The sequence below is a fragment of the Coregonus lavaretus genome (assembly GCF_964263955.1).
Source record: "Coregonus lavaretus genome assembly, contig: HAP1_SCAFFOLD_3116, whole genome shotgun sequence".
NCBI classification, from domain to species: domain Eukaryota; kingdom Metazoa; phylum Chordata; class Actinopteri; order Salmoniformes; family Salmonidae; genus Coregonus; species Coregonus lavaretus.
In genome coordinates, this window is record NW_028163745.1 from 1 (window position 1) to 68,501 (window position 68,501).

At 43.4% G+C, this 68,501-nt stretch overlaps 1 protein-coding gene across 1 annotated transcript; it reads left to right on the forward strand.

Annotated features, from left to right (window-relative positions):
* The first annotated feature begins 32,179 nt into the window (after positions 1-32,179).
* Positions 32,180-54,979, forward strand: LOC311117809 (FAST kinase domain-containing protein 4-like). The gene is made up of 11 exons (XM_084192718.1): positions 32,180-32,246; positions 32,849-33,349; positions 33,606-33,926; positions 43,147-43,321; positions 47,923-48,080; positions 48,215-48,325; positions 48,558-48,702; positions 48,872-49,123; positions 49,197-49,308; positions 49,662-49,776; positions 54,392-54,979. Exons 2-11 carry the CDS (start codon positions 32,933-32,935, stop codon positions 54,491-54,493), a joined length of 1,908 nt encoding a protein of 635 aa, XP_084048844.1. The 5' UTR covers positions 32,180-32,246; positions 32,849-32,932; the 3' UTR covers positions 54,494-54,979.
* The last annotated feature ends 13,522 nt before the right edge of the window (positions 54,980-68,501 follow it).

The following is a 68,501-nucleotide window of genomic DNA, read 5'->3' on the forward strand; positions in this document are numbered from 1 at the left end:
TACAGGAAAAATACACTGCTCAAAAAAATTAAGGGAACACTAAAATAACACATCCTAGATCTGAATGAATGAAATAATCTTATTAAATACTTTTTTCTTTACATAGTTGAATGTGCTGACAACAAAATCACACAAAAATTATCAATGGAAATCAAATTTATCAACCCATGGAGGTCTGGATTTGGAGTCACCCTCAAAATTAAAGTGGAAAACCACACTACAGGCTGATCCAACTTTGATGTAATGTCCTTAAAACAAGTCAAAATGAGGCTCAGTAGTGTGTGTGGCCTCCACCTGCCTGTATGACCTCCCTAAAACGCCTGGGCATGCTCCTGATGAGGTGGCGGATGGTCTCCTGAGGGATCTCCTCCCAGACCTGGACTAAAGCATCTGCCAACTCCTGGACAGTCTGTGGTGCAACGTGGCGTTGGTGCATGGAGCGAGACATGATGTCCCAGATGTGCTCAATTCGATTCAGGTCTGGGGAACGGGCGGGCCAGTCCATAGCATCAATGCCTTCCTCTTGCAGGAACTGCTGACACACTCCAGCCACATGAGGTCTAGCATTGTCTTGCATTAGGAGGAACCCAGGGCCAACCGCACCAGCATATGGTCTCACAAGGGGTCTGAGGATCTCATCTCGGTACCTAATGGCAGTTAGGCTACCTCTGGCGAGCACATGGAGGGCTGTGCGGCCCCCCAAAGAAATGCCACCCCACACCATGACTGACCCACCGCCAAACCGGTCATGCTGGAGGATGTTGCAGGCAGCAGAACGTTCTCCACGGCGTCTCCAGACTCGGTCACGTCTGTCACATGTGCTCACATGTGTGAACCTGCTTTCATCTGTGAAGAGCACAGGGCGCCAGTGGCGAATTTGCCAATCTTGGTGTTCTCTGGCAAATGCCAAACGTCCTGCACGGTGTTGGGCTGTAAGCACAACCCCCACCTGTGGACGTCGGGCCCTCATAGAATCTGTTTCTGACCGTTTGAGCAGACACATGCACATTTGTGGCTTGCTGGAGGTCATTTTGCAGGGCTCTGGCAGTGCTCCTCCTGCTCCTCCTTGCACAAAGGCGGAGGTAGCAGCCCTGCTGCTGGGTTGTTGCCCTCCTACGGCCTCCTCCACGTCTCCTGATGTACTGGCCTGTCTCCTGGTAGCGCCTCCATGCTCTGGACACTACGCTGACAGACACAGCAAACCTTCTTGCCACAGCTTGCATTGATGTGCCATCCTGGATGAGCTGCACTACCTGAGCCACTTGTGTGGGTTGTAGACTCCGTCTCATGCTACCACTAGAGTGAAAGCACCGCCAGCATTCAAGTGACCAAAACATCAGCCAGAAAGCATAGGAACTGAGAAGTGTGTGGTCACCACCTGCAAAACCAGTCCTTTATTGGGGGTGTCTTGCCAATTGCCTATAATTTCCACTTGTTGTCTATTCCATTTGCACAACAGCATGTGAAATGTATTGTCAATCAGTGTTGCTTCCTAAGTGGACAGTTTGATTTCACAGAAGTGAGATTGACTTGGAGTTACATTGTGTTGTTTAAGTGTTCCCTTTATTTTTTTTAGCAGTGTATATAGAAACACAGAACAGTTACACAAGAGCTTAAAATAGACTACTTTAATGAGAGCTTTTTCACTTGTTTTCATTACAATTTGAGATTGAGTTTACCAAAAGAGCATGATACTAATTCAGGTGGGAAAAGTATTGGGGAAGCCCTTATCTCCATCTATAGATACAATATGATAGAAATGCAGATGTACCGGTACTCATATGTGAACTGCACTACATTTGAAGTTAAACCGAGTGAATCCCATCGTTCTTTTGTCATCAAATCCCGGGCCTCCTTTTTTCTCCTCTACCCCACATGTTTGACTTGGATCGCCATTCGCCAAGGGCACTGGCAGAGGAGTCAGGTTTGGTTGACTCACCTCTACCCACTGACCCATACTGTACTGATGGGGGGTTAAAGCCCATTATTTGACACTGCTGGTGACCTTGACAGCTGGGCCTATAGGCCTCATGACCTGGGTGTCATCAGGAGGACAATATGGTTCTGTCCCAAATGGCACCCAATTCCCTTTAAAGTGCACTACTTTTGATGTGCCCTGGTCAGAAGTAGTGCACTACAAAGGGAATAGGGTGCTATTTGGGAAGCAGCCTCTGGCTGTCCCTAAAAAATAAATTACCTACAGGGTTCCTCTGAAGTTTGACCAAGCCCCCTACATGGGATTTAGGTCCAGAGATTACTTCTGATATTTTAAATGTACCTGTGAGTCCAAATAGGCAGATAGCACAAACCCCTCAGATTTCCCTTTTAACCTACCCATTTAACCAATTCCTACACGTTTTTAAGTTGGTATGCCATTCAGACAATAACACTTCATTTTACTCATTCACATTCATGAAGCACGACAAATGGGCTAATAGTGCTCAATGTCATTTTTTTGCAGCTAAAATGTCACACAGCATGAAGACCTAAAGCAGCATTGCCCTCCAATTCATGAGGACAAGGGCAATGGTGCCAGTGCCACTGTTAATCCTCCTCGATGCACACAGGCGGCCCACAGGGATGCGTGCAGGGCCCACTGCAATTCCACTGTGCCAAGTACTGAAGGGCTTTCAAAAGGTCAGCCTGCCTCTATGATAAATTAGCAGGCAATTCCATGGCACCATCTTCAGCTAACACTGCAGCGAGCCGTTGAGGTTTCGGTTTTTGTGAGAGAAAATGAGGATCCAAACACCACCGCTCCGCTCTCCAGTGTTCTCCCTTCAGAGACACCCCATGATGCTTTCCAAATTAAATATCCTGATGTGTAATAGCTTATTCCAATTCTGAATTATACAGACATATAGAAAAAGGATGGTAGGATGAATTGGGATATGCTAGCCCTCAGGAAAAACAGAACACTGTCTCAATTTAAGAAGCAGATATTAATGATTACATAGCGTAATGAAAAGTCTTGCACAATTTGACAACAAATCTGAATTTTCGAAGAAAAGACTCTGGCACCGTGACCAGCATGCAGAAATGACAGGACAAGTTTTTTTTAAAACTTGGCCATCCTGTTACTAGGACCACAGAACTGGAATGAGATTTTAGATGAGATTTGTTGCACAACCTGTCACGGTCATAACCATTCAGGCACAATTACTTTAATTAGCCTACATTTTGGTGCTCCAGATAATATTGTGGTACACACAGATTTAGATATAGCTAAATACTTTTTCTATGCAAAGTAAAGTGTTTTTGTGAACAACAGACAAAGTAGGCTATATCTAATCGAACTAATCTGACTAAATCAGGGGTTTTCAAACTGGGGTCCGCAAAATATATTTTTTATTATGGGCAGAGGGGTATTTTGGGTGAATTATTTGATTAATATCTGCAACACAATGACCCGCTCCACTACAGCCCCGTTGATGTTAATGGGGGCCTGTTCGGCCCTCCTGTCCCTGTAGTCCACGATCAGCTCCTTTGTCTTGCTCACATTGAGGGAGAGGTTGTTGTCCTGGCACCACACTGCCAGGTCTCTGACCTCCTCCCTATAAGCTGTCTCATCGTTGTCAGTGATCATGCCTATCACTGTTGTGTCGTCAGCAAACTTCATGATGGTGTTGGAGTCGTGCTTGGCCACGCAGTCGTGGGTGAACAGGGAGTACAGGAAGGGACTAAGCACGCACCCCTGAGGGGCCCCCGTGTTGAGGATCAGCGTGGTAGATGTGTTGTTACCTACCCTTACCACCTGGGGGTGGCTCGTCAGGAAGTCTAGGATCCAGTTGCAGAGGGAGGTGTTTAGTCCCAGGGTCCTTAGCTTAGTGATGAGCTTTGTGGGCACTATGGTGTTGAACGCTGAGCTGTAGTCAATGAACAGCATTCTCACGTAGGTGTTCCTTTTGTCCAGGTGGGAAAGGGCAGTGTGGAGTGCGATTGAGATTGCGTCATCTGTGGATTTGTTGGGGCGGTATGCGAATTTGAGTGGGTCTAGGGTTTCCGGGATGATGGTGTTGATGTGAGCCATGACCAGCCTTTCAAAGCACTTCATGGCTACCGACTTGAGTGCTACGGAGTGGTAGTCATTTAGGCAGGTTACCTTCGCTTTCTTGGGCACAGGGACTATGGTGGTCTGCATGAAAGGCATTTAGCTTGTCTGGTAGGCTCGCGTCACTGGGCAGCTCGCAGATGGGTTTCACTTTGTAGTCCGTAATAGTTTCAAAGCCCTGCCACATCCGATGTGTCAGAGCCCGTCAGAAATGTAGAAAGAGGGGAGATGTAAAATGCAACAACTAGCATGGGTTGCTAATATGACTAGGATTGTGCCTTTGGCTACTGGACTATGAAAGAAAGTCGATATGGTCTGATTTTGGCTAAGCTACCTTGAAGCAAGGTAAGACGTGCACGTCATAATATGTATTAAAACTTTCAGGTTTGAAACAATTAAGTATATAGGTTTTCAAAATGCATACTGTCTTCAGCTCATTGCAAAGTGGTGTGAGACACGGTGATGAAGCCTGCCTTCCGTTGCCTATGCATTTGCTGTTTGAGATGCTGTAGCAGCAGCTCTCACGCTGTCCGACAGATTTTCCACTCAAAGGCTCTGTATCTGTATGCTGTATGCGTGTGATAAATAAGATACATAACGAATATACTGTACACACACGCCAATTTAATTCAGCAAATTCACCTATAGACCAATAAACATGACTGAGCAGTATTTCTGTCTGTAATAAATGCCTTTTGTGGGGAAAAACTCATTCTGATTGGCTGGGCTTGGTTCCCCGGTGGGTGGGCCTGGCTGCCAAGTCAGTGGACCTATGCCCTCCCCGGCCCACCCATGGCTGCAGGGCCTAATGAATTTACTTCAATTGACTGATTTCCTTATATGAACTGTGGAATCGCAGTAAAATATTTCAAATTGTTGAATGTTGCATTTATATTTTTGTTCAGTATATTTCCATCGATTGGTATTTCCATCAATGAAAAAGCTAAAAAAAAAAACGTATTTCGCAATGGGATTTTTCTTCTTCTCCCGGACAATTGGCCGGCACCAATTTTAAATTATCGCTTTTCTATTATATATATTAATTTTTATTTATTTTTTAAAATCGGCCAAAAGCCAGCTATTACCGGCTAACGTAAACCCTGCACCATGGATACCATTTGTATGTCTCTGAGTCAGAGTGAGCGGAGTTGAGTGTTGGAAATCCCGGTCATTGCTCATGGAGCAGTGCGTGCGCACAAACCACTCCATGCTCACAGGAAAAAATTACTCCCGCTCCAAATTCACTCCATTCATTAAATTCACAATTTAACCAACACCCATCTATTTTTGTGACTACCTGGACCTACCAATTGGTTTTTAAGTATTGAAACCCCACCTCTTTAAGGAATACCTGGGATAGGATAAAGTAATCCTTCTACCCCCCCCCCAAAAAAAATAAAAACATTTTTTTTTTTTTAATACATAAAAACATTGTAAAGTGGTGATCCCACTGGCTATAAGGTGAATGCACCTATTTGTAAGTCGCTCTGGATAAGAGCGTCTGCTAAATGACGTAAATGTAAATGTAATACCATATGGATTTGAATTAAAAGTATTTAAATAAACATGAATGTAAGAAGCGAACATAATTTCAAATAGGCTACAGTGCCTTGTTACGTTACAGCCTTATTCTAAAATGGATTTAAAATATAATAATCCTCAGCAATCTACACACAATACCCCATAATGACAAAAATGTTTGCACATTTATAAAAATTAAAACCTATGCAATACCTATGGTAAATTAAATTGATTGTACATGATTTGGAAAGGCACACACCTGTCTATATAAGGTCCCACAGTTGACAGTGCAAGTTAGAGCAAAAAACAAGCCATGAGGTCGAAGGAATTATCCATAGAGCTCTGAGACAGGATTGTGTCGAGGCACAGATCTGGGGAAGGGTACCAAAACATTTCTGCAGCATTGAAGGTCCCCAAGAACACAGTGGCCTCCATCATTCTTACATGGAAGAAGTTTGGAACCACCAAGACTCTTCCTAGAGATGGCTGCCCGGCCAAACTGAGCATTCGGGGGAGAAGGGCCTTGGTCAGGGAGGGGACCAAGAACCTGATGGTCACTTTGACAGAGCTCTAGAGTTCCTCTGTGGAGATGGGAGAACCTTCCAGAAGGACAACCATCTCTGTAGCACTCCACCAATCAGGCCTTTATGGTAGAGTGGCTAGACGGAAGCCACTCCTCAGTAAAAGGCACATAACAGCACGCTTGGAGTTTGCCAAAAGGCACCCAAAGACTCTCAGACCATGAGAAACAAGATTCTCTGGTCTGATGAAACCAAGATTGAACTCCTTGGCCTGAATGCCAAGCGTCACGTCTGGAGGAAACCTGGCACCATCCCTACGGTGAAGCATGGTGGTGGCAGAATCATGCTGTGGGGATGTTTTTCAGCGGAAGGAACTGGGAGACTGGTCAGGATTGAGGGAAAGATAAACGGAGTAAAGTACAGAGAGGTCCTTGATAAAAACCTGCTCCAGATCGCTCAGGACCTCAGACTGGGGCGAATGTTCACCTTCCAACGGGACAACGACCCTAAGCACACAGCCAAGATAACGCAGGAGTGGCTTCGGGACAAGTCTCTGAATGTCCTTGAGTGGCCCAGCCAGAGCCCGGACTTGAACCCTTTCGAACATCTCTGGACAGACCTGAAAATAGCTGTGCAGCAACGCTCCCCATGACAGCTTGAGAGGATCTGCAGAGAAGAATAGGAGAAACTACCCAAATACAAATCAAATCTTATTTGTCACATACACGTGTTTAGCAGATGTTATTGCGGGTGTAGCGAAATGCTTGTGCTTCTAGCTCTGACAGTGGAGTAATATCTAACAAGTAATATCTAACAATTTCACAACATATACCCTATACACACAAATCTAGTAAGGAATGGAATTTAAATAATATAAATAAAAATAATATGCCATTTAGCAGATGCTTTTATCCAAAGCGACTTACAGTCACGCGTGCATACATTTTTGTGTATGGGTGGTCCCGGGGATCGAACCCACTGCCTTGGCGTTACAAGCGCCGTGCTCTACCAGCTGAGCTACAGAGGACCACAATTTAAGAACATATACATAAAGTTGAAGTCGGAAGTTTATATACACTTAGGTTGGAGTCATTAAAACTCGTTTTTCAACCACTCCACAAATTTCTTGTTAACAAACTATAGTTTTGGCAAGTCGGTTAGGACATCTACTTTGTGCATGACACAAGTAATTTTTCCAACAATTGTTTACAAACAGATTATTTCATTTAGAATTCACTGTATCACAATTCCAGTGGGTCAGAAGTTTACATACACTAAGTTGACTGTGCCTTCAAACAGCTTGGAAAATTCCAGAAAATGATGTCATGGCTTTAGAAGCTTCTGATAGGCTAATTGACATCATTTGAGTCAATTGGAGGTGTACCTGTGGATGTATTTCAAAGCCTACCTCCAAACTCAGTGCCTCTTTACTTGACATCATGGGAAAATCTAAAGAAAAATCAGCCAAGACCTCAGAAACATTCTTGTAGACCTCCACAAGTCTGGTTCATCCTTGGGAGCAATTTCCAAATGCCTGAAGGTACCGCGTTCATCTGTACAAACAATAGTACGCAAGTATAAACACCATGGGACCACGCAGCCGTCATACCGCTCAGGAAGGAGACGCGTTCTATCTCATAGAGATGAACGTACTTTGGTGCGAAAAGTGCAAATCAATCCCAGAACAGCAGAAAAGGACATTGAGAAGATGCTGGAGGAAACAGGTACAAAAGTAGCTATATCCACAGTAAAACAAGTCCTATATCGACATACCCTGAAAGGCCGCTCAGCAAGGAAGAAGCCACTGCTCCAAAACTGCCATAAAAAAGCCAGACTACGGTTTGCAACTGTACATTGGGACAAAGATCGTACTTTTTGGAGAAATGTCCTCTGGTCTGATGAAACAAAAATAGAACTGTTTGGCCATAATGACCATCGTTATGTTTGGAGGAAAAAGGGGGATGCTTGCAAGCCGAAGAACACCATCCCAACCGTGAAGCACGGGGGTGGCAGCATCATGCTGTGGGGGTGCTTTGCTGCAGGAGGGAAAGGTGCACTTCACAAAATAGATGGCATCATGAGGAAGGAAAATTATGTGAATATATTGAAGCAACATCTCAAGACATCAGTCAGGAAGTTAAAGCTTGGTCGCAAATGGGTCTTCCAAAAGCATACTTCCAAAGTTGTGGCAAAATGGCTTAAAGACAACAAAGTCAAGGTATTGGAGTGGCCATCACAAAGCCCTGACCTCAATCCTATAGAACATTTGTGGGCAGAACTGAAAAAGCTTGTGCGAGCAAGGAGGCCTACAAACCTGACTTTGTTACACCAGCTCTGTCAGGAGGAATGGGCCAAAATTCACCCAACTTATTGTGGGAAGCTTGTGGAAGGCTACCCGAAACGTTTGACCTAAGTTAAACAATTTAAAGGCAATGCTACCAAATACTAATTGAGTGTATGTAAACTTCTGACCCACTGGGAATGTGATGAAAGAAATAAAAGCTGAAATTAATCATTCTCTCTACTATTACTCTGACATTTCACATTCTTAAAATAAAGTGGTGATCCTAACTGACCTAAGACAGGGAATTTTTACTTGGATTAAATGTCAGGAATTGTGAAAAACTGAGTTTAAATGTATTTGGCTAAGGTGTATGTAAACTTCCGACTTCAACTGTATATGGACAAGCAAAGACAGAGCGGCATGGACTAAGATACAGTAGAATATTATAGAATAGAGTACAGTATATACATATGAGATGAGTAGTGCAAGATATGTAAACATTATTAAAGTGACTAGTGTTCCATTTCTTAAAGTGGCCAGTGATTTCAATAGGCAGCAGCAGCCTCTAATGTGCTAGTGACGGCTATTTAACAGTCTGATGGCCTTGAGATAGAAGCCGTTTTTCATTCTCTCGGTCCCAGCTTTGATGCACCTGTACTGACCTCGCCTTCTGGATGATAGCGGGGTGAACAGGCAGTGGCTCGGGTGGTTAATGTCCTTGGTGTGGCAAGCTTGTAGCATCATACCCAAGAAGACTCGATGCTGTAATCACTGCCAAAGGTGCTTCAAAAAAGTACTGAGTAAAGGGTCTGAATACTTATGTAAATGTCATAGTTTGTTATTTGTAAAAAATTAGAAAAAACGTCTAAAAACGTGTTTTTGCTTTGTCATTATGGGTATTGTGTGTAGACTGATGAGGAAAAATACAATAGGCTGGTAGGGACATAAAGCGTGCAGCATTTAAACATTACGTTGTATTAAATCATTATAGTCTATAAATTGCGCATATAGGCTGTGACTTAGAATTAAATACAAATTAAACTAAAAATGACTTAAAATTCAAATTCATTTTTAGAAACACGAGTTTGGCCAATCTGTGGCTTCAGGCTCATGCGACGGTGCCTGGAGAGCCGGCCAGCATCCTCTCCACACTTGCAGAGCCACTGGGGATGCTAAACATCCTTTTGGCCACTCTTGCCAGGCTGGGCAGAGATGCAGAGTTGTTTATTTTGACACAGGTCAAACGTTTTCTGTAAGTCTTCACAAGGTTTTCACACACTGTTGCTGGTATTTTGGCCCATTCCTCCATGCAGATCTCCTCTAGAGCAGTGATGTTTTGGGGCTGTCGCTGGGCAACACGGACTTTCAACTCCCTCCAAAGATTTTCTATGGGGTTGAGATCTGGAGACTGGCTAGGCCACTCCAGGACCTTGAAATGCTTCTTTGCCCGGGCGGTGTGTTTGGGATCATTGTCATGCTGAATGACCCAGCCACGTTTCATCTTCAATGCCCTTGCTGATGGAATGAGGTTTTCACTCAAAATCTCACGATACATTGCCCCATTCATTCTTTCCTTTTCACGGATCAGTCGTCCTGGTCCCTTTGCAGAAAAACAGCCCCAAAGCATGATGTTTCCACCCCCATGCTTCACAGTAGGTATGGTGTTCTTTGGAAGCAACTCAGCATTCTTTGTCCTCCAAACACGACGAGTTGAGTTTTTACCAAAAAGTTATATTTTGGTTTCATCTGACCATATGACATTCTCCCAATCCTCTTCTGGATCATCCAAATGCACTCTAGCAAACTTCAGACGGGCCTGGACATGTACTTGCTTAAGCAGGGGGACACGTCTGGCACTGCAGGATTTGAGTCCCTGGCGGCGTAGTGTGTTACTGATGGTAGGCTTTGTTACTTTGGTCCCAGCTCTCTGCAGGTCATTCACTAGGTCCCCCCGTGTGGTTCTGGGATTTTTGCGATCATTTTGACCCCACGGGGTGAGATCTTGCGTGGAGCCCCAGATCGAGGGAGATTATCAGTGGTCTTGTATGTCTTCCATTTCCTAATAATTGCTCCCACAGTTGATTTCTTCAAACCAAGCTGCTTACCTATTGCAGATTCAGTCTTCCCAGCCTGGTGCAGGTCTACAATTTTGTTTCTGGTGTCCTTTGACAGCTCTTTGGTCTTGGCCATAGTGGAGTTTGGAGTGTGACTGTTTGAGGTTGTGGACAGGTGTCTTTTATACTGATAACAAGTTCAAACAGGTGCCATTAATACAGGTAACGAGTGGAGGACAGAGGAGCCTCTTAAAGAAGAAGTTACAGGTCTGTGAAAGCCAGAAATCTTGCTTGTTTGTAGGTGACCAAATGCTTATTTTCCACCATAATTTGCAAATAAATTCATTAAAAATCCTACAATGTGATTTTCTGGATATTTTTTTCTCAATTTGTCTGTCATAGTTGACGTGTACCTATGATAAAAATTACAGGCCTCTCTCATCTTTTTAAGTGGGAGAACTTGCACAATTGGTGGCTGACTAAATACTTTCCCCCCCCACTGTAGCCTAACTTCTGTTGCTACAGGGAATAAAACACACTCTGGATGAAGAGTGAACATAGCCCTTTTTGCTTGACATTTTCTGTGTGAGGAAGTAAAATGTTGCCTTAAGAGTAAAATGATCCAATTGGAGAAAGGTCACCATAGTTCCCATCATAATCATATGCGTGCATGAACTCGGGCTACAACTGGGAATGCTTCACATTTAAATTCTATTTCTGTCTGGCGTAATGTTACCGCTCCAGCTCTGACTCCACTTCATCAGTATTCAGTCAGTCTCCCTAGAGCTCCCACCCACCACGCTTCCCAGTCAACCAACTCGCCCACATCCACTTTCCCCTAATAGTCCCAAAATCTTTGTTTTACCAAATGCTGCTTATAAATAATGAAACAGGCATTAAGAAAAGTAAATATTCCCTTAGAAGGCAGCAGGCAGGCGGTACAGTAAGTAAACATGCTGTGGGATGAAAAACTGTTAAACCAGCCAGACTGGACAACACATTTCTAGCCTTATGTTTCACTTAACTTCTCTCTATGCTTTTACAGTGAAATGGCTTTCTGCTTTTGTCTCTCTGAGAAGCAAAAGGCCTGGAGTAGTTCTGTCTTTAGAGATGTCCCTGAGTGACCTAGTAAGCCCAAGGCACTTTCTCAATTGTCCTCCTGATTCCCCACATCCTCTCTCCTCGCCTCCTTCTCAAAATGCACAAGAGGCTAAGATCCTAGGTTCCTTTGTCTAATCTTCTCCTCCAACGCATTTTGAGGAGGCGAAGAGAGAGGACGTGAAGAATCAAGGAAAGACAACTGAAAAATAGCCCTTTTTCCCCAGAAGCTGAAAAGGCCTTTAAAATAGTAAAGACAATTCAGCATCTGGGTAATTCCACGTTAATGGAATTGCGCAGAGACTGATTTTTCACTTCAAATGTGTGCCAAACAAAAACCATTGATTTCAAAAGTTGAACAAACCATACAACTCTATGCACAAGGACTATGTAAAATCTCCCTCTGTTTTTTGTGTCCACGATTTCCAAAAACTTAAATATCTGCTCCAAATTAACATTCAACGATGTCCGTAGAAAGATTTTGGTGTCAGCTATGACATTGACTTTAAAAAATATATATATATTTTGGTTGTTAAACTACAGTAAGTGAAGTGGATTTACACCCGGTAACGGAATTGCGGTAACGGAATTTCATCATGGGTCCCTGATCTGTACTACACAGAAATGCAGAATTATGGATATGAATGTCATTCTCTTCATGGTGATGTATCCTAAATTAGGTACACAAAGGTATAACAATATCCTCCTTTGCATATTTGGGTATTATTCTACACACTGACTATTATTTTAATGAGCTCTGCCCCCAAAGAAGACCAGATTTGGTTGCTCCGAACCGGACAAAATCTAAACCAATCATAGATGTCCATGTTTCACAAGTTTGGACATCAAAGTACAGCACAGTAGAGCTCAGTAGAGTACAGCACAGTAGAGTAGAGTTCAGTACATTAGAGTGCATTCGACTACAGTACAGTAGTCGAGTCCAGTAAAGTACAGTAAAGTTCAGTACATTAGTGTCCTCAACTCTAGTGTGCTCTACTGTGTACTGTAGTACTATACTCTACTTTTTTTTACTGAACTCTACTGTACAGTACTGCCCTGTACTATACTTTTCTGTACTGTACTCTACTTTGCTGTCCAAACTTGTGAACCCAACTGTGGTTTGTGAATATTATGATTTCCCATTATAGCCAATTCAACTGTATTACCGATTTTTCGGAAATTCCGTTACAGATCAAGTTTTAATCACAATAATTCATAAACAAAATAGATATCCGTAAAAACACTGACTAACTAACTAATAGGTCTACCTTTATTTGTTACTTCTGTGAACTTTTATTATCTTCCCTCCTAATGAGGGAGAGAAATTAGAAAATATCTTAAAGATGTGGGTTTTTGGTAACAGAATGTCAAGGCACAAGGCAATTTTTCTTAAAAACCTACAGAAGGCAGAAAGATGTATCCAAAGCTTAATATAAAGTGGTGATATTTGTTGGCACAGGGTCTTTACTTCAATATTACTGTATTTAAAAAAATCTATTTCTAATACACTTAGACTATTTCTGGTAGATGTTTCCTAAAAGGATACCCCCTTTCCATCTGTTTGACTAGAGATCAAAGCCTTTGCTTATTCCTAAATGTTAAGATGGAAAATGTTTTTTAAAAATGTATATACCCCTTAATAAAAATAAAAAAAGACTCAGCTTTCATTTGACATGCTCCTATGAACTTCACATGTTGCTGCTCATGGGTCTTTTTACATGGAAATGTCCATCTCCTTTTCACAAAGTCACCAATCTCTTTCATCTATACATGATGATCAAACCTCTGACATTTGCAGTGATGGGAGCAGGAGACAGTAGTGTTTCCAAACTGCTCCTATATGGGTTTGGTTACAAAAGGATGAGCAGAAGCAGCAGTAACCAAGGAGAATGTTGTTACGCCTCTCTCTCTGATGACATCACAGCAGTAGCGTCTGAGCTGAGGCCGAGCGTGCCAGGTCTCTCTATCAGGGCTTGGCTGACAGGCCTTGCACGGCTCCCTACGGTTTTGTATTGCCGTTTGTCTTGGAGATGATAAGCACCCTGATGATGGGGAGGGGGGGAAGTAGCATAGAGCGGAGCAGCCTGGAGATTCTAATGCATTTTAATAAGGCTCCCGCTCCTCGAAAGGCAAACAGCGCTGTTAGTATCTTACTCTGGTATCCCTCATCGCTGACTTGTCCCTTCGGGATCACCTTGGAGATTCCCTCCCTGCTCTGCATCCTCATCCTTTAGGAGGACAATTTGCTCGCCTCTCCGCTCTCACAAAGAACCACTTAATAGGCCTCTCTTCTCTACTGCTTTATTGCCTGTGTGCTCCAGGCTCTTATGAGGCGTCCCCCTTTGTCATTTTTATTCCTGGCCCAATTGTGGCATGTCAGGTTGGATCGAGCCTCCTAGCGCTCATGTTAGCTAGAGCTACAGCCCAATGCACAACATTAGCGGCTGTACCATACTCTCCCACTCTTTCTCTCTGCTGGGGACACACGGTCAACCTGCCATTGTCACAACAACCCAGATGTAGTTAAAGCCACCGTAGTCTAAGGTTTCCAATAATTTAAAATGCACCCCTTGAATTTTAAAAGAAAAACACGTATAAATAGCCTAGATTAATTTCCTTAAAAAATCTTCCAGTTTCCTTAAAGTTAACAGTACTTGGTTTGTTTCCAGTCATTGTTGCCCCAGGGGCCCATGAGGAATGGGGGCTGATGCAGCCATTCTGCAGGGGGTAAGGAGAAATGTCACTGAGACACAAGGGAGAAGGACAGAACATCCTCTGGAAACACTGCAGCATAGCACATTAGAATTCAGCCACATGACAGACTCCTAAAAGGCCAGAAAATGAAATACAATATTATGATATAGCCAAGAAGAATAGAATAGGTCTCTCGTATATAGGCCTAAGAGGAATTGTGTGCACATTACACAGATCTTCCTGAAAAGCAGAAACTGAGTAATGTCAATAACACACCAATGAATTTGCTGATAGCAAATAGGCTACATTCCTAATATTCAGATACACACACTTCTCTCATCAATTCCCTCAGACGTCTACTTCATCTACAGGCTGCCAGCTGAGTTCCCATTCATTATAGATGACCTTTCTAACAGAAGTACCAAGGCAATTAAAATTAGGCATTCATATTTAGGACAGGTTGGCTGTTTGACACTGCCATGCTCCACCACTACATCATGATATGTAGGCTATAGCAGCACCCACTCATCTGAGACCAAGAGCAATTGGTGAGAGGTGCATATTTCAGAAGAAGTCATATGATAGCCTACTTTAAAAAATGAATACTTCATATTGTTGGCTAGGCCTATTTGTGAAACTATCAAAAGGGGGATTCAAGTGGGTCTGGGCACGTGTGATGTTTGTATGTGTTGTATTTTTTTACTAATTTTTATTAATTTTGTATTAATTACTTGGTTTGTGATTATCCTAGAGTAGCCAAATCTCTTTAGGTTTACTCAACACCACACAGATGACGAGAACATCAGTCTCTCCAGGATGAATGATTTTAAGGAAAAAAACGTTCAATCCCAGACCAGACAATACTACCTGACCAAACTGTGTTAGAAGTTACCATGAACGTCATCCAGAGTTGAGTTGAACACACGTAACCCTAATAATGACAATTTAAAGCCAGGCAGGGGCGGTGTGTTCAATAGGGCGATATGGGCGACGCACTGCCAAACGGGAAAAGGAAGGGATTTTTTTTCTAATCAATTATATCACGGCAACAGTAGTTATCAGTGTTGTAATCTAGACGTCTGATCTGCCACAGTGCCACTAAATGTCCAATCAGGCTAAAGTCGTGCTTCAAAAAGTCGTGCTGAAACTGACAAGGCTGACAAGATAGGACCCTTTTGTCCATTGTTATTGGATAGGAACAGAACTTATAACCAGCTCCTGACCTAAATAGATCTTAGCACAACATTTTACTCAACATATCATATTCCATATTCACTATAACAAATATATTTACTACGACATTAGCAAGAACCGCCACATCCTCAGCCGGCTAATCCAGTGTGTGAAGTTTTGCGGAGTGTTTGAGTTAGCTTTGCGAGGCAAAGATGAAACTGAGGGCTCCACCAACCCTGGTAAGCCAACACTTTTGAGATCAGTCAATAAATGCTTCTGGTATTGACTTATATGCTGCCCCTGTCTTCATGTTGTTGCTGGACATATCTTTTTTTAAATGTGTGTAGGTCACCTAAATCATCAGAAAAATTGCCCCCCCTGAGAATTTTTTCAGGAGCCGCCACTGAAGCCAGGACAAATTAGTGTTTACTTCAATGTCTTGTTTAGGCCTAGACAAAACTGTGTGCATGAAGAATCGCGATTGATAACAATGTCGGGGTTCAGATTACCATAGTTATGATTGAACATGTATAGCCTAGCCATTGTAGGAATAAGCTTGATTGATATTCATAAAGACACCATGGGCTACTTAGAAACAACGGTTCCTGTTCATATTTGAAGCCATGGCATAATTTGTTGTCCATGCAAACCGTTATATTCTTGCGTTAAAATAAACTGTGTCATGCAATGAGCAGGATGCATTGATACAGTAGCGTCAAGATATCATTTGCCAAGAGCCACAGTGCTTTTGAATTCGAAACTTTTTCCTGAAACTAAAAGTTTTCAAACACAAACACCACATTGAAAACATGACATGCCCGATAATAAACGTATACATTATTCTTACCGGGGAGTTTCGATAAAACTGAAAGGTATTTTCTTCAAGGCAGCAAAAATGTTTCAGCTAAGGGAGCATTACTAGCTCCAGAGCAGATTATCTGCAGAAACGTTCCAGAGGATTGACGCGATCGAATGGAACTCCTTCACAACGATATGCCTCGATGTAGGTGCAACTGTGCGAAATACCGACGCATTCATTCATCAAGTTTCAGTTAGACAGTATTTTTTTTGTATTATGTTAGCTGTCAAAAACGCGATTTCGATGAAGCGATTCAGACTCTCCTTGCTATCCTGTCTCCACCCACTGCAAAGTCAAATCTCATATCCAAACCTCGCGAGATGTTATCGGCTCTTTATCCACACTCCCTGATGACGTGCCCATAATGACACACCATAAGAGGACATCAAATGATGTCCAGGAATTTGCACAACGATTTGATTGTATATTTGATGGTGACCAAAGTATGGAAAATGAATCATTCTTCTCTCTTGTATTATGTTTATCTTGCATAGACCACTAGTTACAATTCACTCACGTGTGAACTACTTTGTTTTTCAGGACAAGCTATATACACACACATCACAAATTGCATAGAAAATGTTTATATAAGAAAGCATTTGCACATACTGCATTGCCCTGCTCTCCTCATGGCTCCATATTACCTTTGGCATTTCATTAATCACAGCTTGCATCCTACTGACAGGGGGTTAGGAGCTTGCACCCTACTGACAGGGGTTAGGGGACATTACTTTTGCATTAATCATGCTCAATCTCTAAATAAACGGAGTGGCTGCGTTTATACCTTCTGTTACACACACACACACACACACACACACATATATAAATAAATACATACATATAAACACAACATGCAACAATTTCAAAGAAATCAGTCAATTGAAATAAATTCATTAGGCCCTAAATAAATCTATGGATTTCACATGACTGGGAATACAGATATGCATCTGTTGGTCACTGATACCTTAAAAAAAGAGCACACTTTTCCATTGTGCCAGTGGCCATCGAAGGTGAGCATTTGCCCACTGAAGTTGGTTACAACACCGAACTGCAGTCAGGTCAAGACCCTGGTGAGGACGATGAGCATGCAGATGAGCTTCCCTGAGACAGTTTCTGACAGTTTGTGTAGAAATTCTTCGGATCTGCAAACCCACAGTTTCATCAGCTGTCCGGGTGGCTGGTCTCAGACGATCCCACAGGATAAGAAGCCGGATGTGGAGGTCCTGGGCTGGCGTGATTCCACGTGGTCTGAGGTTGTGAGGCCGGTTGGACATACTGACGAGGGGGGAGTGAAACAACTGCTCAAGTACGACTACTTTCCTACTGCCATATACCATAATACATTGATCTCTGCCAGAAAAAAATAGATGAAAATAAAATGCAGAAACAAAAAAAATCTGTAGTTGTGACATGATCAAATACAACGCCATCCACAGACTTCACACATTCATCTCATATGTCAACATTGACGCATTGGTCTCTCAAGCGAGGCCCTTCCCCTGGGGACAAACCTCCACACACTCGTCCCCACCCCGGCTCCCGACCCAGACATTGAAGATGTTAATAAATATCTGTTTGTTATCTGCCCAGAGGTGGAACAGTAGGCTACTCTGGTGAATTTCAATGATGTGCTGTCTGTCCATCAAATCGTGCGGTGTTGAATGATCACTGAGACGCAAAATAAGTTGTATGTTATTTATGGTTAATACACACATTGTTTTGCTCCAATGCAATGTGTAGAAAAGGCTGCATGCTAGCGCTGCCGGAGCACAGGTCAGCTGGGCCAAAACATATGACCCCTCAAAGAAGGCCCCAGCGAGATCTGAACTCAGGACTCCTGGTTTACAAGACCAGTGCTCTAACCATTGAGCTATGGAGCCATGACTGAAGCTATAAAAACCAGTAACTCGCCACAAACATTTTACAATAAACCTAGATGTTCTTCTGGGTGTTTGTGAGAGTGCTTGCATCGATAATGTTAAATGTTAACATGTTAACCTGATAGATATGTCATGTCTGTGCTGGCTGTTCTGTTGACACTAGGCATAAGCTACAACAACAATGTCATTCTTCACAAGGCATGTATACATGGGGAGCAGAATTTAACACAAATCGGGATTGTACTGACCTGGATTAAAACATATGACCCTTTATTCAAGGCCCCAGCGAGAATTGAACTCGCGACCCCTAGTTTACAAGACCAGTGCTCTAACCACTGAGCTATAGAGCCTTACCTACTAACACCTTGAGACAACAAGGTAATTTACATATCCAAACGGACATTGCCAATTCATAGACAGAAGGCCACACCTCATGCTACTCACTCTACCACACTCAGCTGTTAGTGCAGTCTGGCCCAACCAGCTAAACAGGCTGTTAGCATATGAAGCAGTCACCTACTCTAGGCTTGAGTATCTGCTGGTTTTCAGTCTTTCCGTTACACAATGATCTACATGAGATTTAGACCAGAGAAACATAATACAGATTTTTACATGCCAATTGGATCTGTGCAATAAAATACACACACACACCTCATCGCTGTGGCACTGCCAGGACTTGCCACTAGACAGCAGCAACAGACCATAAAATGCATTGCCATTGACAGAGAACAGATACGCCTACAAATGATCACTGCATTTTATTGTCTGTTGCTGCACTCTAGTGGCGAGTCCTAGCAGTGCCACAGAGAGAGAGCTTGAGTTTATCAGTCACACCTGCAGTGTTGAAGACATAAAAGCAGGGTATAGTGAAAATCTTAAGATCCTACAGTGCAGGTCAAAGGGAAGTGAATTAAACAATAGCAACATAGTAATAATAATTACATATTTACAACTGTAACATGATAAATGTCCATTGGGTGGGGCCAGGTTAAATGTCAGTTGAGGTGGGGGGGGGGGGGGGGGGGGGGAAAGTCCATAGGGGGAGCAGCAAGGGGGTGGGGGTGACTAGTGGTGGCTATTCAGCAGCCTGATGGTCTGGGGGTAGAAGCTTTGGCCAGTCTTTCAGGTTTTGCCATGATGCTCCTATACTGCCCACGTATGAGTGATGGAAGCAGGGAGAGTCCTCCATGGCTCAGGTGGCTGGGGTCCCTGAGATGGTGTGTGTGTGTGTCTGGGCCTACCAAAAGACATGCGCCGGTACTTTGGCGACTAATACGTTTTGGGCTGGATGTGTCAGACTGAAGCGGGAGGTTAAAAAATACTTAGTACTCGCCAAAGTATCGGAGCATGTCTTTAAAGGATAACTCCGCCACTTTTAACATGTCAAATCAAATTGTATTTGTCACATGCGCCGAATACAACAGGTGTAGACCTTACCGTGAAATGCTTACTTACGAGCCCTTAACCAACAATGCAGTTGAAGAAATAGAGTTCAGAAAATATTTTCTAAATAAAATATAAAGTAACAAAATAAAATAACAATAATGAGGCTATATACACGGGGTACCGGTACCGAGTCAATGTGCGGGGGTACAGATTAGTCGAGATAATTTGTACATGTAGGTAGTCCAGGTGGCCATTTGATTAATTGTTCAGCAGTCTTATGGCTTGGGGGTAGAAACTGTTAAGGAGCCTTTTGGACCTAGACTTGGCGCTCCGGTACTGCTTGCCGTGCGGTAGCAGAGAGAACAGTCGATGACTTGGGTGGCTGGAGTCTGACAGTTCTTTGGGCCTTCCTCTGATACCGCCTAGTATATAGGTCCTGGATGGCTGGAAGCTTGGCCCCGGTGATGTACTGGGCCGTACGCACTACCCTCTGTAGCGCCTTACGGTCGGATGCCGAGCAGTTGCCATACCAGGCAGTGATGCAACCGGTCAGGATGCTCTCGATTGTGCAGCTGTAGAACTTTTTGAGGATCTGGGGACACATGCCAAATCATTTCAGTCTCCTGAGGGGGAAAAGGTGTTGTCGTGCCCTCTTCACGACTGTCTTGGTGTGTTTGGACCATGATTGTTTGTTGGTGATAGGCCTGATCACCGACAACGATGAGACAGCCTATCACTGGTGTGTCGTAAACAAACTGAATGATGGTGTTGGAGTCGTGCTTGGCCACGCAGTCGTGGGTGAACAGGGAGTACAGGAGGGGACTAAGCACGCACCCCTGAGGGGCCCCCGTGTTGAGGATCAGCGTGGCAGATGTGTTGTTGCCCACCCTTACCACCGGGGACGGCCCGTCAGGAAGTCCAGGATCCAGTTGCAGAGGGAGGTGATCAGTCCTGGGGTCCTTAGTTTAGTGATGAGCATTGTGGGCACTATGGTGTTGAACGCTGAGCTGTAGTCAATGAACAGCATTCTCACATAGGTGTTCATTTTGTCCAGGTGGGAAAGGGCAGTGTGGAGTGCGATTGAGATTGCGTCATCTGTGGATCTGTTGGGGCGGTATGCGAATTTGAGTGGGTCTGGGTTTCCGGGATGATGGTGTTGATGTGAGCCATGACCAGCCTTTCAAAGCACTTCATGGCTACCGACGTGAGTGCTACGGGGCAGTAGTCATTTAGGCAGGTTACCTTCGCTTTCATGGGCACAGGGACTATGGTGGTCTGCTTGAAACATGTTGGTATTACAGACTCGGTCTGGGACAGGTTGAAAATGTCAGTGAAGACACTTGCCAGTTGGTCCGCGCATGCTCTGAGTACACGTCCTGGTAATCCGTCTGGCCCCGCAGCCTTGTGAATGTTGCCAGTTGGTCCAAAAGCCTTCTTAAACCCCAAGCCATAAGACTCCTGAACAGCTAATCAAATGGCTTCCCGGACTACATGCATTGTCCCCCACCACCCCCCACCCCCTCTTTTACGCTGCTGCTACTCTGTTCATTATCTATGCATAGTCACTTTAACTCTACCTACAGTGCCTTGCAAAAGTATTCATCCCCCTTGGCATTTTTCCTATTTTGTTGCATTACAACCTGTAATTTAAATTGATATTTATTTGCATTTCATGTAATGGACAAATTGGTGAAGTGAAATGAAAAAAATAACTTGTTTCAAAAAATTATACAAAATAAATAACAGAAAAGTGGTGCGTGTATATGTATTCATCCCCTTTGCTATGAAGCCCCTAAATAAGATCTGGTGCAACCAATTACCTTCAGAAGTCACATAATTAGTTAAATAAAGTACACCTGTGTGCAATCTAAGTGTCACAAGATCTGTCACATGATCTCAGTATATATACACACACCTCTTCTTAAAGGCCCCAGAGTCTGCAACACCACTAAGCAAGGGGCACCACGAAGACCAAGGAGCTCTCCAAAACAGGTCAGGGACAAAGTTGTGGAGAAGTACAGATCAGCGTTGGGTTATAAAAAAATATTCAAAACTTTACATCCCACGGAGCACCATTAAATCCATTATTTAAAAATTGAAAGAATACGGCACCACAACAAACCGTAGTATGCAATTTTCGGGGACAACTTTTGGCTCTTGAGCGCTACTTTCAGAACTACTGGCTAAAAAGTATACAAAAGTACCGGAATATCCCTTTAAACTATATGTACAGTGGCACCAAATGTTCCAATACAATAACATTCTAAATGTTGATACTTTCGGTGATTTTTAAAATACTAAATCTTAATCTTGGTTGCCAAACTCACACAGAAACAGAGACAAGCCTGGGCAGGATAACGAATAGCTTTAACACGGGAATAGTGTAAAACACAAAAACAAGTTGAATCTTACATCTAATGAAGGAATGAATGAGTCATGGGGGTTCTGGTCCTCAGGGGCCTCAAGGAGGGAGCTGGTGTTATCCCCCGTGTTGTCACAATTAAGAGTCACAAATGTATTAACTCACAGCCTGTTTGCAATTATATGGTGTTGTTTAGTCTGGGTATCAGTGATTTACTGTCTAAATTGGTCTGGGTTTAGTTCAGCTGTCCTGTTGCACTTACCCAACATGACCACTAGAGGGTACCAAACATCCACACGAGTGCCTGCTTTCTCCACCACACACTGAATACAGAAAACACAATATTTTAGGTCTGAAAAATACAATTCTAACCCCCCGGGGGAGAACAGTTGAAAATGCTTCTGGTTATGCGTGTCATCCTTGCGCAGGGGCCATGCTAATTTTCTCTGTATCGTTCCAATTTTAGTATATGTGCTGCCGAAGCGAGCACAAATAGTCTATCTTTACAGACCCTGCTTATAGGACCAGTCTAGACTAGCAGTCTCATTAATGGTTCATCTCTGGAACCACCCTGATTACTTAAAACACACAGTCAACCACCACTATACACAAAGCACTTTCAGAGGTACTATCTAAAAGATTCTAACAGTTGCCTTTCACCAAGCAGGAGAGCAGGCTGGGGGTTATGTAGAGTAGCGGGCCGTGCTGGGCCTGTGATTGGTGTCGTCAGACCAAAACCAGGCTGTATCCCCCCTCCCTTCCCCAATAACACTCTTTGCTAGGCTAGAAGAAACTAAACTGATCTTAAATCTGTATCTAGTGGCTGCTTCTACATAGAGCTGTGACGGGTCAGGCTTAATGTGTGCTTTGAACTCTTTCACATCTGTAAAACAGCAGAAACTCTTACCAACAAGGAGAGGGGAAACTAAACAAAAACATTTGTGCTAAACACTCACAAGTCGCCGTCTTGGAATAAATAAATAAAAAGACTGTCCTCTTTCACGTCCGCTGGTGCAGTACTCGTTTTGTCCGCCAGATGGGGCTTCAGCCACAGCAAATAAGACTTGGGGGTGCGCAGAGGGCTGAGAAACGCTGTTTCACCGAACCTACGAAACACCTTACCAGAAAGTCAACAGTCTGTTGACAACAGATATACATTTTATTAATTTCTCACGTTTGACATCAACAATTTAGAATAAATGACAAATTATGGTCAAATACAACAACAACCATGTTTTCCCAGACTAGTCTATATATTAGAAGACAAAGTTGAAAGTAGAAAAACTGACAGACTTCAAAATGGAGGGGAGTGAAACAGTTTTCATAAAATGGGTTGCACTTTAGATTACAGCAGCACTGAATAAAGTGGTGGTAATGACGTGGCAAGTAACAAGTGTGACGACCCTCCCACTCTGTCTGCCGTATTCTCTCTTTGCTCTTGTTTCCTTATTAGGATGCCGGTGGGCGGAGTTTGGAGGGTCGTCAGCTATATGGGAAACACCTGGGCCGGGTGTGTCCCAGGATAAATGGACCTCTTCCACATTCATTAGGGAGACTCTCTCCAGGCAGATACTTTGATTTTGGTTGTGATATTTTTGTGGCCTTTTTGGATTGTTTGCTTTGGCACTTATCAACACTTTTCTATATTACATTTATGCAAGCAAACACTCACTTACACTACTGATTACTGATTACACACGCCATTGTTATTTCAGTTAGTTACTTTAATTAATAAATATATACTTTGAGTACTCCTTGTCTCCACGTGTCTCCCTTTTGTTACGAACTTGAGCCGGTTCGTGACAAGTGGGGGCTGGTCTGGGATATTGAACTGGTTGTGTTTGGGAGAACGTGGAGTTAATGTCCAATTCTGTAGGGTCTTTCGTTGTAAATTTTGTTAGTTTGTTTGAGGTTGATAGGCCAGTATTGGTTGCCTTTGGGTTTTGTACTGCGTTGGAGAGAGTACATTGGTTAGTTTCCAGTCCCTGCCCAGCCTGGAAACTCTTGCTCTACTCGCTGTTGGGACATCGGTCTGAGGAGGTGAGTACAATCGGCTGTGTACCTCAGTGGGAGATTGGGTAGGGTAGTGACATTTGCTACCCGGAGCTATAGCTTTTTCCCCTGATAGGCTTAGTGACGTGTTTTGGTTTTGGGATACGTTGGGCATGGTTAAATTTTTGTTATTTTTGTGTGGTGTCAGTGGACTGAGCAGTTGTCTCGGGGGCACATCCGTGGCTTGGGGAAATCTACCAGCGTGCTGGGGGGTTTAATTCCTTGCCAGCGGGCTACAGTGCGTAATTACCCACCGCGAATCTGCACGAAGACTAGGGTTGAGTTATTGTAGGTTTTGGGGAAGCTCCATATCCCAGCTCTCTTCTGTGGTGCTCGGTGTGATTGTCATTTCTCTTGTGTCTGGTGTGCTCAGCAGAGGGGTTGAGCAAGATTATTATGATATATATATATATATATATTTTTTTTTTTCCTGATTATGGCGTCTAATGTAGATGAGTTCATTCGCTTTCCATCAGAAGAACTGTTGGAATTATGTACTAAAGAACAGCTGTTGAAGGTTGCTGAACACTACAAGGTTGAAATTAGTGATAAACGCCTAAAAAATTCTATTAGGTTAATATTGAAGGCCAATTTGATGGAGAGTGGTATTCTGGATGTTACCACTGGGGCAGCCTCTGCTGAGGACACGTTGTCTCCCCGATATGTTACAATGACCGCTCCATCGGTTAGTCATAGTGGTCTTCTTTTTGAACAGCAGAAAGAACTGCTTCTGTTACAGCTAGAGCATGAACAAAATGGACAAAGAGCTAAAATGGAGCATGATCGTGTAAAATATGAAAGGGAATTGGAATTTAAACAGGATATGGAGCGTGCTAAAATCAAGCTGCAACAAGAGCGACTAGAGTTGGTCAGGGAAGGAAAGCTCTCAGGGGAGAGTTTGCTCTGGGAAGGTGACCCAGAGTTACCTAGGGGTCGTTCCTCTTTTGGTCGTAATCCAGACACATTTGATGTTGTAGGGAATTTACGGTTGTTGCCCCAGTTTAATGAAAAGGACCCGGAGACATTATTTTCGTTGTTTGAGCGTGTTGCTGACGCTAGGAGTTGGCCTGATTCTGATCGCACTTTGATGTTGCAGTGTGTGCTGACTGGTAAAGCGCAAGAAGCATATTCAGCTCTTAGTGTAGCAGACAGTGTTAGTTATGAGAAGGTTAAAATGGCTGTGTTAAAGAGTTATGAATTGGTCCCTGAGGCTTACCGCCAACGATTTAGAACTTTAAAAAGGGATGATCAGCAGACTCATGTTGAGTTTGCGCGAATATTATCTTCACAGTTCAATCGCTGGTGTTCTGCCTCTGCAGTTATGACTTTTCAAGGGCTGTGTGATCTGATTATGTTAGAACAATTTAAGGACACAATCCCTGATCGTATAGCGACGTACATTAACGAACGAAAAATAAAGACTGTTGCTGAAGCTGCGGTTTTGGCAGATGAATATGTGTTGACTCACAAAAATGTTTTTGCAGAACCCCGTATTCGGAGTGAGTGGGGGCGTTCGCAGAGATTTGGGCCGCGCTCGCCGAGATACTTCGGTTCCCGGGCAGAGTTTCATTCAAATAGGGTTGAGCCTGATACCCGTGGTAAAACTGACGTTGGTCAAGAATGTCACTACTGTCAAGAATTAGGTCATTGGAAAAATGAATGTCCGATTCTTAGGTCTAGGGGTAAATTCAGTACAGGTGCTTATGGTAAATCGAGGCCTGCAGCGTTAGCCGCGCCTGTTCCACATCAGTTCACTCATGACGCATTGTCTCATGCCCGGAGCCAGGTGAAGGGTTATATTGATCCCGACTATTTACCTTTCGTTACGGAGGGTTTTGTGTCTATGGTAGGAAGTAAGAACTTAGTGCCAGTAAAGATCCTAAGAGACACAGGTGCCTCTGAATCATTTGTGTTGGAATCTGTGTTACCCTTCTCTGCGGAGACTGATTCGGGGAATAGTGTTCTAATTAGGGGAATAGGTTTGAACACTCTGTCAGTTCCATTGCATAAACTGATGTTGGATTGTGGACTGGTGAAAGGTGAGGTTGTTGTGGGGGTGCGTCCTTCATTGCCTATTGAGGGTATTGACGTGATCCTTGGAAATAACTTGGCTGGGGAGCGTGTGTGGCCTATCGTGTCTCCATCTTTAGTGGTTTCCACTAAGCCGTCAATTGTAGGGATTCCTGATGAGAGTGCGCAGAATTTCCCAGAGGTGTTTTCTGCGTGTGCAGTGACGCGTTCTATGATCCATGACGACCTGGTCACGGAGCTGGCTAACGAGAATACCATAAAGAAGTCTGTTACTGTTTTCCCTGTTATCCCGTTATCTGTATCCCGCTCCGATTTAATCGAGGCGCAACGGACTGACCCTACATTAGAAGAGTTGCGGGACCAAATTGTGCCTGTGGAACAGTTGGGAGATGTCGCACAGGGTTATTTTCTCCAAGAGGAGGTCCTGATGAGAAAGTGGATGTCTCATGGTAGTTGTTTTCTGGGGGAGGCGATTAGTCAGGTTGTGGTACCAGTTAAGCTTCGTGAGTTGGTGCTGACAACTTCTCACAACGACGTTGCTGGGCATATGGGTGTGAGAAAAACCTACAATCGCATATTACGACATTTCTTTTGGCCAAGATTAAAGAGGGATGTTTCTGATTTCATCAAAACTTGTCACACCTGTCAATTAACTGGTAAACCTAATCAAGCTATTAAGCCGGTACCACTGTTCCCTATTCCTGTACTCAGTAAACCTTTTGAGTATCTGATTATTGACTGTGTTGGTCCTCTGCCTCGTTCCAGAAAGGGTAGTAATTATTTGTTGACTGTGATGTGTCAGACCACTAGGTTTCCTGCTGCCTATCCTCTCCGGTCTATCACGACTAAGTCTGTGTTAAAAGCTTTGACTCAGTTTTTCTCACTGTTTGGAATCCCTAAGGTCATTCAAAGTGATCAAGGATCTAATTTCACCTCTAATCTCTTTGGACAGGTTCTCCAACCACTCCATATTAAACACAACTTGTCTAGCGCTTATCATGCCCAAAGTCAAGGAGCACTGGAACGTTTCCATCAAACGCTTAAGTCTTTGTTGAGAGCTTATTGTACTGAGATGGATAAGGATTGGGAGGAGGGGTTGCCTTGGTTACTGTTAGCTGCTAGGGAGGTTTCACAGGAGAGCACAGGTTTTAGCCCAAATGACCTAGTGTTTGGACATAAGGTGCGTGGGCTTTTATCTGTTCTCCAGGATGACTGGAAGTCTCCCGAGCCTCCTCAGTCCCTGTTATCATATGTGTGTGATTTTCGGCGACGCTTGTATGCCGCTGGTGAAATGGCTAAAGAGAAGCTATCATCTTCACAGGACAGGATGAAGAGCATATATGATCGGCGAGCTGAGCCTCGTCACTTTAGTCCAGGTGATCAGGTTCTGGCTCTGCTGCCAATTGTTGGTTCTCCTTTTCAAGCCAAGTTTCAAGGTCCATATACAGTGGTGCGCCAGTACACTGAGCAAAATTATCTAGTTGCCACTCCAGAACGGAGGAAAGCACACCAACTGTGCCATATAAATTTGTTAAAACCCTATTATGCACGTTCCTCTGAGACTGAACAGGGGGAGTCTACAGAGGACGGTAAGGCTGTTCTTTTGGCTGATACTGTTTATTCCCTGGATTCTGGTCATGCTAGGTCTGTGCAGGAGCAGGAAGATGTTTCTGGTCCCGACGATTGCATACTGCAGGGTAGATTGAAGAATTCAGAGACACTGGAGATTTTAGATAGTCTTCTTACTCATCTACCTGTTGATGGGCGGAAAGAGATGGTGGGTCTGATTCGGAGATTTCCAGGGTTGTTTTCTGATACACCAACACGTACAAACTTAATAGAACATGATATTGACATTGGAGATGCTGACCCCATTCGTCAACGGTTCTATAGAGTTTCTTCAGAGAAACTGCGTTGTCTGGATGCTGAGGTCAGGTACATGCTGGAGAGTAAAATAGCAGAGCCTTCTTTCTCCAGTTGGGCTTCTCCCTGTATCTTGGTCAGTAAATCGGATGGAACAAACAGATTTTGTACGGACTACCGTAAGGTAAACGATGTCACTAAGCCGGATTCATTTCCTCTTCCTCGGATGGAGGACTGCGTTGATCAAGTTTGTGAGCAAATTTGACCTGTTAAAGGGCTATTGGCAGGTGCCACTGACGAGTAGGGCACGTGAAATCTCTGCCTTTATTACACCTTTTGGTCTGTACTCGTATTCGGTTATGAGTTTCGGGCTGCGTAATGCGCCTGCAACTTTTCAGCGACTTATGAACAGGGTTGTCTCTGGTCTGGCCGGGTGCGCTGTTTATCTGGACGATGTAGTGATATATGCAGATACTTGGGAGGAACATCTGTCCCGTATTCAAGCCTTGTTCGAATGTCTGGCTGCGGGTCGTCTCACGATAAATTTGGCTAAATGTGAGTTTGCTCAGGCGACTGTTACATACCTTGGAAAGGTGGTTGGGCAGGGTGAAGTGCGTCCTGTTCGGGCTAAAGTGGTAGCTATTGATGCTTTTCCACTACCAACTACTAAAAAGGAACTGATGCGTTTCTTGGGAATGATTGGGTATTATCGTGGTTTTTGTAGGAACTTCTCTACTGTGGTCGCTCCCTTGACAGATTTGCTGAAAGCTAAGGCTGTGTACGTATGGTCTTCTCATTGTCAACAGGCTTTCGAAGATGCAAAGAGGTTGCTTACTTCAACTCCGGTACTGGCTGCTCCTCGTGTGGATTTGTCATTTACCTTGCAGGTGGATGCTAGTCATGTGGGGGCGGGTGCAGTGTTGCTGCAAGCAGATGTGGCTGGGGTTGAGAGGCCTGTTAGTTTCTTTTCCAAAAAGTTTAACCATTATCAGTTGAACTATTCGGTCATTGAAAAAGAAGCATTAGCACTTATATGGGCGCTACAACACTTTGAAGTGTATGTTGGGTCGGGTGTAGTACCTATTGTGGTCTACACCGACCATAACCCTCTCACATTTTTGAGGTCCATGAGGTGTCCTAATCAGAGGATAATGAGATGGTGTTTATTTTTACAATCTTTCCATCTAGATGTGCGGCACATCCGGGGGACTGATAACGTGATTGCTGATGCGCTCTCTCGTGCGCCCTGTTCATGAATATTGATGTGACCGACCAGTGTTTCATTTTGTCATGTTCTATCTTTCCTGTTTGTCCCCTCCTAGTCTTGTGTTTTTCTTTCCTCTTAAAGGTTGCTTCCTGTGTAAAGGTTGCTGAGGTCTGGAGAGGAGGATGATGGGTGGGGCAAGTGGAGGGGTGAACATGTACAAATTGTCGGTTTGGGACGCAGGGGCTGGTACGTTGGTCCGGGGTCCTTGTTGGTCCCCGGTCTTATGGGGGGGGGGGGGTGTGACGACCCTCCCACTCTGTCTGCCGTATTCTCTCTTTGCTCTTGTTTCCTTATTAGGATGCCGGTGGGCGGAGTTTGGAGGGTCGTCAGCTATATGGGAAACACCTGGGCCGGGTGTGTCCCAGGATAAATGGACCTCTTCCACATTCATTAGGGAGACTCTCTCCAGGCAGATACTTTGATTTTGGTTGTGATATTTTTGTGGCCTTTTTGGATTGTTTGCTTTGGCACTTATCAACACTTTTCTATATTACATTTATGCAAGCAAACACTCACTTACACTACTGATTACACACGCCATTGTTATTTCAGTTAGTTACTTTAATTAATAAATATATACTTTGAGTACTCCTTGTCTCCACGTGTCTCCCTTTTGTTACGAACTTGAGCCGGTTCGTGACACAAGTTATAGCTAGCTACTCACACCGAAGTGCAGCGGAACGTGTGTAGCTAGTAGGAAGTTGCCCCAGTGTCTGTGCGTTAGAGATGTCGACGATGAATATCGACATCTCTAAAGCACAGATAATGGGGCAGCCTGAAGGGAGATGCATGGCCATAACATAGTTAACTTTGACTTTTTCAACAGCAGTAGCTATAACACAGGTATTTTATAAAACCAGCGCAACTGACCTATAAGTTTACTTTTCGCAAGTATATCACTTTCGAGGTGTTGTTCTGGTACCTACTAGCTCGTATTTGTTGATAGATCACAGCATCCCAAATGCGCTGTCATCAAAATTGCCTCTTGATAGTTCAATGCGCGAGGCGCCCTACCACCGCAAATTGTCTACATACACCTGGAGATAGTTCAAATAAATAGAGCCTCCTCTGTATGCATGCATTATGCAAATATCCATGTACACACTACGCCTACACACAAAATAAAATGTGGTGGTTGTTACTCCATATGACATTTGAGAACCACGGTAGATGGTTTGAAGAACGTTTTTGAGTAGCCATTCTAGAGACATGTTTCTCATATCAATGCGCCATACTATATTCTATCTGCGATTTCCAGAATGGCAACGTGCTAAAACAATGGTATTCCAACCACTCAGACTGACTTCAACATTGAAGGATCATACTTGAAGTATTGATGTCATCGTGAGAACCAATTTTCAACATAGATGGAAAATATTGTAGAATGTGTTGAAAGCAACAAACTGGGCAGCAGCCCCTGTTGGCAAATTTATCTACAGTTATTTATTCCATTCTAAACCCTATCCTGGCCTGCATATATCCACTAGATGACCAAAAGTATGTGGGCACCTGCTTGGCGAACATCTCATTCCAAAATCATGTGCATTAATATGGAGTTGGTCCCCCCCCTTTGCTGCTATAACAGCCTCCACTCTTCTGGGGAGGCTTTACACTAGATGTTGGAACATTGCTGCGGGGACTTCCATTCAACCACAACAGCATTAGTGAGGTCTGGCAATGATGTTGGGCAATTAAGCCTGGCTCGCAGTCGGCGTTCCAATTCATCCCAAAGGTGTTCGATGGGGTTGAGGTCAGGGCTCTGTGCAGGCCAGTCAAGTTCTTCCACACCGATCTCGACAAACCATTTCTGTATGGACCTCCTTTGTGCACGGGGGCATTCTCATGCTGAAACAGGAAAGGGCCTTCCCCAAACTGTTGCCACAAAGTTGGAAGCACAGAATCGTCTAGAATGTCATTGGTCACTGCCAGATGGTGAAGTGTGATTCATCACTCCAGAGAACGTGTTTCCACTGCTCCAGAGTCCAATGGCGGCAAGCTTTACACCACTCCAGCGACGCTTGGCATTGCACATGATGATCTTAGGCTTGTGTGCGGCTGTTCGGCCATGGAAACCCATTTCATTAAGCTCCCGACGAACAGTTCTTGTGCTGATGTTGCTTCCAGAGGCAGTTTGGAACTCGGTAGGACAGACTATTTTTTTTACACGGTACGCACTTCAGCACCCTGCGATCCCGTTCTGTGAGCGTGTGTGGCCTACCACTTTGCAGCTGAGACGTTGTTGCTCCTAGAGGTTTCCACTTCACAATAACAGCACTTACAGTTGACCGTGGCAGCTCTAGCAGGGCAGACATTTGACAATCTGACTTGTTGGAAAGGTGGCATCCTATGAGCTCTTCAGTAAGGCCATTCTACTGCCAATGTCTGTCTATGGAGATTGCATGGCTGTGTGCTCGATTTTATACACCTGTCAGCAACGGGTGTGGCTGAAATAGCCACACCCGTTGTTGAAGGGGTGTCCACATACTTTTGTATATATAGTGTATGTTTCTTGCTTTTGTGATCATGGGATGTCATGGGACGGATGATTTGCGGATTAATCTACGAAAAAAGTACGAAAAAGTACGAAAATGTATACACTCATTAATGTAAGTCACTCTGGATAAGAGCGTCTTCTAAATGACTCAAATGTAAAATGTAAAAAAAAATCTTCCCAGCATAGTAATTTTTTGACTTTTCTGACTCATCAACAGCTTTTACATTTGTAAATGCGCCATATAGGAAATCTCACATGAAAGTATAACGTTACTTTTTTTAGTGGTCTTGCAATTTGAGGTAAAACAATTAGCTGTTTTTTTTGTTGCAAAAAAATAGAGTGTTTTACAGTTTTGAGACTATGAAGAAAATGTTTCCTAAATCTCAATTGAGAGACGTAGCTAACACTTATTAACGGGCCGTTAACTGTGTATCTAATTCTATGGGTTCCGCGCATAGACATTAAAACCAGGTTCTGCAATTTAAAAAAAAGACGACCTAAAGCGCCTTGAAACAAGAGGACCAATCGCAGCTTGATCCGAAAATCATGTGACACCGGTAGCTTTGATTACGTCATTTTCTTGCGTCTGTTTCTGATAGCTCCATGTGAATGTCGCCTGCGTCTTCTAACACTAGCTATCGATGTTATTTATCAAGGTAAGAACAGTCCTTTAAAGATAGAAATTGCAGCTATATGTATTTATATCTCCATAAGACCCGTCACAGGTGTAGTTGGTGAATGTTGCCAGTCTGTGAGTTTCATAATTGTAATAGCTAGAACGGCACATCTCCTAGTCGGCAAGGTCAGAATAAGCTTGATGGCAGCTCAGCTTTTGAGACAGAAATGTTGCTAGGAACGTTAATTCAGTTCAGTCTACTATGAGTAGTTGCCACAACCATGTCTGTTCATTGATTTCCTGCAAATGTTTTGCTTGTAGTAGTACAGGCTACACGATTGTTGACACAATGTTATGTTACACAACACACAATCACTGCGTTACTGTTGCTAATTGCTAAAGCTTACAAGATAGCTAAGCTAAACTTGTTGAAAGCAGCCCAAGACCGGCAGATTACGTAGAATAAGAACATATCCTTATTATAAAGTCCTTATCATAAAGTTGCACATGAGGGGGTTGTTCGGGCATAGCAAAATGTGATTGTAAGTTCAGAAACCAAAAAAAGATGAGAACCACTGAGTGATATTCACTCTCTCTTGAATTAACTCTCTCTCTCTCTCTCTCTCTCTCTCTCTCTCTCAGGTGTTAGCATGGTGACTCTGGCTGCTGTATTGTGAATAGGTTTCTCGCTGCTCTCTCTGGTATCGTGCTGCTCTCTATTCCTCCATGACCAGCCGTCTGCTGGGCCGATGTGCCCGTCTCCTCCCCAGGGCCTCCCCCCAGGCCTCAGCCACCGCTGCCCGCCTGCCTACCCCTGCAGCTGGACCAGCAGAGCCACTGTGGGCCCAGGCCTGGCGACAGCCTGTGGGAAGGGGGCTGTGTGACGGCAGGAGTTTGGTCAAAGATGAGTACCCCATCGAGCCCAAACGCACCCAACTGGATGAGCTCTTAGAGAGGGCCCAGTCTCCACAGGATGTCCTGCAGGCGTGGGTGGCACAAGGAGGAAAGGCCAATCAGGCGGCTAAGACTCTGGTTCAGCTTGTCAGATTGGCTGGGAGAGAGAAAGGTGGGGCTAAAATTGATCAATTTGAGCTGCTGACTGATCCCAGACTGCTGGACATAATGGACACTGTTACTGCACAGGTAGGAGAGGGGCTAGTAAGAAGGGGCAGGGGACAGGTAGGATGAGGAAAGGTGAGGGTAGATATAGGGAGGATGGAGAGGGGAGGAGGATTGAGAGGAGGATGGAGATGGGAAGGAGGGGAGAAAGCAAGAGACATGGGGCAGGTTACATTTAGGGCAGAGGGCGGCTCAAAATATTCACATAATCTTTCGGTGCTCTCTGAGAGTTTCTTTGAGTGTGTGTAAATTGACCGTGTGTATGTATCTCTTCCCCCAGGTAGCGTCAGTGTGGAACGGTACACTGGTCTCTCTGCTGCGCTCCCTCTCTGCTCTGGGTGTTCCTCCTACAGCTGCAGTACAACGCTCCATCCAGACAGAGGTGCTGTGGCGCGTACGCAGACTCTCCTACAAACAGCTGGCTTTCCTGGCAGATTGGGGAGCAGGGCGGAAGGGTCAGATGGAGGTGGCGCTGGTGAGCGCAGCGCTGAAACAGCTGGAGCTCCGCTGGACTGAGATCGCTGACACCAGAACAGTCAGTATCCTGATGGCTAGGGCTGGACACCTCAGTCCTGGGCTGATGGACAGACTGGAGGATAAGGTAACAAGCACCTATACTACTAACCCCACACTACACATACTAAGTTATCAAATAGACATACACTACCGTCCATATGTATTATGACAGTGAATACAAATCAATAAAATTGTCACTATACTGCAGCATTTTAGATTTGAGACAGAATGTTTCATATTAAGCGACAGTACAGAATGTTTGCTTTTATATGAGGGTATTTTCATACATACAGTACCAGTCAAAGTTTGGACACACCTACTCATTCAAGGGTTTTTCTTAATTTTTACTATTTTCTACATTGTAGAATAATAGTGAAGACATCAAAACTATGAAATGACACGTATGGAATCATGTAGTAACCCAAAAAGTGTTCAAGAAATCTAAATATATTTTAGATTCTTCAAAGTAGCCACCCTTTGCCTTGATGACAGCTTTCTACACTCTTGGCATTCTCTCAACCAGCTTCATGAGGAATGCTTTTCCAACAGTCTTGAAGGAGTTCCCACATATGCTGAGCACTTGTTGGCTGCTTTTCCTTCACTCTGCAGTCATTTTCCTGTTGAAAAACTAATTATAGTCCCACTAAGCGCAAACCAGATGGGATGGCGTATCGCTGCGGAATGCTGTGGTAGCCATGCTGGTTAAGTGTGCCTTGAATTCTAAATAAATCACAGACAGTGTCAGCAGCAAAGCACCCCCACACCATCACACCTCCTCCATGTTTCACGGTGGGAACCACACATGCGGAGATCATCCATTCACATACCCTGCGTCTCACAAAGACACGGCGGTTGGAACCAAAAATCTCAAATTTGGACTCATCAGACCAAAGGACAGATTTCTACCGGTCTAATGTCTGTTGCTCTTATTTCTTGGCCCAAGCAAGTATCTTCTTATTATTGGTGTCCTTTAGTAGTGGTTTCTTTGCAGCAATTCGACCATGAAGGCCTGATTCACGCAGTCTCTTCTGAACAGTTGATGTTGAGATGTGTCTGTTACTTGAACTCTGTGAAGCATTTATTTGGGCTGCAATCTGAGGTGCAGTTAACTCTAATGAACTTATCCTCTGCAGCAGAGGTAACTCTGGGTCTTCCTTTCCTGTGGCGGTCCTCATGAGAGCCAGTTTCATCATAGCGCTTGATGTTTTTTGCGACTGCACATGAAGAAACTTTCAAAGTTCTTGAAATGTTCCGTATTGACTGACCTTCATGTCTTAAAGTAATGATGAACTGTCGTATCTCTTTGCTTATTTGAGCTGTTATTTCCATAATATGGACTTGGTCTTTTACCAAATAGGGCTGTCTTCTGTATACCACCCCTACCTTGTCACAACACAACTGATTGGCTCAAACGCATTAAGAAGGAAAGAAATTCCACAAATTCAATTTTAAGGAGGCACACCTGTTAATTGAAATGTATTCCAGGTGACTACCTCATGAAGCTGGTTGAGAGAATGCCAAGCGTGTTCAAAGCTGTCATCAAGGCAAACGGTGGCTACTTTGAAGAATTTCAAGTATAAAATATATTTTGATTTGTTTAACACTTCTTTGGTTACTACATGATTCCATATGTGTTATTTCATAGTTTTGATGTCTTCACTATTCTACAATGTAGAAAATAAGAAAAACCCTGGAATGAGTGGATGTGTCCAAACTTTTGACTGGTACTGTACCTGTTTGACTGTTTAGAAATGAAAGCACCTTATGTATCTCGTCCCTCCATTTGAAAAAGTCATACGTATTTGGACAAATTGACTTATAGTGTATTGAAGAAGTCAAGTTTAGTACTATTGTTCACCATATTCCTTGCACGCAATGATTAGGGATGGGCATTTGACATTTTTTGACTGTTCAAATACTCACATTATTTTTCCCGAGTACTCAAATGAAAAAAAAGATATATCTTTTTTTAGAACAGAAGGCCCACACTGGAAAGAAATGTGCGCATTTATCTATAGGCCAATGCCAACAGTGCTCGACAATGCCACATTTATCATAACCATTACAGATAACAAATCCTAAATGCTAAATTGCCCCATATTCAGTCAATAAAAAAGCAAGTACCATTTAAGATTAACTGATCAACTGGTTATATTGTGTCATGGAACATGCTCTTCAAAAAGGCAGTAACCTTAGCAGTGGCGCTTGCTTGTAGAAGCATATGGCTGTGCAATGGCATAGGCTTGCTTTGTTAATTTAGCAGACAAGATGCTCTTATTTCCCGAGCCCTTATCACAGTCAAGAGACCTATTTTATAGTAAAAAAACATTATGTAATATAACAGAATAAAATAGAACAGAATATTTTTTTCAAAATGAAAAAAGTTGCCACTGCGAAGTGATTGGGTCTGGAACAGTTTTTCTCAAAGCTTGATCATTTGAAGCAGGGCTCAATTTGGCAATATGAAATATATTTTTCTAAATCTGTCTTTTCAATATACAGATGTTCTATTTAGTTTATTTTGCCTGTTCTTTGGAATTTTGTAATTGGATTAACAATTCCATAATGAACACTGCAAGGTGATGAATTATGGCCACAACGTCTGTTTGGTGAGTAGGCCCGCTCTTTAACTTTATCAAACTGATGTTTTTGTGTATTTTCAGTGTGGAACCTGTCTATGTTTTAGGGTGGTTATAGCCTAGGCTAAACAATTCTAAATGGCACTAGCAGTTCACAAAGTAGCCTAAGCGGAAAATAGACTGGACACAATTACTCCAAAACTGCAGCTCGTTGTTGGAACACATATTTTCCAACATCAATCAACCAGTCCATTTAGAATTTGTGATAAAACTGTCGTCATTTGGCAAGGAATGTAGCTTGTGTATCCCATCAGTTAGATACATTTTTTTCTAGAGATTTCTTTCTGTAGGCCTAACAAGAGCTTGTGTGCATGCTCAGTACTCGTGTGTGTAGGGAGCGGTCGGAACGCAATTGAGTGAATGAACACGGAGGGGAAAGGGAATTTAGGGAGAAGAACTGTGTGGTGCTTGGCTTGGTTTTTTGTTGTTGTGCCCAGCAAATGCACATGTACAAATGGAACATTAGAGTCAAAGCAAATTAACTTTGTCTTCAAGAAAACATTTCCATTTTTTTCGGGCCAAAATGTTAATTCCCTGTTCGGGCAGCCACAAAGCACATTCTACCGAATAGTTTTACAGTATTTGATTTTTAAAAAATCTCTGGTTAAAGATCGAGATTTGACGTCCGTTCGAGTACACGACTACTCATGCCCATCCATAGACTATATCAAGCTGGAGACTCTACAAACTTGTTGGATGCATTTGCGGTTTGTTTTGGTTGTGTTTTGGATTATGTTTTGCCCAATAGGAACTGAATGGTGAATAATGTCTTGTGCCATTTTGGAGTCACTTTTAATGTAAGTAAGAATAGATGTTTCTGAACACTTCTACATTCATATGGATGCTACCATGATTATGGACAGTCATGAATGAATCGTGAATAATGGTGAGTGAGGAGGTTAGAGGCACAAAGATCATACCCCCAAAAAAATGCTAACGTGAGAGGTTAGAGGTTACTGTTCTTCCTTCAGACGAGCATGCGTCAACTTTGTTCATTTGCACAATGTCTCTCGTTCACACCCGCTTGTAAATGTTCAAACTCACCAAAAATGACATTTCGGAAGATCCTGCCTATACAGTTGAAGTCAGAAGTTTACATACACTAAGGTTGGAGTCATTAACTTGTTTTTCAACCACTCAACAAATGTCTTGTTAACAAACTATAGTTTTGGCAAGTCGGTTAGGACATCTACTTTGTGCATGACACAAGTAATTTTTCCAACAATTGTTTACAGACAGATTATTTCACTTATAATTAAATGTATCACAATTCCAGTGGGTCAGAAGTTTACATACACTAAGTTGACTGTGCCTTCAAACAGCTTGGAAAATTCCAGAAAATTATGTCATGGCTTTAGAAGCTTCTGATAGGCTAATTGACATAATTTGAGTCAATTGGAGGTGTACCTGTGGATGTATTTCAAGGCCTACCTTCAAACTCAGTGCCTCTTTGCTTGACATCATGGGAAAATCTAAAGAAATCAGCCAAGACCTCCACAAGTCTGGTTCATCCTTGGGAGCAATTTCCAAATGCCTGAAGGTACTGCGTTCATCTGTACAAACAATAGTACACAAGAATAAACACCATGGGACCACGCATCCATCATACCGCTTAGGAAGGAGACGCATTCTGTCTCCTAGAGATGAACGTACTTTGGTGCGAAAAGTTCAAATCAATCCCAGAACAGCAAAGGACCTTGTGAAGATGCTGGAGGAAACGGGTACAAATGTATCTATATCCACAGTAAAACGAGTCCTATATCGACATAACCTGAAAGGCCGCTCAGCAAGGAAGAAGCCGCTGCTCCAAAACCGCCATAAAAAAGCCAGACTACGGTTTGCAACTGCACATGGGGACAAAGATCGTACTTTTTGTGGAAATGTCCTCTGGTCGATGAAACTAAAATAGAACTGTTTGGCCATAATGACCATCGTTATGTTTGGAGGAAAAAGGGGGTACTTGCAAGCTGAAGAACACCATCCCAACCGTGAAGCACGGGGGTGGCAGCATCATGCTGTGGGGGTGCTTTGCTGCAGGAGGGACTGGTGCACTTCACAAAATAGATGGCATCATGAGGAAGGAAAATTAGGTGGATATATTGAAGCAACATCTGAAGACATCAGTCAGGAAGTTCAAGCTTGGTCGCAAATGGGTCTTCCAAATGGACAATGACCCCAAGCATACTTTCAAAGCTGTGGCAAAATGGCTTAAGGACAACAAAGTCAAGGTATTGGAGTGGCCATCACAAAGCCCTGACCTCAATCCTATAGAACATTTGTGGAAAGAACTGAAAAGGCGTGTGCGAGCAAGGTGGCCTACAAACCTGACTCAGTTACACCAGCTCTGTCAGGAGGAATGGGCCAAAATTCACCCAACTTATTGTGGGAAGCTTGTGGAAGACTACCCGAAACGTTTGACCCAAGTTAAACAATTTAAAGGCAATGCTACCAAATACTAATTGAGTGTATGTAAACGTTTGACCCACTGGGAATGTGATGAAAGAAATGAAAGCTGAATTAAATCATTCTCTCTACTATTATTCTGACATTTCACATTCTTAAAATGAAGTGGTGATCCTAACTGACCTAAGACAGGGAATTTTACTAGGATTAAATGTCAGGAATTGTGAAAAACTGAGTTTAAATGTATTTGGCTAAGGTGTATATAAACTTCTGACTTCAACTGTACAGTGGGGAGAACAAGTATTTGATACACTGCCGAATTTGCAGGTTTTCCTACTTACAAAGCATGTAGAGGTCTGTAATTTTTATCATAGGTACACTTCAACTGTGAGAGACGGAATCTAAAACAAAAATCCAGAAAATCACACTGTGATTTTTAAGTAATTCATTTGCATTTTATTGCATGACATAAGTATTTGATACATCAGAAAAGCAGAACTTAATATTTGGTACAGAAACCTTTGTTTGCAATTACAGAGATCATACGTTTCCTGTAGGTCTTGACCAGGTTTGCACACACTGCAGCAGGGATTTTGGCCCACTCCTCCATACAAACCTTCTCCAGATCCTTCAGGTTTCGGGGCTGTCGCTGGGCAATACGGACTTTCAGCTCCCTCCAAAGATTTTCTATTGGGTTCAGGTCTGGAGACTGGCTAGGCCACTCCAGGACCTTGAGATGCTTCTTACGGAGCCACTCCTTAGTTGTGTGTTTTGGGTCGTTGTCATGCTGGAAGACCCAGCCACGACCCATCTTCAATGCTCTTACTGAGGGAAGGAGGTTGTTGGCCAAGATCTCGCGATAAATGGCCCCATCCATCCTCCCCTCAATACGGTGCAGTCGTCCTGTCCCCTTTGCAGAAAAGCATCCCCAAAGAATGATGTTTCCACCTCCATGCTTCACGGTTGGGATGGTGTTCTTGGGGTTGTACTCATCCTTCTTCTTCCTCCAAACACGGCGAGTGGAGTTTAGACCAAAAAGCTCTATTTTTGTCTCATCAGACCACATGACCTTCTCCCATTCCTCCTCTGGATCATCCAGATGGTCATTGGCAAACTTCAGACAGGCCTGGATATGCGCTGGCTTGAGCAGGGGGACCTTGCGTGCGCTGCAGGATTTTAATCCATGACGGCGTAGTGTGTTACTAATGGTTTTCTTTGAGACTGTGGTCCCAGCTCTCTTCAGGTCATTGACCAGGTCCTGCCGTGTAGTTCTGGGCTGATCCCTCACCTTCCTCATTATCATTGATGCCCCACGAGTTGAGATCTTGCATGGAGCCCCAGACCGAGGGTGATTTGACCGTCATCTTGAACTTCTTCCATTTTCTAATAATTGCGCCAACAGTTGTTGCCTTCTCACCAAGCTGCTTGCCTATTGTCCTGTAGCCCATCCCAGCCTTGTGCAGGTCTACAATTTTATCCCTGATGTCCTTACACAGCTCTCTGGTCTTGGCCATTTTGGAGTTGTTGGAGTCTGTTTGATTGAGTGTGTGGACAGGTGTCTTTTATACAGGTAATGAGTTCAAACAGGTGCAGTTAATACAGGTAATGAGTGGAGAACAGGAGGGCTTCTTAAAGAAAAACTAACAGGTCTGTGAGAGCCGGAATTCTTACTGGTTGGTAGGTGATCAAATACTTATGTCATGCAATAAAATGCAAATTAATTACTTAAAAATCATACAATGTGATTTTCTGGATTTTTGTTTTAGATTCCGTCTCTCACAGTTGAAGTGTACCTATGATAAAAATTACAGACCTCTACATGCTTTGTAAGTAGGAAAACCTGCAAAATCGGCAGTGTATCAAATACTTGTTCTCCCCACTGTATATGTCTAACTTTATGAGCTGGATTGCCTGTCTTTGCAATTCATTTTATTTTAGTTTGCTATCGTTAGCATATTTAGCTAGCAGGCTCCATGGAAATTCGCTATTACTTTTGTTAATTTTGTTAGCATTCTGGTAATAGAGGCTTCATTGTGTACTAAGCCGGTAATACCGTAAATCCCAGGGTGAGAGAAGGACGGTATGACGATATAAAAATCTGGATACTGCTCAACCCTACTTGAAACATGTAGGGATTACAGACTGGGTCAGGGAGAGGTTTAAAATGTCTGTGAAGACACTTGCCAGCTGGTACGCGTCCTGGTAATCCGTCTGGCCCTGTGGCCTTGTGAATGCTAACCTGTTTAAAGATCTTCATCACATCGGCTACGGAACGTTTGTAGAGCCACAAGCTTGATGAAGTCATTGCGTTCAAGGAATATGGGACCAAATGCTAAACTTTTTAATAACTTTGATACACTACTGTATAAGTGAATTTGTCCAAATACTTCTTCACATGGGCAGACTAGATACATAGTGCTTTCATTTCTAAACGGGAAAACAGATAGTGGGGAAAAAAAGTATTTAGTCAGCCACCAATTGTGCAAGTTCTCCCACTTAAAAAGATGAGAGAGGCCTGTAATTTTCATCATATGTACACGTCAACTATGACAGACAAAATGAGAAGAAAAAATCCAGAAAATCACATTGTAGGATTTTTTATGAATTTATTTGCAAATTATGGTGGAAAATAAGTATTTGGTCAATAACAAAAGTTTCTCAATACTTTGTTATACCCTTTGTTGGCAATGACACAGGTCAAATGTTTTCTGTAAGTCTTCACAAGGTTTTCACACACTGTTGCTGGTATTTTGGCCCATTCCTCCATGCAGATCTCCTCTAGAGCAGAGATGTTTTGGGGCTGTCACTGGGCAACACAGACTTTCAACTCCCTCCAAAGATTTTCTATGGGGTTGAGATCTGGAGACTGGCTAGGCCACTCCAGGACCTTGAAATGCTTCTTACGAAGCCACTCCTTCGTTGCCCGGCCGGTGTGTTTGGGATCATTGTCATGCTGAAAGACCCAGCCACGTTTCATCTTCAATGCCCTTGCTGATGGAAGGAGGTTTTCACAAAAAATCTCACGATACATGGCCCCATTCATTCTTTCCTTTTCATGGATCAGTCGTCCTGGTCCCTTTGCAGAAAAACAGCCCCAAAGCATGATGTTTCCACCCCCATGCTTCACAGTAGGTATGGTGTTCTTTGGATGCAACTCAGCATTCTTTGTCCTCCAAACACGACGAGTTGTTTTTACCAAAAAGTTCTATTTTGGTTTCATCTGACCATATGACATTCTCCCAATCCTCTTCTGGATCATCCAAATGCACTCTAGCAAACTTCAGACAGGCCTGGACATGTACTGGCTTAAGCAGGGGGACACGTCTGGCACTGCAGGATTTGAGTCCCTGGCGGCGTAGTGTGTTACTGATGGTAGGCTTTGTTACTTTGGTCCCAGCTCTCTGCAGGTCATTCACTAGGTCCCCCTGTGTGGTTCTGGGATTTTTGCTCACCGTTCTTGTGATCATTTTGACCCCACGGGGTAAGATCTTGCGCGGAGCCCCAGATCGAGGGAGATTATCAGTGGTCATGTATGTCTTCCATTTCCTAATAATTGCTCCCACAGTTGATTTCTTCAAACCAAGCTGCTTACCTATTGCAGATTCAGTCTTCCCAGCCTTGTGCAGGTCTACAATTTTGTTTCTGGTGTCCTTTGACAGCTCTTTGGTCTTGGCCATAGTGGAGTTTGGAGTGTGACTGTTTGAGGTTGTGGACAGGTGTCTTTTATACTGATAACAAGTTCAAACAGGTGCCATTAATACAGGTAACGAGTGGAGGACAGAGGAGCCCCTTAAAGAAGAAGTTACAGGTCTGTGAGAGCCAGAAATCTTGCTTGTTTGTAGGTGACCAAATGCTTATTTTCCACCATAATTTGCAAATAAATTCATTAAAAATCCTACAATGTTTTTTTTTCAATTTGTCTGTCATAGTTGACGTGTACCTATGATGAAAATTACAGGCCTCTCTCATCTTTTTAAGTGGGAGAACTTGCACAATTGGTGGCTGACTAAATACTTTTCCTCCCCACTGTATGTATGAAAATAACCTCAAATAAAAGGTGACATTCTGTACTGTTGGCTCATATGAAACATTTATCTCAAAATCCAAAATGCTGGAGTATACAGCCAAGTTTTGAAATGTCTGCTTCACTGTCCAAATAAATATATAGCGGAGTGTAACTGTAACTGCCACCATCAACAAATCTCTCTCAACCCAATACTCCTTTTCTTTTCTCTCCGTCTCCCCTCTCTGTTCCTACCCCAGGCGTTAGAGCTAGCTGAAGGGTTTGGGGCAGAGGATATCCGCAGGGTGTGTGTGTCTCTGGCGTCTCAGGGACGCCGGTCAGTGCCTCTGCTCAGAGCTCTGTCCTACCACCTCCTACAGAAACCCTCAACAGACCTTACCACACCACTACTGTTGGACCTCGCCTACGCATATGGTACACACACACACACACTCTTTACTAAAATATTTCAGTTGTGTATATTACATTTTTTTTATTTGATGACTTTATTATTTCATTTCAAGTCATCTCATCTCCATAGAGCTGCTGCCTATGCTGTCTGACAAAATCACTAATGTGTAGTTCTTCAAAGTAATTAAGGCATACTTTTTTTTCCTCTAGAGAATCTGTGCAATGTGCGCATTGAGCTCACAGAAAAAAACGGAACGAAATGGAATTCAAATAATTGAATCGATGTAGGTGAATAAGTTGTTTAAAAACCGAACATAATCGAAATGTCTGTTTAATTGTTCAGCAATAATGCACACACACAATAATCTGGAGTTGTAAAAGGATGTGCCACAGGGTTGAATGCTGGTACCATTGTTATTCTCCCGAGTGGCGCAGCGGTCTAAGGCACTGCATCTCAGTGCTTGAGGCGTCACTACAGACCCCCTGGTTCGATTCCAGGCTGTATCACAACCGGCCGTGATTGGGAGTCCCATAGGGCAGCGCACAGTTGACCCGGCGTCGTCCGGGTTTGGCCGGTGTAGGCCGTCCATTGTAAATAAGAATTTGTTCTTAACTGACTTGCCTATTTAAATAACGGCAAAATAAAAAATAAGAAAAATTCTCCATCTTTGTTAACAATCTACCTAACAAACTACCTGCGGTCAACTGATATTTCAGCTGTGAGTCTTTCTGTATTTCAACAGATTTAAAGGGGCAGTGCAGTAAACATTTTTTGCTGTTTGTTAAAATGATATTTCCACACTGAGGTTCAAATAACACTCTGAAATTGTGAAAATTATGATATGCCCTTTTTGTGTAAGAGCTGTTTGAAAGAAATGCCTGTGGCCTCATTTATGAAGGTGCGTGCGCAAAAAAAGGACTAAACCTTGCCTGCACCAGTTTTCCCACAAAGGTTGGTATTTATCCATTTTGAGCTTGATGGGAAAGTGTGTGCATTTCCACGCAAATCTCAAACCATGCCTGCACACAACTTCTAGTGGTTGATCAACTGTATTGCAAGCAAATATTGTTATTTTGGGGGAAGTGGAGGTGTTTGATGCACAGGAATTATAATAATGGTTGGCTAAAAAAAAAACATTAAAACCTTGGCCTAATGATAAAACATATGCATTTGCCTTGGTAAGAAGATCACATAGCAGCATTTCGACTAATATATTTATTTTACTTTTATTATATAGCCCTAAATCATAATCTCCTTTTCTGACATGACTGGTTTATTCCCGCTACATAACAAATGTTAGGCTACCATTTATCCATCGCTCATTCAATAGCCAACCATGCTCGAAAGTAAATAGGCCGGTAGCCTATGACAGTATGGGTGGGCTACAGTATTGATGTGCGATAGGATTAGGAGCGCAACATCATAGCCTTGCCTATTTAATTTCAGAGCCTATACCAAGGCAGGACATATAAACACAATCATGTATTGATAAACAAAATATTGAACAACAGTTTGTGTTTTGCACAGAAGTAGCATTTACTTTAAAATTATTCGAAAGGAAAATCAATCTTGCAGAATGTGTGGCCAGTGTTTGGCACTTGCTAGACAGCATGCATTTCTGTTTTGCCCACACCTCTACAGAAATGTGATCACATTTGCCATTGAGCTTTCTTTTAGGAACTATCATGGCCCAGTTCCAAAATCTCCAAATCATACAGCAAATGAGGGTGTTTTTGTTACCATAAAAGTTGAATGGAGGGTGTTTTTGTTACCATAAAAGGTGAATGGAGGGTGTTTTTGTTACCATAAAAGGTGAATGAAGGGTGTTTTCCAGGCGGGGTTTTGGTGCTCGTTCACAACTGCACAAATACACTGTTACGAGTTTAATAGGTACACCACCCCTTTCACGAAAATGGATCGCTCCTACAGACAGTCAAAACGTGTAACCTAAGGGACTTTGAGCGTGGTATGATCGTCGGTGACGGCAGCCCTCCTGGGCTTTTCACGCACGACAGTGTCTAGGGCAGGGGTCTCCCAACAGGTCGATCGCAGTAGCTCGCAGCCCACATATGAGTAGCTCAGCAAACAATTCTGTTTGTTCCACCGCAAATATCTTCTGATGTGATTCAAGTATTGACATGGACTCAGAATGTCGAATTTCGTTGGTTCTCTATGAAGAATTGTAATTTTAAGAGTGAAAAATTAAACAGAGAACATAATTTGGGAAAATATCAAACAACATTTGGGGGAAAAATCTCAGATTTTATAGGGGAAGTGTTTGGCGTAAGCATCATGAGTCCATGGAACCATCCCGCCTGGTGTCAACGGTACAGGTTGGTGGTGGTGGTGTACTGGTGTGGGGAATGTTTTTGTGGACACGTTAGGTCCCTTGATACTAATTGAGCAACAAATGAACGCCATGCCCCAATGAATTCAGGCTGTTCTGGAGGCTAAGGGGGTTCTGACCCCGTACTAGACGGGTGTACCTACAGTGCCTTGCAAAAGTATTCATCCCCCTTGGCGTTTTTCCTATTTTGTTGCATTACAACCTGTAATTTAAATGGATTTTTATTTGGATTTCATGTAATGGACATACACAAAATAGTCCAAATTGGTGAAGTGAAGAAAAAAAAATCTAAAAATAACGGAAAAGTGGTGTGCATATGTATTCACCCCCTTTGCTATGAAGCCCCTAAATAAGATCTGGTGCAACCAATTACCTTCAGAAGTCACATAATTATTGTGAAGTCCACCTGTGTGCAATCTAAGTGTCACATGATCTCAGTATATATACACCTGTTCTGAACGGCCCCAGAGTCTGCAACACCACTAAGCAAGGGGTACCACCAAGCAAGCGGCACCATGAAGACCAAGGAGCTCTCCAAACAGGTCAGGGACAAAGTTGTGGAGAAGTAAAGATCAGGCTTGGGTTAAAATGTTTTTATCAGAAACATCCCAAGGAGCACCATTAAATCCATTATTAAAAAATTGAAAGAATATGGCACCACAACAAACCTGCCAAGAGAGGGCCGCCCACCAAAACTCACGGACCAGGCAAGGAGGGCGTTAATCAGAGAGGCAACAAAGAGACTAAAGATAACCCTGAAGGAGCTGCAAAGCTCCACAGCGGAGATTGGAGTATCTGTCCATAGGACCACTTTAAGCCGTACACTCCACAGAGCTGGGCTTTACGGAAGAGTAGTCAGAAAAAAGCCATTGCTTAAAGAAAAAAATAAGCAAACACGTTTGGTTTTTGCCAAAAGGCATGTGGGAGACTCTCCAAACTTATGGAAGAAGGTACTCTGGTCAGATGAGACTAAAATTTAGCATTTTGGCCATCAAGGAAAACGGTATGTCAGGCGCTAGCCCAACACCTCTCATCACTCCGAGAACACCATCCCCACAGTGAAGCATGGTGGTGGCAGCATCATGCTGTGGGGATGTTTTTCATCGGCAGGGACTGGGAAACTGGTCAGAATTGAAGGAATGATGGATGGCGCTAAATACAGGGAAATTCTTGAGGGAAACCTGTTTCAGTCTTCCAGAGACTTGAGACTGGGACGGAGGTTCACCTTCCAGCAGGACAGTGACCCTAACAATACTGCTAAAGCAACACTCAAGTGGTTTAAGGGGAAACATTTAAATGTATTGGAATGGCCTAGTCAAAGCCCAGACCTCAATCCAATTGAGAATCTGTGGTATGACTTAAAGATTGCTGTACACCAGCGGAACCCATCCAACTTGAAGGAGCTGGAGCAGTTTTGCCTTGAAGAATGGGCAAAAATCCCAGTGGCTAGATCTGCCAAGCTTATAGAAACATACCCCAAGAGACTTGCAGCTGTAATTGCTGCAAAAGGTGGCTCTACAAAGTATTGACTTTGGGGGGGTGAATAGTTATGCAGCTCAAGTTGTCTTTTTTTTTGTCTTATTTCTTGTTTGTTTTACTATAAATAAATAAAATGTGCATCTTCAAAGTGGTAGGCATGTTGTGTAAATCAAATGATACAAACCCCCAAAAAATCTATTTTAATTTCAGGTTGTAAGGCAACAAAATAGGAAAAATGTTGGGGGGGAGGGGTGAATACTTTCGCAAGCCACTGTAATAGACTGGCCAATGACTGTATAATATGGCTCTGATATATCAATGAAAACGTGTATATGTTGCTTGCCTGTGACAGTTTGATAAATCCCAATAATTTGAGGTGCACGCAAATCCTAGAATCTCCAAGTACGGCAGAATTTAGTAAGAAATGTACGCACGGTTGATAAATGAGGGCCCCTGGAATTTCAGCCTGTTCAGGTGGGATGGAACTTTTGGCCCACATCATGATGTCACAATGTGATCTAATTATAATAGACCAATGACTGTTCATCTGGGTAAGTGGTGTGCTCTAGACCAGCCAATCAGGGCTGTGTATGTAAATATCTTAACATTTCCTAATGCCCACACAATCGGACAGCATTTCAAGGGCCAAAGGAGGTTCAGGGAAATAAATTATTTAAAAAATTCATTAAATGAACACACAGTGATAATTTAAAAATACAATTACAAAGACTGCATGGGGGCTTTAAATTATCTCTCTCTCTCTCTCTCTCTCTCTCTCTCTCTCTCTCTCTCTCTCAGGGAAGTTGAATTTCCACCACTCCCAGGTCTTCCAGCGATTGGCAGCCGAGTTGTTACCCAGGATGCCAGAGATTAGTTCTGCCGATGTCACTCGCTGCGCCAAATCACTAGCCTTCCTCAAGTGGCTCCATTTCCCATTGTTTGAGGCATTCGCTGAGGTCCGCACACACTCAGACACCCCTAAACACGACTCAAACTGATGGGATAATCGCCTAGCCCTCTTGATTAACCAATATTGCTTTAACTTATCCGCTCTTATTTTCTTCCTTTGTTTGATTAAAAAACTATTCAGCACTACAGCGTGAACAGTCAGAAGTACAGCACACTGCAGCTCTGTAACCTGCTCATGTCATTGGCCAGGCTCAACTTCCAGCCCAGCAAGGGGGAGGAGTTCTACAAGAAGGTAAACAATGAGAGTAGCAATTTGTGTTTGTTTATTTACCTTATGCTATACTCAAGGATAAATAGTGTGTAGAACAGATGGGTTTCTCAGTCATGTAGAGTCATGTCAGTGCTGCACATAACATTTCTATCAACGTTGGCTGATGAGGAGAAGAGGCTTTTGACTAGAGTACCTTCCCAGAATGTAGTCTGTGTTTATCAACTGTCTCCTGTGTGTGTGTGTGTGTGTGTAGGTCCACTCTGCCCTGGATGGCGTTCTCCCCAGCCTGGAGGCGTTCCTGCAGACAGACGTGGTGTGGTCTCTGTGTGTGTTACAGCAGGCCAAGACCCAGCACATTACAGCCCTCACTCAACACACACATGTTGCCAAACTCTCAGGTAAACACACACACACTCTAGTACTGGTCCACCTCAGGAGATGGCAGCATAGGACTGATCCACTGACGTTAATGTGGTCCCTGTGTTCATAGCCCTGTGCTTTCTCAGCTGTACAGACTTGAGTGATTCTGCTGATTTTATGTTGCGTTGGTATATTTCTGTTTTTCAGAAGGCAGTCTGTCTCGAGTGGAGAACTATCGCCTGAAGCTCCTCCACATCATTGCTACCCTCCAGTTAGAACACCCAGAGTCTCCGTCCTCCACCCTGCCTACAGAGGCCATGTTGCTTCCCTCTACCCTAGGCCGGGACTCCCCTCTCTCCCCTCTACAGACTGGGCTGAAGGGGGCCCTGGATAATCTGGTGGGGGGGAAAGCAGAGGCCCTACGTACCGGGGTCAACACTATATACGGCTGGACCATAGGTGAGTACACGCACACACACATAAACACTGCATGGCTGGAACAACAGGTGACTGACGTGTTGTGTCCAATCAGATGGCGAGCTGGTGGTGGACAGTGAGAATAAGCCAATGGACCTGGTGACCCTGACGGCCCCTCACCTGCCTGGAGGAGGTGGAGCCAAGCCCTTACCTGAGGGGGCACGCAGGTGAGGGATGAATGACCACCCAGACTATTTACATTGACAACCCCCCCCTTTGTTTTTACACTGCTGCTACTTGTTGTTTATTATCTATGCATAGTCACTTTACCCCTACCTACATGTACAAATTACCTCGACTAACCTGTGCCCCCGCACATTGACTCGGTACCGGTACCCCCTGTATATAGCCTTGTTATTGTTATTTTGTGTTACTTTTTATTTAATTTTTTACTTTAGTTTATTCAGTAAATATTTTCTTAACTCTATTTCATGAACTGCATTGTTGTATTCGGCGCATGTGACAAATAAAATTAGATTTGAAGTGTGTGTGTTCTGACAGTCTCTATCTCTCTCCGCAGATTAGCGTTCCTGACCTGGGAGTTTCCTAACTATGGCTCCAGGAGTAAAGATCTGCTGGGACGATTCACCATGATGAGACGGCACCTCCAACTGGCTGGTTTTATCCTTGTAGAGGTATGGAGGGATGACAAGGAGAGAGGGAGTGATGGAGGTGGACTGAAAGAGACATTCTGGCAGTCATTATGACAGTCACTGTCCATCGCACACACACAAACCCCAACCACAGCATACTCACCACTCTCCACCCCAGGCCAGACACTCTGGGGTGGAATCACCAGAACAAGCCTCTTTCCTGGGGGAGATCAGGTGGACTTGGGCTTCTCTCTCCCTGGATCGGGATGGACACAGCATTACTGCATTACACTGCCCGAAGCTCATTGCCTCACAGCAACACACACACAGCACAGCAGTCTTCTGAAGTTAAAACGCCTCAGAACAGCCTCAATTCGTCGTGACATGGACTCTACAAGGTGTCAAAAGTGTTCCACAGGGAAAGTGCCCATGTTGACTCCAATGCTTCCCATAGTTGTGTCAAGTTGGCTGGATGTCCTTTGGGTGGTGGACCATTCTTGATACACACAGGAAACTGTTGAGCGTAAAAAACCCAGCAGCGTTGCAGTTCTTGACACACAAATCGGTGCACCTACTACCAAACCATGTTTGTTTCCTGCTTTAGAAAACAGTTTTCCTCAAGAAATTAACTCTGCCTCATGTTTCGTTTCCTTGCCACGATACTTCAAAGTATAGTGATACTGGTATCGTGACAACCCTAGTGGCTAATGCTGGCTAGCGGTGTACCTTATGATGCTAAAGTTGGCTAGCTAATGCTATAGAAAGTGATCTAATGCTGATGTAATGCTGCATCATGCGGGGCCAGGCTGGTCTGTCTCCCTGAAGGATGCCAATTATAAAAAGGCCTGATAGTCAGTCAGGAGCCAGGAGAATAGCAGAAGCAGCTCTGTCTCATCTAGGCCAAGCTCCTTAGCCAATCCCAGCTCTCTCTCTCTCTCTCATCTAGGACAATCACGTTAGCCAATCTTACCGCTCTCTCTTATCTAGGCCAATTGCGTTAGCCTGAGAGCTCTGTGGTGCATGCTGGGTAAACTAGGCCACAGAGCTTACCTGAGACGGACTTTCAGACTTAGGCCTTTTATCAATTTGATTTGTTCACCTCCTGTGTCCTCTCTCCTCCCTCCCCTTTCGCCTTCTTTTGAAAAAGGTCAAAGTTAATCGAGAAGAGTCGGTGAGGAGAGGGAACGTGGAAGGAAATGCACTTGCTTGAAATGAGATTGTCCTTCTCCACTCGTGCGTCATTAGGGAAATGACGTTTACAGTGGTGGATCCCAAAATATATGTGTAAAGTGATCAAAACAAATTAGGTAGTTGTGCAATACTTTTTATAAATAGAACAACAAGGAGCATATCGTTCATTTTATTTCATTTACATATATACTGTATATACAATACCAGTCAAAAGTTTGGACACACCTACTCATTCAAGGGTTTTTCTTTATTTTTACTATTTTCTACATTTTAGAATAATAGTGAAGACATCAAAACTATGAAATAACACATGGAATCATGTAGTACAAATCAAAATATACTTCAAATAGCCACCCTTTGCCTTGATGACAGCTTTGCACACTCTTGGCATTCTCTCAACCGGCTTCACCTGGAATGCTTTTCCAACAGTCTTGAAGGAGTTCCCACATGTTGAGCACTTGTTGGCTGCTTTTCCTTCACTCTGCGGTCCGACTCATCCCAAACCATTCAATTTGGTTGAGGTCGGGCGATTGTGGAAGCCAGGTCATCTGATGCCGCACTCCATCACTCTCCTTCTTGGTAAAATAGCCCTTACACAGCCTGGAGGTGTGTTGGGTCATTTTCCTGTTGAAAAACAAATGATAGTCCCACTAAGCCCAAACCAGATGGGATGGCGTATCGCTGCAGAATGCTGTGGTAGCCATACTGGTTAAGTGTGCCTTGAATTCTAAATAAATCACAGACAGTGTCACCAGAAAAGCACCCCCACACCATAACACCACCTCCTCCATGCTTTACGGTGGGAAATACACATGCAGAGATCATCCGTTCACCCACACCGCGTCTCACAAAGACACGGCGGTTGGAACCAAAAATCTCCAATTTGGACTCCAGACCAAAGGACAGATTCCCACCTGTCTAATGTCCATTGCTTGTGTTTCTTGGCCCAAGCAAGTCTCTTCTTATTATTGATGTCCTTTAGTAGTTGTTCCTTTGCAGCAATTTGACCATGAAGGCCTGATTCACGCAGTCTCCTCTGAACAGTTGATGTTGAGATGTGTCTGTTACTTGAACTCTGTGAAGCATTTATTTGGGCTGCAATTTCTGAGGCTGGTAACTCTAATGAACTTATCCTCTGCAGCAGAGGTAACTCTGGGTCTTCCTTTCCTGTGGCGGTCCTCATGAGAGCCAGTTTTATCATAGCGCTTGATGGTGTTTTTGCGACTGCACATGAAGAAACTTTCAAAGTTCTTGAAATGTTCCATATTGACTGACCTTCATGTCTTAAAGTAATGATGGTCTGTTGTTTCTCTTTGCTTATTTGAGCTGTTATTGCCATAATATGGACTTGGTCTTTTACCAAATAGGGCTATCTTCTGTATACCCCCCCCAACCCCCCTACCTTGTCACAACACAATTGATTGTCTCAAACTCATTAAGAAGGAAATAAATTCCACAAATTAAAACTTTTAAGGAGGCACACCTGTTAATTGAAATGCATGAAGCTAGTTGAGAGAATGCCAAGTGTGTGCAAAGCTATCATCAAGGCAAAGGATGACTATTTGAAGAATCTCAAATATAAAATATATTTTGTTTTGTTTAACACTTTTTTTGGTTACTACATGATTCCATATGTGTTATTTAAGTGTTGATGTCTTCACTATTATTCTACAATGTAGAAAATAGTAAAAATAAAGAAAAACCCTTGAATGAGTAGGTGTTCAAAAGAAAAGCAATTTGTTTTGTCCATTAAAATAACATCAAGTTGATCAGAAATACAGTGTAGACATTGTTAATGTTGTAAATGGCTATTGTAGCTGGAAACTGCTGATTTTTAATGGAATATCTCCATAGGCGTACAGAGGCAATTATCAGCAACAATCAGTCCTGTGTTCCAATGGCACGTTGTGTTTGCTAATCCAAGTTTATCATTTTAAAAGGCTAATTGATCATTAGAAAACCTGTTTGCTGTTATGTTAGCACAGCTGAAAACTGTTGTGCTGATTTAAAGAAGCAATAAAACTGGCCTTCTTGAGACTAGTTGGAGCATCAGCAATTGTGGGTTCGATTACAGACTCAAAATGGCCAGAAACAAATAACTTTCTTCTGAAACTCGTCAGTCTATTCTTGTTCTGAGAAATGAAGGCTATTCCATGCGAGAAATTGCCAAGAAACTGAAGATCTCGTACAACGTTGTGTACTACTCCCTTCACAGAACAGCGCAAACTGGCTCTAACCAGAATAGAAAGAGGAGTGGGAGGCCCCGGTGCACAACTGAGCAAGAGGACAAATACATTAGTGTCTAGTTTGAGAAACAGACGCCTCACATATGCGACTCCGGGATGCTGACCTTCTAGGCAGAGTTGCAAAGAAAAGGCCATATCTCAGACTGGCCAATAAAAATAAAAGATTAAGATGGGCAGAAGAACACAGACACTGGACTTTTTCTTTGCAACTCTGCCTAGATCAGCATCCCGGAGTCGCCTCTTCACTGTTGACTTTGAGACTGGTGTTTACCACATTAACAATGTCTACACTATTTCTGATCAATTTGATGTTATTTTAATGTACAAAAAAATTGCTTTTCTTTCGAAAACAAGGAAATGTCTAAGTGACCCCAAACTTTTGAACGGTAGTAAATATATATTTTTTTATTTTGTTGTACTTTTACCCCATTTTCGTGATATCTAATTGGTAGTTACAGTCTTGTTCCATCGCTGCAACTCCCGTATGGACTCAGGAGAGGCGAAGGTCGAGAGCCATGCGTCCTCCGAAACACGACCCTGCCAAGCCGCACTGCTCGCTTAACCCAGAAGTCAGCTGCACCAATGTGTCGGAGGAAACACCGTACAACAGAAGTCAGCTTGCAGGCGCCCGGCCCGCCACAAGGAGTCGCTAGAGCGCAATGGGACAAGGACAAACCCTCCCCTAACCCGGACGACGCTAGGCCAATTGTGCGCCGCCTCATGGGTCTCCCGGTCATGGCCGGCTGTGACAGTCTGGGATCGAACCCGGGTCTATAGTGACGCCTCAAGCACTGCGATGCAGTACCTTAGACCGCTGCGCCACTCTGGAGGCCCTAGCATATCGTTTTTAAACATGTGCATGTTTTTCTCCACTGACAAAACAAAAGCTGATTCAAAGGGTGTGTGGCAGATTTCAAAACTTTTCTGTGGTAGGATACACATGAGTATCCTTAATGAAAGGTGTCTATCGAGGAGGGGAGAGCACTCTTCCGTTTGCCTACTAACGAATTGACACACTCCTCGACCACTTATCGGATTCCGGGTCATGGAGGAGAGAAGACGGAGGACGGACTTTTGCCCAAATGAGAAAAACCCCTAGATTGTCTCCAAAACTGATTTGCATAAAAACACTACTGGGTGTATGTCAGTTATAGTATTGCAAGGTAAAGAGTGTTATTGATAGACAATTCCCTGAATCTATACTTTCTGTCCCTCCCTAGGTGCCATACTATGAGTGGCTGGAGCTGAAGTCTGATTGGCAGAAAGGGGCGTATGTGAAGGATAAGATGGGGAAGGCCATTGCTGAGGAAATTGCGAAGTGAACTGGGCCAAACAGCCGAAGTTTAGAACTGAACCAGACTCAACTGGACTGTAAAGAGGAGAGTCAGGATGCCAAGGACAGCTCACCAGAACCACTCTGGTCTCAAACAACTCTGAACATCAACCACACACACACACACACACTAATCAACCCACTCTAAAACAAGCCGCTTGGTGGAAAATCTCTTTGTCGTTTTATCTTTGGTTGCCTTGCCAATGCGTGGGGCTTTCCTTGTCACCATGGAGACGTCCCCTGAGAGTTCTGTATGCTGAAGAGAGCAACAGAGAAGGAGAAAGACCTCTGTTGCTAAGGATATGTGTCCCTAAGTGACACTCAGTCAAAGAGAATGGAGAGCAGCATCATAGAATTAATGCCCCGATGAATGTTAAAAGCTGTGTGTCACGTGTGAATAGATTGGTCTAATTAAATTATCAATATGAGCTTTGTTGAGTGATGTTATGATTGAATAAACTATTTTATGCTTTAATTTCGATATACATGTTCCACACACTGTCCTCCACGTTGGCACCAATGTTCCATGACTGTAACATTGGCTGTGTTTGAGAGCATCATATCCGTGATCCATTGTGGGCAAATTGTGACTGACTGACTGATCTACAAATAATAATAAGTAGTTCTATATGATGCAAGGTGATTTGTAGATCAGTCAGACATCATCCGCTGTGGAACAAGCCCATTATCTATGGCTCTGGTAGGCCTTGACTTCCCTCACGGTGTGTTTAGAGAGGACGTTGGGTTGGGTGAGCTTCTATGGTATCATTGGCATCCTGATGGTGGTGTGATATTCAGCCTGAGGATGCTTCTCTTCACAAGATGCAGCTAATAACATATTTATTATCAAACGTCATGGGTCGGTGTTGTGGGGGGTGCTGAATGTATCCCAGAGCGATCGGCTCACACACACAACTGTTGTCCGTGCCGTACAGTGCTTTCAGATAGTATTCATACCCCTTGACTTATCACATTTTGTTACAGCCTGAAATCATTTTTTTATATATTTTTTACACACTAACCCATAATGACAAATTGAAAACATGTTTTTACAATTTCTTGGCAAATTTCTTGTAAATGAAATGCAGAAATATCTAATTTACATAAGTATCCACACCCCTGAGTCAATACTTTGTAGAAGCACCTTTGGCAGCAATTACAGCTGTGAGTCTTTCTGGGTAAGTCTCTAAAGCCTTGTTCATACTACAGGTCTTAATGCTCAAATCAGTTTTGGAATACTGACTGTTCAAACGGCAAGTTACAAGTGACCAAATCGGATTTGTGTGTGTTCAGACAGCAGTCATTTGATGACCTGGCTACGCTAGTTGTCATTAGTAATGATGGGTGTGTGTGCAGTAGTGTAGGCTTATTGGTGGTGGTGCTCATTCTTCCTATTTTACATTTTAGTCATTTAGCAGATGCTCTTATCCAGAGCTATTTACAGGAGCAATTAGGGTTAAGTGCCTTGCTCAAGGGCACATCATCAGATTTTTCACCTAGTCGGCTCTGGGATTAGAACCAGAAACGCTCTTAACCACTAAGCTACCTGCCGCCCTATCACTCAGAAGTTATGTAGCAAGCTAAGGTGACAACAATGCCTGCCATGGACGTTTCCCAGTTGCTTTGAATGTTCAAAATCCTGGTGTAAGAATACTTTTAAAGCCTCAAAGGATAAGATTATCCAACTTTCAAATTGAGACCTTTTTGGCTAGTCAAGGCAGTCAACTAGCTAGCTGGGTAGCTCTTTAGCGTTCTAGCACATTCACTAATTTGTTTGTAAACAATTAACAAGCTAATTAACTACCACATGTTCCTGTCAAACTGTCAACAGAGTAGCTAGCAAGCAACAAGATATGCCAAATGACAGTCTAAAAAGCTTCTTGAGGGAAAATAAATCAGATTTGACCATTCAGACACAAGTCACATGGCCAGGAATCAGATTTGTAAAGGACCCCAAACCACCTACGAAGGTGGTTTGAATTGTGGCTTGAAATATCCGATTCCATGTGCTTTTCTTGGCTGTTCAGACTGCAGGAAAAATAACAGATTCAAATCAGATATGCCAAAAAATTGGATTTGAGTCACTTCAAACAGCTAATGTGAGCACGGCTTAAGAGCTTTCCACACCTGGATTGTGAAACATTTGCCCATTTATTCTTTTTTAAATTCTTCAAGCTCTGTCAAATTGGTTGTTGATCATTGCTAGACAACCATTTTCAGGTCTTGCCATAGATTGTAAAGTAAATTTAAGTAAAAACTAACTCAGCCACTCAGGAACATATTCACTGTCTTCTTGGTAAGCAACCCTAGTGTAGATATGTTCTTGTGTTTTAGGTTATTGTCCTGCTGAAAGATTAATTAATCTCCCAGTGTCTGGTGGAAAGCAGACGGAACCAGGTTTTCCTCTAGAGTTTTGCCTGTGCTTAACTCATTCAGTTTATTTTTTATCCCAAAAACACTCCCTAGTACTTGCTGATGACAAGCAAACCCATAACATGATGCAGCCACCACCATGCTTGAAAATATGAAGAGTGGTACTCAGTGATGTGTTGTGTTGGATTGGCCACAAACATAACGCTTTGTATTCAGGACTTAACGTTTATTTCTTTGCCACATTTTCTGATGTTTTACTTTAGTGCCTTATTGCAAACAGGATGCATGTTTTGGAGTAATTTTTATTCTGTACAGGCTTCTTTATTCTCTCTGTCATTTAGGTTAGTATTGTGGAGTAACTACAATGTTGTTGATCCATCCTCAGTTTTCTCCTATCATAGCCATTAAACTCTGTAACTGTTTTAAAGTCACCATTGGCCTCATGGTGAAATCCCTGAGCAGTTTCCTTCCTCTCTGGCATCTGAGTTAAGAAGGAGTGACTGGGTGTATTGATACACCATCCAAAGTGTAATTAATAACTCAAAGGAATATTCAATATCTGCCTTTTTTTTACCCTTCTACCAATAGGTGCCCTTCTTTGTGAGGCATTGGAAAACCTCCCTGGTCTTTGTGGTTGAATCTGTGTTTGAAATTCACTGATCGACCTTACAGATAAAAATATGTGTGGGGTACAGACATGAGGTAGTCATTCAAATATCATGTCCATGCAACTTATTGTGTGACTTGTTAAGCAAATTTTTACTCCTGAATGTATTTAGGCTTGCCATAACAAAGGGGTTACTATTTATTGACTAAATACATTTCAGCTTTTCATTTGTAATTAATTTGTAAAAATGTCAAAAAATATAATTGTGTGTAGGCCAGTGACACAACATCGCAATGTAACACAACAAAATGTGAAAAAAGTCAAGGGGTGCGTGAACCTTTTGAAGGCACTGTATGTTGTTGAGTTGCTAAGTGCTGATTTGGAGCATGTGTACTCACAGCTATAATGATAAAGCAGGATGTTTTAAGATGATGTTTCCATTTATTGTCTCACCTAGAATCAGTGGTGGAAAAAGTACCCAATTGTCATACTTGAGTAAAAGTAAACATACCCTAATAGAAAATGACTAAAGTGAAAGTCACCCAGTAAAATACTAATTGAGTAAAAGTCTAAAAGTATTTGGTTTGAAACTTAATACTTTATACTTAAGTATCAAAAGTAAATGTAATTACAAAAAAATAAGTAAAAGTATAAATCATTTCGAATTCCTTTATATTAAGCTAACCAAATGGCACCATTTTTTTTTTTACGGATAGCCAGGGGCACATTGTTTACAAACAAAGCATGTGTGTTTAGTGAGTCCGCCAGATCAGAGGCCGTAGGGATGACCAGGGATGTTCTCTTGATAAGTGTGTGTATTGGACCATTTTCCTGTCTTGCTAAGCATTCAAAATGTAACAAACTTTTGGGTGTCAGGGAAAATGTATGGAGTAAAAAGTACATTCTTTTCTTTGGGAATGTAGTGAGTAAAAGTTGTCAAAAATAATATAAAAAGCTAAGTAAAAATACCCCAAAAAACTACTTAAGTAGTACTTTAAAGTATTTTTACTTAAGTACTTTACACCACTGCCTAGAATGTAACCCATGATGGTAATTCGCTGTAGAACTGAGATGAAAGAGAGAATCATGACTGATCTACATATTATATTATTACAATTACAACATACAGTGGGGATTTTGCAGGTTTTCCTACTTACAAAGCATGTAGAGGTCTGTCATTTTTATCATAGGTACACTTCAACTGTGAGAGACGGAATCTAAAACAAAAATCCAGAAAATCACATTGTATGATTTTTAAGTAATTAATTTGCATTTTATTGCATGACATAAGTATTTGATCACCTACCAACCAGTAAGATTTCTGGCTCTCACAGACCTGTAACTTCTTCTATAAGAGGCTCCTCTGTACTCGACTCGTTACCTGTATTAATGGCACCTGTTTGAACTTGTTATCAGTATAAAAGACACCTGTCCACAACCTCAAACAGTCACACTCCAAACTCCACTATGGCCAAGACCAAAGAGCTGTCAAAGGACACCAGAAACAAAATTGTAGACCTGCACCAGGCTGGGAAGACTGAATCTGCAATAGGTAAGCAGCTTGGTTTGAAGAAATCAACTGTGGGAGCAATTATTAGGAAATGGAAGACATACAAGACCACTGATAATCTCCCTCGATCTGGGGCTCCACGCAAGATCTCACCCCGTGGGGTCAAAAGGATCACAAGAACGGTGAGCAAAAATCCCAGAACCACACGGGGGAACCTAGTGAATGACCTGCAGAGAGCTGGGACCAAAGTAACAAAGCCTACCATCAGTAACACACTACGCCGCCAGGGACTCAAATCCTGCAGTGCCAGACGTGTCCAGGCCCGTCTGAAGTTTGCTAGAGTGCATTTGGATGATCCAGAAGAGGATTGGGAGAATGTCATATGGTCAGATGAAACCAAAATAGAACTTTTTGGTAAAAATTCAACTTGTCGTGTTTGGAGGACAAAGAATGCCATACCTACTGTGAAGTATGGGGGTGGAAACATCATGCTTTGGGGCTGTTTTTCTGCAAAGGGACCAGGACGACTGATCCGTGTAAAGGAAAGAATGAATGGGGCCATGTATCGTGAGCTTTTGAGTGAAAACCTCCTTCCATCAGCAAGGGCATTGAAGATGAAATGTGGCTGGGTCTTTCAGCATGACAATGATCCCAAACACACCGCCCGGGCAACGAAGGAGTGGCTTCGTAAGAAGCATTTCAAGGTCCTGGAGTGGCCTAGCCAGTCTCCAGATCTCAACCCCATAGAAAATCTTTGGAGGGAGTTGAAAGTCCGTGTTGCCCAGCGACAGCCCCAAAACATCACTGCTGTAGAGGAGATCTGCATGGAGGAATGGGTCAAAATACCAGCAACAGTGTGTGAAAACCTTGTGAAGACTTACAGAAAACGTTTGACCTGTGTCATTGCCAACAAAGGGTATATAACAAAGTATTGAGAAACTTTTGTTATTGACCAAATACTTATTTTCCACCATAATTTTCAAATAAATTCATTAAAAATCCTACAATGTGAATTTCTGGATTTTTTTTCTCATTTTGTCTGTCATAGTTGACGTGTACCTATGATGAAAATTACAGGCCTCTCCCATCTTTTTAAGTGGGAGAACTTGCACAATTGGTGGCTGACTAAATACTTTTTTCACCCACTGTAAGTATTTGATACATCAGAAAAGCAGAACTTAATATTTGGTACAGAAACCTTTGTTTGCAATTACAGAGATCATACGTTTCCTGTAGGTCTTGACCAGGTTTGCACACACTGCAGCAGGGATTTTGGCCCACTCCTCCATACAGACCTTCTCCAGATCCTTCAGGTTTCAGGGCTGTCGCTGGGCAATACGGACTTTCAGCTCCCTCCAAAGATTTTCTATTGGGTTCAGGTCTGGAGACTGGCTAGGCCACTCCAGGACCTTGAGATGCTTCTTACGGAGCCACTTCTTAGTTGCCCTGGCTGTGTGTTTTGGGTCGTTGTCATGCTGGAAGACCCAGCCACGACCCATCTTCAATGCTCTTACTGAGGGAAGGAGGTTGTTGGCCAAGATCTCGCGATACATGGCCCCATCCATCCTCCCCTCAATACGGTGCAGTCGTCCTGTCCCCTTTGCAGAAAAGCATCCCCAAAGAATGACGTTTCCACCTCCAGGCTTCACGGTTGGGATGGTGTTCTTGGGGTTGTACTCATCCTTCTTCTTCCTCAAACACGGCGAGTTTAGACCAAAAAGCTATATTTTTGTCTCATCAGACCACATGACCTCCCATTCCTCCTCTGGATCATCCAGATGGTCATTGGCAAACTTCAGACGGGCCTGGACATGCGCTGGCTTGAGCAGGGGGACCTTGCGTGCGCTGCAGGATTTTAATCCATGACGGCGTAGTGTGTCACTAATGGTTTTCTTTGAGACTGTGGTCCCAGCTCTCTTCAGGTCATTGCGCCAACAGTTGTTGCCTTCTCACCAAGCTGCTTGCCTATTGTCCTGTAGCCCATCCCAGCCTTGTGCAGGTCTACAATTTTATCCCTGATGTCCTTACACAGCTCTCTGGTCTTGGCCATTGTGGAGTTGTTGGAGTCTGTTTGATTGAGTGTGTGGACAGGTGTCTTTTATACAGGTAACGAGTTCAAACAGGTGCAGTTAATACAGGTAATGAGTGGAGAACAGGAGGGCTTCTTAAAGAAAAACTAACAGGTCTTTGAGAGCCGGAATTCTTACTGGTTGGTAGGTGATCAAATACTTATGTCATGCAATAAAATGCAAATTAATTACTTAAAAATCATACAATGTGATTTTCTGGATTTTTGTTTTAGATTCCGTCTCTCACAGTTGAAGTGTACCTATGATCAAAAATTACAGACCTCTACATGCTTTGTAAGTAGGAAAACCTGCAAAATCGGCAGTGTATCAAATACTTGTTCTCCCCACTGTATACGTAAAGTACGTAAATATGTTCTAATGAAAAAGGCTCAGATGGTTCCTTTCGAACTCTGGCCCAATGAGTGTTGAGATCATGTTGCGGTATAGAGAGTGCGCTGCTAAGTAACACCATTGATTGGTTGGTTGATTGACTGATTGATTTCATCATCACGCCACCTCTGAGCCCAGCCAGCCAGCTGTCCAAGTATTGACTGTTGTCATAGAGACCAGGTACTGTCTGAGGGGAGTGTGTTTCTGTGTGTTGTTGACCTCAGGTCAGCGAAGAGCAGGGAAATATGAGTAAGCAGATGAGAGAGGAGGATATTACCGCTGATGTATGAACGTCAGCCAGGCTGAAATTGGCAGAGAGTCGACGGTGGATTCTGTTGAGCTGGTAGAGCTGAGGCAGAAACCCCCTGATACACACACACACATACACACACACACACACCCAGCGTGGGAAGCTTGGGGGTTGCCATGGAAACTGCTAGTGCTCCATGGGCTGTGGGATTGGGGGGGGCAAATGGAAAGGGGGAGGAGGAGGAGACTGAAACTTGTAACACTCTCCTTCAATCTCCCTTTCACAACCGTTATTTCCTCCATCTGTCTTTCTGCAATAGCCCATCTTCTCCACACACCCTCTCTCTAGCCCTCTTTCTCTGCAGTACCTTCCTGATGGGGGCAGCACTCAGACATCAGCAGGAATCTGCTGACATCATCGCTGAGTATCAAGTAATCGCCAGAGAGAGAGGGAGGGAGGGAGGGATGGGAAGGAAAGCGGGAGGGGAGGAGGGAGGCAGTGCTGCTCAGCCGGGTAACGAGAGAGAATACTGCAGCTCCCTCTCAGATTCCACACAAACATATGTGCCCATACACACACCGGCAGCATCGCGAGACCCACACACACTCTCACTCATAGCATCATCGCGGCTCTGCTCTGCTGCACCACAGAGAGAGGAACGCTCTCTCTCTCGCTCTCTAACACACACACATACACATGTGTGCTGCAGGAGATCTGAGTGCTAGGTCGCTGAGCATTCAGCCTCTTTCTCTCTCTCTCTCTCTCTGCCCCTCCCTCTACTGCGCACTCTCTCTCTCTCTCTCTCTGTTCACCTTGGCTGCTGGGTGGTGTGGAGTTATTGTTGCGTCAGAGCCAGAGAGATCCAGAGACAGCCATGCCGGGGGAGAGCTCTCACAGATCTGTCCCCAAAGAAAAACATCCGGAGCGGGGAGCAGAGCAGACAGGCCTGCCTGAACCAGGTAGGACCACCTGGGAGGAGAGAGGGGAAAGGGGGTAGAGAGGAAAAAGAGAAAGGAGAAGGAGGACAAGGGAGAGTGCTGGTGGCGGAGGAGAGAGGGGGAGGGTGAGGAGCATGCAAGGCAGTAGGGAGAGGAGGAGATGTTAGTTACAGAGAGGCTGGTAGAGTAGGGAAATAGATACCTGCTATAATGCCATGTGGGAAGCAGACAGACCGACGGATTAGAGAGGTAGAGCTGGGTCATGTCTGTCTGTCTGTGTCCACTCCAGTCCTAGTTCCAGCTCCAGCCCCCTAGCCTTCACCCCAAGCCCCCCATCCACAACACTTACCCTACTTAACCCCACAAACATCCCCTTCCCCCTACCTGACCCCCAGCTCCATATTCCCTCTTCCCCTCACTAACCCCATACCCCCACCCTCTCCCCAGCCCCATCTCACTGCCCAGTGGCGGTGTGTTTTCTCAGGGCAGAGTGGAGCAGCTCCTCCCTCCCTCTCTCGTCCTTACCTTCCCTTCCCCCAGTCTCAGCATGCAGGGACATGACACAGCACCGCACTCAGCAGCAGCATTCACACAGTAACAGCAGGGCCAGATACTGAAGGAACAGATTCAGACAGGGACTGATGTAGGGGGAAATCAGAGCATTTGAGAAATAGTTATTCTTGTTAGATAAGACACTGACTATAATAATAATAATATGCCATTTAGCAGACGCTTTTATCCAAAGCGACTTACAGTCATGCGTGCATACATTTTTGTGTATGGGTGGTCCCGGGGATCGAACCCACTACCTTGGCGTTACAAGCGCCATGCTCTACCAGCTGAGCTACAGAGGACTACTGGAACTGTGTGTGTACATGTCACTGTATGCTACGTACTGCAAACATAGCTATTGATGAGATTATGTAGTCGATATGGTTATTATGGTATTGTTGTTATGTTGCATCTGGTAGGTTTGTATCTAGCAGACAATAGATGTATTCTGTGTTAGGTTCTGTACTTGAGTATAGGAGTTGCATCTCCCAGACTGTATTTACCTGTGTATTATGTTTGTGAGTTCATTGTGTTGAAGTGAAGGGGGATAAGTACACTGGGGGGATAAGGAGTATGTCTCAGACAGTAGAAGTACAGTGTAAGGGTTAGGGCAGTGTTCCCCAACTGGTGGCCCGTGGGCCAAATTTGGGCCACGGGTGGTTTTATTTGGCCCCCAAAGATTTCTGAGCAAAAATTATATACATATATTTTTGGGGGGGTTCATTGTTGTCCCGTGTAGCTAAGTTGGTAGAGCATGGCGTTTGCAACGCCAGGGTTGTGGGTTCGATTCCCACGGGGGGCCAGTATGAAAAATGTATGCACTCATAAACTGTAAGTCGCTCTGGATAAGAGCGTCTGCTAAAAATGACTAAAATGTAAAAAAATAAAAGACTGTAAAAAACACCAGGAATGCAGCTCCAATTGATTTTAATTTAAGAAATCACACATAATAGAGAGACACGACGTGATCGTGTAAGCAAGGTTTGAAATGATTATGTTTTAGTCAAACATTATATATGTTTGGGCTTCTTGTGGTCAATTTGCAGTCTACATATTATTTGTAATTATGTTCCGGCCCCCCGACCATCCGCTCAAGAAAAAATCGGCCCGTGGCTGAATGTAGTTGATGATCCCTGGGTTAGGGTATTATCTCTCCGACAGTAGAGGTAATTGGGGTATAAGGTACAGTAGCCTAGGGGTTAGAAGAGGCGGGCCAGCAGCCGAAAGGTTTCTGGTTCAAGCCCCTGGCAGGGAGACTCAAAAATGGCAATGGAACTGGAAGGCTGCTGGTCTCTGATCTTGAGCAAAGCCCCCCACAATTTCTCTCCATCAAGGGTTCTGTATAGCTACAGTGGAGGCATTTGTGGTGCTGTATAGGTACAGACCGTACAGTAGAGGAACATGTGGTATAGGTAGGGCCAGGAGTTTTGGGGCACTGTGCTTTTACCTGTATTTCCAGCATTGACCACTAGTGTTGCTGCAGGTAGGAAATCCTAGGAAATGTTCAGTAATTTACACAAGCTGTCATCTCCAATCAATCAATGTCTGGTTGTGCGTAGCTCTGCAAATCTTAATCGCACAAAACCTATTATTTGGCAGGGAATACTATTTGTAGATGAGTGATTCTGCACCTCAATTTGCTCAAGCTGATCCTCTCGAACGGAATCGGAAGTTGTAGCTAAAAATAGGTCAATTAGGGGCAGTTAAAGGGGAGAGTCAATGAAACCAACCTTGGAAGTAAAGTTGAAGTCGGAAGTTTTCATACACCTTAGCCAAATACATTTAAACTCAGTTTCTCACAATTCCTATAAAAATTCCCTGTCTTAGGTCAGTTAGGATCACCACTTTATTTTAAGAATGTGAAATGTCAGAATAATAGTAGAGAGTGATTTATTTCAGCTTTAATTTTTTTCAGCACATTCCCAGTGGGTTAGAAGTATTTGGTAGCATTGTCTTTAAATTGTTTAACTTGTGTCAAACGTTTCGGTTAGCCTTCCACAAGCTTCCCACAATAAGTTGGGTGAATTTTGGCCCATTCCTCCTGGCAGAGCTGGTGTAAGTGAGTCAGGTTTGTAGGCCTCCTTGCTCGCACACACTTTTTCAGTTCTGATCCACAAATATTCTATAGGATTGAGGTCAGGGCTTTGTGATGGCCACTCCAATACCTTGACTTTGTTGTCCTTAAGCCATTTTGCCACAGCTTTGAAAGTATGCTTGGGGTCATTGTCCATTTGGAAGACCCATTTGTGACCAAGCTTTAACTTCCTGACTGATGTCTTGAGATGTTTCTTCAATATATCCACCTAATTTTCCTTCCTCATGATGCCATCTATTTTGTGAAGTGCACCAGTCCCTCCTGCAGCAAAGCACCCCCACAGCATGATGCTGCCACCCCCGTGCTTCACGGTTTGGATGGTGTTCTTCGGCTTGCAAGTACCCCCTTTTTCCTCCAAACATAACGATGGTCATTATGGCCAAACAGTTCTATTTTTGTTTCATCAGACCAGAGGACATTTCTCCAAAAAGTACGATCTTTGTCCCCATGTGCAGTTGCAAACCGTTGTCTGGCTTTTTTATGGGGGTTTTGGAGCAGTGGCTTCTTCCTTGCTGAGCGGCATATCAGGTTATGTCGATATAGGACTCGTTTAACTGTGGACTATAGATACCTTTGTACCTGTTTCCTCCAGCATCTTCACAAGGTCCTTTGCTGTTGTTCTGGGATTGATTTGCACTTTTCGCACCAAAGTACGTTCATCTCTAGGAGACAGAACGCGTCTCCTTCCTGAGCGGGATGACGGCTGCGTGGTCCCATGGTGTTTATACTTGCGTACTATTGTTTGTACAGATGAACGTGGTACCTTCAGGCATTTGGAAATTGCTCCCAAGGATGAACCAGACTTGTGGAGGTCTACAATTTTTTTCTGAGGTCTTGGCTGATTTATTTTGCTTTTCCCATGTCAGGCAAAGAGGCACTGAGTTTGAAGGTAGGCCTTGAAATACATCCACAGGTACACCTCCAATTGACTCAAATTATGTCTATTAGCCTAAGAAGCTTCTAAAGCCATGACATAATTTACTGGAATTTTCCAAGCTGTTTAAAGGCACAGTGAACTTAGTGTATGTAAACTTCTGACCCACTGGAATTGTGATGCAGTGAATTATAAGTGAAATAATCTGTCTGTAAACAATTGTTGGAAAAATTACTTGTGTCATGCACAAGGTAGATGTCCTAACCGACTTGCCAAAACTATAGTTTGTTAACAAGAAATTTGTGGAGTGGTTGAAAAACAAGTTTTAATGACTCCAACCTAAGTGTTTGTAAACTTCCGACTTCAACTGTAGGTTCTATAGTGTATATGTATAGTAAAGGGATTGATGCTATAAGGTGCCGTACAGGTACAGTAAAGGGATTTGGTGTACGTCTCAGACAGCACGTATCTGCTCTGCTGGTCTGGCACTAATGCTGTGATGTAATCCAGACGGCTATTTGGAGTAAGACGTCTAGTCTACGTATTATTGCACTGCCACTATTTCTTCGTAAAATACCCATCCTACTAGTTTAGGTTTAGTGTAAATCATATCGTTACATTGTGTTGTCTGTTCCTGGAGTGTTCTGATGAAGGCCTCTGAAAACATTATGGTTAGATGAGAAGAGAAGGCAGCAGAATAGGATGATGGCGGGAGAGAGAGAGAGCGGGTGGGAGGGAGGAAGGGGGAGAGGCAGAGAGCTGGAGAGCGGTATTGTGAGGCAGTAGGCTCCTGGGGCTTGTCTCAAGGCCTGGGACTGTCTTGGAGCGAAGGCTGAAATATAAGCTCCCTCTGGGGCCTGACAGGCCGTGGAAGCAGCCTCTGACGCAGTTCCAGCCTGCTGCGGCCTGCACACTCCAAGCAGGTGTGTGTAGGCAGAGACACACACATACACACACACACACACACACACACACACACACACACACACATCTTATTGTGTCCTTGTATGCATCTCTGTAACAAATGTGTGTGTGTGTGTGTGTGCGTGCGTGCGTGTGTGCGCGCGCATGACAGAGGGGCTTAGCTTCTGTGACATGACTCAGCATAACAATCCAGTGATAAACATCCCCACCCTGGGCCTGGGCAGGGATGGAGACAGTGCTGCTAAGTGCTGACGCTATTAGCTATTAGCTAGACCACAGGCAGAGCGAGAGGAAGGGGGAGACAGGAGAGAAAGGAAGAAATAGAGAGAGGGAAAAGAAAGGAGGGAGGGAAATGCAGCAAGAAGAGGAGGATGGGCTATCGGAGATAAACAAAGAGGGAGGGAGAGAGAGAGTCTGCATACTCAATCAGTAAGTGGTATCTGGGTTCCTGGTGAAGCAAGTGTGTGTGTGTGTGTGCGTGTGCGCGCATGCGTGTGTGTCTGAGGTCACTGTGCATGGCGATGGCCCAGTTGAGAGAAGAGAATAAAGTTCTCTGGTCAATGTTTGTGTGTGTGTGTGTGCATGCGTGCATATCCCTAAGTCTGTAACAAGGTTATCATAGTTTTGTGCTTTTATATTCGTTTTTATTTCTATTCGTTTTTCGATTTGTATTTGCAATTCAGTTTAGTTTCAGCTCGTTTTAAGACCTGATTTGCTAGTTTTTATTTAGTATTAGTTGTATAAAAATATTTATTTCGTTTTTTAAATATAATTTAGTTTCATTTTTCAGGGAGGTTTCAGGGAGGCTGGAGCCGTTTGTATTCTATGTTTTATTTTATTTTTTATGTTGTATCGGAGATGTGCCCATTCTTCACATGCAAATCTACTCTCTTATTGGCTAGAATGTTCCAGCCTGCTCCCGCCTCCTCCCGCTTGCCTTCTGCCTTTTCGGACATTTATTCCCATTATTAGAGCATTGAGTCCCATCTCAGTATATAGTTACTCTTTGGTAATACATTAGGTGATGGGTCAGGTCATAGGTTAGGTTAGGTTGAAATTATAAAGTAAATCTCAACGTGACTTGGATTTAAAAGAAATAGTGCCGAGACTGGTGCAAAAAATATGGGAGAAGGAAACTCTCTCTTGCCCATTTTTACACCAATCCAAGTACATGTTTAGTAGTAAGTTTAAAAGAAAAACTAAAACTGAACATAATTCATGATGGTTTTTATTATATTTTAGTTAGTTTTGGAGTCTAAGATAGTTTCAGTATAGTTTTTGTTTTTCAAATGGATTTGTTAATTATTGATTTGTTACAAAATTGTTTTCTTATGATTAGTTTCAGTTTTTGTTTACTATAATGACCTTGGTCTGTACACTCAAAGTACATGACAGGACATTTAAATCCTGCAGAA

Excerpts from the sequence above, each read along its gene's own strand:
- LOC311117809 (XM_084192718.1), top strand. The coding sequence starts at position 32,933 with ATGACCAGCCGTCTGCTGGGCCGATGTGCCCGTCTCCTCCCCAGGGCC. Across the intron at positions 33,350-33,605 it reads TGGACACTGTTACTGCACAG|GTAGCGTCAGTGTGGAACGG; the intron begins GTAGGAGAGGGG and ends CTCTTCCCCCAG. Across the intron at positions 48,081-48,214 it reads TGTTTGAGGCATTCGCTGAG|CACTACAGCGTGAACAGTCA; the intron begins GTCCGCACACAC and ends AAAACTATTCAG.